Source organism: Saccostrea echinata, unplaced genomic scaffold (assembly GCF_033153115.1).
Source record: "Saccostrea echinata isolate AGI-Se365-2 ecotype Australia unplaced genomic scaffold, CSIRO_AGI_Sech_v1 ptg000054l, whole genome shotgun sequence".
NCBI classification, from domain to species: domain Eukaryota; kingdom Metazoa; phylum Mollusca; class Bivalvia; order Ostreida; family Ostreidae; genus Saccostrea; species Saccostrea echinata.
In genome coordinates, this window is record NW_026889803.1 from 43,255,411 (window position 1) to 43,327,499 (window position 72,089).

The 72,089-nt window shown below is 32.8% G+C and overlaps 3 protein-coding genes across 3 annotated transcripts in view; all 3 read right to left on the reverse strand.

The window, feature by feature from the left end:
• Window positions 1-2,841: 2,841 nt before the first annotated feature.
• Window positions 2,842-6,067, reverse strand: LOC133205402 (aquaporin-5-like). Its single transcript, XM_061341208.1, has 4 exons — window positions 5,341-6,067; window positions 4,298-4,378; window positions 3,960-4,166; window positions 2,842-3,638 (listed from the first exon to the last, which is right to left on the reverse strand). The coding sequence occupies exons 1-4, from the start codon at window positions 5,896-5,898 to the stop codon at window positions 3,606-3,608; spliced, it is 879 nt and encodes a 292-aa protein (XP_061197192.1). The 5' UTR covers window positions 5,899-6,067; the 3' UTR covers window positions 2,842-3,605.
• An 11,262-nt stretch (window positions 6,068-17,329) lies between these two features.
• LOC133204903 (atrial natriuretic peptide receptor 1-like) lies at window positions 17,330-56,816 on the reverse strand. Its single transcript, XM_061340646.1, has 22 exons — window positions 56,372-56,816; window positions 43,851-44,063; window positions 41,315-41,461; window positions 40,636-40,787; window positions 39,779-39,917; window positions 36,626-36,720; window positions 35,934-36,063; window positions 35,597-35,681; window positions 33,609-33,747; window positions 33,323-33,451; window positions 30,780-30,884; window positions 27,473-27,544; window positions 27,045-27,216; window positions 23,360-23,515; window positions 22,999-23,173; window positions 22,711-22,857; window positions 21,939-22,062; window positions 21,262-21,330; window positions 21,007-21,181; window positions 18,951-19,049; window positions 17,895-17,986; window positions 17,330-17,499 (listed from the first exon to the last, which is right to left on the reverse strand). The coding sequence occupies exons 1-22, from the start codon at window positions 56,814-56,816 to the stop codon at window positions 17,437-17,439; spliced, it is 3,123 nt and encodes a 1,040-aa protein (XP_061196630.1). The 3' UTR covers window positions 17,330-17,436.
• A 9,658-nt stretch (window positions 56,817-66,474) lies between these two features.
• Window positions 66,475-72,089, reverse strand: part of LOC133172600 (uncharacterized) — a 17,758-nt gene continuing 12,143 nt past the window's right edge. Inside the window, exons 9-11 of the mRNA XM_061307528.1 lie at window positions 71,152-71,381; window positions 70,497-70,737; window positions 66,475-67,027 (exon numbers count right to left, since the gene is read on the reverse strand). Of these exons, the coding sequence (XP_061163512.1) occupies window positions 66,918-67,027; window positions 70,497-70,737; window positions 71,152-71,381 (581 nt within the window). The 3' untranslated portion in view covers window positions 66,475-66,917. The remainder of the gene's footprint in view (window positions 67,028-70,496; window positions 70,738-71,151; window positions 71,382-72,089) is intronic.

The window sequence follows — 72,089 nt, forward strand, 5'->3', positions numbered from 1 at the left end:
TGTCTTTCATACATAGTATTTAATGCGGAAAAAAATTAAAAAATTCATTTTAACAAAAAAGCTTACATGTTATTATTATATATTATAAATTGTTATACATGAATTCAAAAAATAAAGTATTTTTCTTTTGCTTGTTAATGCTGAAACTAACAGTTGCAACTATTGAAAAAAAATACATAACCCGCGTAAGTGGGTTATGTAATATTTTATTCTGCAAAAGTTGCAGCCGTTAAGCCCACATTAACAAACAAAGAAAATATTTCATTGTTTATATTTTTGTCTGTATAATTATTCGTATAAAGTAGTTTTAGTTACGTAAACTATGACTGATTTGTACGAATCTTTCATACAGGTGGCCTTGAAAGACTGGCTCAAACTAATTTAACATTTAATGGATTGATTAAGAGAAGTTGTTTTCATATGAAACAAGTATAACTTTTTCTTCAGCAACAACCTTAAACTGTAAACTGACATACACCTATCAAGTCGTATTATTTTTAAGTACTGTAGTCCTTGGCTTTGTACTTCGTCAACAGCTTTTTACAGACATTATCCCATGTACAGTATAAACGAATGGAAAAAAGAATAAACACGCATTTCAATATTTGCATGCAGAAAAAGAAGAAGATGGGCGAACAAGGCGAGCGCAATGCCTATAGTGCAACACACGAAGGTGAAAAATTGAATCCCAATTATAACAAAATTTTCTCATCTAAAATTAAGGACGACGGACCTAATTCAAAATTTCACGCCACTGCGCAGAAAACCGCGCATATGCCTTGAATCAAATTGACTTAATTATGTATTACAAAAGATAAAAAATATACATTTTTAATACTTTTAAAGACATTCAAACGTTTCTTCTCAATTCAAAAATATTGTAAATATTTCGATCACAATTCAAAAATATTGTAAATATTTCGGTTTATATTCATTTGTTGATTTTATAAATAAATGATTTATTTGGCCAAGATATTTTCACTGAAAATTTCCCCAAAATCTGCCCTACACCTGCGTTTGACATGCCCCCCTGAAAAATCTATGCCGATGACCCATTTATTTTTTGGCATAATTTGCTGGTAAATTGTCTTGTTAACATTGTCTTTTAATATGAATAAAAATTCTATTGCAGATTTTTTTTTTCAATGATCACTCTTATACCCTACACTGGCAATTTCCCATTACTTCCTATAGTAATTATCTATTTCCATTGCCAACTTTTGAAACGCTCCCCATTAAAAATCTACATTGATGACCATATAAATTTTTTATTGATTTTAACTCACCAAAAGTCACTTTACCTCATATTAAAATTTGAATAAAAAATCTATTGCAGAAATGAATTAGGTCCGTCGTCGTTAAAGCATACTTTATTTAAAATCTCTACAATTTGCAAAAATCTCACTAAGATTGAAATTATTACATACTAGAGAGGGCAAAAAGGATCATTTTCTCATATTATAACACGATTTTTCGATATGAGTGGGTCTTCGCTCCATGTTTTTCACAATTTATCCTCAAAGTTTGCGAAAAAATATACATTTTTTGGTCAACAAAAACGTGGATCAAAGACCCACTACACCTTAAAAATACACTTTTATGACACAACATTCGCATCTTTCCGAAAAATACTTGAAGTCCATTTAGTCAAGGGTAACATGATTTAAATGCAACGACTCATCAAGGGCTGTGTAGCGTAGTGGTTAGCGTGTTAGTCTCGATGAAAATGATACTTAGGATTTTTATTACTAGGGTTCGAACCCCTCGATAACCACATAATTTTTTTTTTTAAATAACAGAATAATTTTTGCTGAGAAAATTTTCCTCAGAAAAGTTTTGTTTATCACAATTTCATAAATTTCAAAAATGAGAAGTTTATTTATATACTAAATTCACAAACTGATTATGATTTTTATAAATCTGAAGCTATAGGCATTCTGCGCGCCTTGTTCACCCAACTCCTTTCTGTTAATCATGAAAATGTAGAAAAAACTTAATAGCAGTTGCTATAAAAAATTAAAGTGTCAATTTCATTTACTTTCATTTTATTTTTGTTCGTTTTGTTGATTTTATTTAAAGATTGAAAATCTTGAAAAATTGTCGTACAAAAATTATATCACCAGAAAATTATCTCCCTTGTCTTACGCAGGATTTCAACCAATGAAATAATTAAAAATTTTCACATCATGAATTTTCTACCAATCTCAGAAGAGAGGAAGTGCCTAGTCCGAAGACTGTAAAATACTTTGTAAACTATGTATACCGTCTTCCAAGGAAGGCGGTAATAAGGGAGAAAATATTCAGTGAATGTACATATAACTCTCTCAGTTACATGTACAGGAACACGCTTACTAATATTATTGGCAACAAATAAAATCTTAATTCCTCACCTATCGTTCGTCTTTCATCGATGCTCTAAGCGTAAACATACCGCTCACAAGTAACTGTATCCAACATAGGAATTGTTAGAAAATATATCATGTATCTACTACTCTATAAACACAACAAGGCAAGAAACTCTCCTCCATGTTGGATTCCGCTTTGGATTCCTTACTACATGACTATAGTAGCGAGAATTTCTAGCGGGCTTTTCTCAGACATAGGAAGTTCTCATTTTTTGAAGAAAAAACAAATCAGGTTGAATCTTGCAGGTTGTCCGTAGTTTGATGCATTCGAAGACTATAGTAACAGAGATGTACATGTAAGGAAAGCTGTGTGTATAGCCAGCTCTCTGGTGAGACATTGAGGGGAGACATTAATTAAAATTCTGGCAAACGTTTAAAGTTTAAACTTACATCACCTTCGCGTACATAGAAATGATCCAAACATCATGCAATCTAATAATATTCATAATTTATTTCAATATCCTGTAAATATATTACAATATTGCTATAGTGGTAAAATAATCAATCTACTACAAGTTAAATTAAAACTACATAAATAGTCACAAATATAAAGATCTAAAGCTATACAGAAATATGATCCTGCAATATTTGTAAACACCCCAAATTGGCGCATCTCTCAGTCCAAGTCACAATGATATATTGTACACATGGCAATGTAGGAAAAATAATTTACAATAATTGATGTCAAAGGATTTAACAAAATGGCATTTTATATGTGCTATTTCAAGCTAATATTTAATGCTCTCTCGCTCTTGATGTGGCGTGAAAATGTCAGTAAATCATTCGTACGGTCTTGCATTCGGTATTTTCCCTATAAGTGTTACAAATGATTTATTTCATTAATAGACGGATACATGCATGTGTGAATATGATTTATAAAAATCGACTTCGAATAAAAGTTTGAGTTATGATGTACCAAAACTGAATATGTCACATGTATTTCTCTTACACCTAAAGTACACGCATGTTTACAATCTCACTCATCATTTACAAATGTCACTGAGGACATGTCAAAACTTGCTGCACAATTGTTAATAACATACATTAACTGTCAGACTAATTTGAATCTGAAAACAGTAAAAGAATAGCAGCATTGTATTTTTAGAAAGTATTCAATCAAATGCTTGTTGTGTGGTTAAATTGATACCTTCAAGATTCTCTAGACTTTAATGATGGCCAGGAAGCGTCTTATCACCCTGGTTATTCAGTTGGCGCTTGTTTCTCGATAAGAAGCTAATAAAAATTGCAATTATGGCATTACATTCAAATAGTGATGTGCAGACTGTAATTGCGTAGTTATAGATACTTATAATGCTAATCTTGATGGGAATTACAGTATTCAGTGATAGTTTGAACTAGCCAGATTATACATAAAAAGCGTAATCGACGTTTTCCGTCGCAGTTTGGTGTTGAATTACCACAGGGTTTTAAGTAAAAACAACTGTTACAGTTACTGAACTATATATACAAATGGGATAAAAATACTGTTAACCGCAAATTGCGGTTGACTACTGTATCAAACAGTCACATTCATTGTCCATTTTGAGTTTTCACCTGATCTTCTTCTGATTCCGGTTCCTTCTTTTCTTCGATTTCGCCGATTTCTACTTTTTCCAGTTCCTCAGCCTTTTCCGCTTCCGGTCGCGCTCTGCTTCTGGTTAGGCATCGCTTAGTTCTTCCAAAAGTAGCTCCAGCAGAAAAAATATATTCATATAGAAGAGCAGCGACAAAACTGCCGACAAATGGACCAATCCAAAATACCTAAAATTAAAAAAAAATCAAAACAAAATTATGTCATATTTCTATGTAAGCCTTTGAATGACATATAGAAAGATTTTTACTTTTGTATGATGATTGCAGCTATCTAAAATAAAAAAAAATTTAAAACTTACCCAATGAGCGTCCCAGGCATTTTGAATGACAGCGGGTCCAAAACTTCTGGCCGGATTCATGCTACATCCGGTATAGGCGATCTGTAAAAGACAGTAATCAAACTATAAAATTAATCCATAACAAGATTATTTATGGAGTGATCGCGTGGGGTGAGGAATTTCTGACCCATTACTCTAAAGCAGTTGTTTAGATAGAGTTAAGTGGCAGAGTCTAATACCGTGAAACATCAGGGAATTTTGGGGCCGCACGTGTTCTTGACAAGTGGTCAGATTTTGATATGAAGTATACTTATCGTTTTTCCATATCAACATATGGCAAATGTTTTTTTTCTGCATGTTTGCTTAATGTAAAACTTCTCTTAATCGGGTCATATTCAACAAACTTATTTGCATAATTATGTTAAAGTTTTTACTATTAATTTGTAATCATATTCCCCAAACTTTAGTCAACTGACTTTTTTTTAAGTCGTACATCAAAATATGATCTTATTACGGAAGATAAAGTATAAACAGAGGCAGATGGACGTTGTCTTAATTAGGCTAGCGTCATTCCTGTGTATCGTCTTATAACGTGATCAGGTCGGCGTAAAGGCAGAATTGTTTAGATTATACTGATTTGAACATTAAACAGAGATAAACTTTTGATTAAGCTGACCTTCTGTTTCTTTGTTCAACATCACAAGTAGCAATAATTTCCCCTTAAAGAAGTCAAACATAATTTATCACTGAACGCACCGCGTTTTACACTTATACAAATACAATGCAGTTTCTTGGACTTTTATTTATAAGTTCAATTAAATGCAATGCATGAAGCGTAATTTTCTTAAGTGTTTTGTGTTTTAAATAAAGTTTGCAAAAAATATATATTCGGAAAAGAGAGATTTAATATTTTTTTGAAAAATGATTAAAATAACATTGATTCTTCGGCTGAAATTAATGGCCACTTCTCATCCGAAGATGGTCAGTTTTATTTACAACAACCGAAAAATTCACAAACTTTCTTCAGATAACAAAATTGACAAATGACTTTATAATTTACTCACGGCTACCAAATGTCCAACGACGACTGCCAGGCCAATAGACAGAGGGGCGGATCCTCGGAGGTCAGTTCGCTTCTCATCGATTGATGCCAGGACAGTAAACACTAAGACAAACGTGATCATCACCTCCACCCCGAAACCTTGGGCTTCGGTTACTTCTCCGTTCATTGCGTTAACGCCTAGCCCAGCCCGGGTATTGGAAGGAGTTATTCCGAAGAGAATTGCTGCTCCAACAATAGCTCCAATAAGCTGGGACACAATATACATCAGAGCCCGGACAATGCTCACACGCCTTGTAACAAGGGCTGCTAACGTTACGGCGGGGTTAATGTGCCCTCCACTAACATGGGCGATGCCCCATACCATTGTTCCCACGATCAGTCCAAAAGTAAGGGCTATTTGCACGTAGTCTGCTGGATTGCCTGATATATTTTGCTGCTTTGTGGCGGTTGCACACCCGAAAAAGACCAGGAACAAAGTTCCCAGAAGCTCTGCGGCAGCAGCTCTCCATAAGTTGGGGCTAGTCAAATCCTCCAAATTTTCCCTCATGATTTTCCACATGTTATAGGACCAAGCACCTGGATGAAACTGTTTTTTCAAAGCTTATCTCTCTGCGCACCCAAGAGTGAGGTTTGGAAAAAAAATTGAATAGAATCAAGTTATACAGTGCGAACGCGCATGTCCATGGAGTTTGGGAAAAAAGTGACCTCCCTCTCGATATTTCTAGAATTCCAAGGAGTTTAACTGGGAAATGAAAAGCGTTAAGAGATTTTAGGCAATGTTACATTTTGATCAAATTCAGAGAATTATGTCAAGTAAAATTGATTATTATTTAAAATATTTACTTTATTGAATAATGATATATATTTTAAAAAATATTTTAAAAAAGGAAAACATTTATATTTGTTAAAAATTATTATCATTTTCCTGAAAAGCACTTTTGCACAGTTATTTTTTCCTGAGAAATTTGCTCCACTTTCGTACATGCATTTATAGTCAACGTGTAAAATTTGACAATCCTGTCATAATAGAATGTCCATTCATTACAAATAAACCGCATTTCCCATGTTCATTATTTATGCACCTTAAAGACTATCATTTTTACTCTGTGTCATATTAAATGTAAACAGAGACATCGCGATATTATGACCTGAAAATGTAGAGAGCCAAGTTACTGGGATAACCTTTGGATGACGCATTCATTGAATTCTGTGTAGTGGGTTCAAAATCGTGTTTACAGATTGTTTTATTACTTAGTGTATAATTAATGCAAAAATACAGATGGACAATTATAAGTATGCTGGTGTGCGTGCAAAATAAATAAATAAATAAATAAAAAATAAATAAATAAAAAAATAAATAATTGCTTTAAATTGTGTTTGTTATTGGGTGCATAATTTGTTGTGAATCTGAAACTAAAAATGTTTTGAGTCAGTGTTGCATTTTCCTGAATGAATTAGAGAGAGGGATATGGAATTTTTTAGTGACTAGGAAAGGAAAACAAAAGTGCAACAGTTACCGAACAATACAAAAATCAGTTTTAAAGGAATTGGACAAAAATAGGTGCTAAAAAGTTCGTTATGTAACATGGTGTTGAATGTACAAGCGACACTGCATCAATAGACGTGTTGTTAATTAACATTGTTCCTCCTACGAATACAAACGTGATCGTGGTAGATGTGGGTGAAAACGAAAGTACGAACAATTTTTTAAAAGTCAAATATATGTCCGAGGAAGTAAACAACAATTCCCATAAACGTGCTTATGATGTTCTGTAGGCTTTGAAATACAATAATGTGTGGGATTAAGTCACTGCGTAACATGATTCCAGTATCCAATGATCAGAAACACCTTATTTTGATATACATAAACATTTAAGTGTGACAGTTTGTCACCTTTAAAAAAAATTATTTACGTCATTGTAAATTAAGACTAAGTTCACTTTTGTTATTGTGATAGGAAATTTGAATAATGTTTTGAATTACATATTTATACATTTTTGTTCATAAAATGCTTAAGCAATTTGTACTGGAAATCCTCAAAATGCATAGTTGATATTCGAAAAAGATACACTTTAAACTGTAATTCATAACCATTTACAAGTCTTTCTGTCATTTGATCAATAGTTTTCTATCTAAATGATGAAAAATCGAACATTCAAAATGCTTCAGATTGCAATCTTGCAAATGAATATCTCTAGATCTGACATGAATATCTTGCGTTTTAATTTTTTTCTTCTTCTTTTTTTTCTACTCTATTTTTTTTTTTAATGTCTTTGCAAATCTTTGCAAAAAAGGTGGGAAAAAAATGTTTGAATAGAGTTTTGGAATTCTTGTGAAATTGGAGCCAAAAGACATTGAGTGCCTTAATTTTTGCAGTAGGTCAAAATACAAACAAATTTCATTTTAAATTTCAATGGTATTTAAGTGCACGGAATTTAAAATAATTTGTAATTTATACCTGGTGTATTTACGTAAGTTATTTTTATAAGCTCCAAACTTTTACGCATGTGTATCAAAAGACGCATGAATTAGTTTGTTACTAAATTTCCTGAAATTTTATCCTGTTTATTGATAAAGAGGAGCGAGGTTTGTGTAGCCATATTTCCATGTGTTGATTTTTTGCGATGTATATTTATAAACCACAACCGAGAATCTTATATTTGTAAAATCAACATCATTTAAACAGTTTATCGTTGTTTAATACTTTTGTTATTATTCAGGGAATTTTCATGCCACAAAAATCATCAGACTCTTGACAATTTTTTGAGTTTCTTCACAAAACGATTGAAGTGCTCCGATAATATATTGAGGGCGTGGATATCAATACAAAGACAAAAAAATTACCAACAATATATATTTCATCTGCAGCTGTTTTATCAATTTATCTAGATTTTCTTCGCTGACCCTAAGGTATTTTTTGAAATTTTTGTAGTCTTTTTTTTCCCTACGCTTCATCATTCGCTAGAAATAAAGCCTCGCCCTAATTCAGTTTCAGACAAATTAAAATAAATGCGCATAAACCACATCCCTCTGTGTTTGTGTAGGGGTTCCTGTTCACTGCCTATCACACTTCAAACAGTCTTGTTATCTTGTAAATCAGAGTCTGAGATTCTGGTTTAACTTTCTAGGATACCAGTACTTGTAGAACTCTCAATTCAATTTGAGTGCTGGTTAACATTTGACATGTTTGTAACATGTAGGATTTTTTTAAATGAAATCTAAATTAGTGTGCTACATTGAAAAAAGATAAATTTCATGCATTAATACTTCTTTTTCATTTATTCTTCGATAAAACGTGAAATAAGATATGTTTATTCTTTGAAACTGGCGTGTGTTATTCGATAATATATTGTACCTAATTTCCGATGCTGCCGATCTGCTGAATTCTTTTGTGTTTGTCATTTTATTTTATTAAACATTAAAACCATCTGATAAGTCAAACATATTCAAGATCTTTTTAAAAAAGTATATATAATATTCGTTGCTTGTTCTAACTTATCTCAAACATTTCTTTTTATACAAATGTTTGAATCCAAGTCAGAATAAGTCTTGTTTCTGAATTATGATTTTTTAGCATTAATTTTTTTCTCCTCCATCATAGAATGATATTTTCCGGGAAAACAAGCTAAGGTATCGTCAGATGAAATAAGAAATTCCCATCACCTTTGTCTGTTCTGGATTGATTAATCTGATATCATTTACTATATTTTCTATTTCCCCCCAAACCAAGATATTTCTGTTATCCATTGATAAGTATTTTTTTTTTTGAAATGCAGTGCTTATTTCTCAAGCCCCTTCTGTGTTTTATCTGTGTGACTCTATTGGGGGTGTTAGAAACCATTAAAATCCTAGGGTTTCTGCTAATTTTTAGCTGAATGATGTTAGGACTAATAAAACAAGTCTCCAACAGGCCTATCGCTTATTTGCAAGCATGTAAAATCTGACATCTACGACCGACTTCTGAGAAACGATTTAATTATATAATTTCTTGCACCTTTTCAATCTTCAAAAATTTATCACAAACCAATTTGAAACATATCGGGTCTCCTAAAGCATTCAAGATTACAACTCATAGATACCGTATGTTAGAGATTACAAGTTGTAGATTCTGTATATATATATATATATATATATATACATATATATATATATATATATATATATATATATATATATATATATATATATATATATATATATATATATATATATATATATAAGATTAAGGACTTGTAAAAACTACAGTTATATTTTTTTTTCTTGAAAGATGCATGGTGCTTGAATATGTGAAATCGATAGCGTCAAGAATTTTGCGCTTTCTCTTCGCACTGCTTACTTTAAGATCGTAAACACTGACCATCTGCTGAATCAAAATTGTATAGAGCCTGAAACATAAAAAAGTGTTATTTCTCAGTGAGCAGAAAGGCAGCGAGTGTAAAGTTTTCACATAAACTTGATCGAAATGACAAATGCCTCAACTGGACTATAGCGTCACGATATCGTAGGGAAAAATCCCTCCTTGATCGGCCATCGTACTCCTTGGAATTATTATTCCCTTCACAAGATTAAGACTCAAAAAATACGAATTATAACAAGGGTCAATTATATCAAATTTTCTGAACTAAGACAATTATGCCAAACAATGATTTTTTTAAAATTTTGTGGTATTATTTGACGTCATAGAATGATATAGGTCCCTAGGTCAATTATTGGAAATTTGACAGAAATATTTTGATCTTTAACACTATTGTGACATTTGATTTTTACGTAAATGCAAGTAAATATTACACTAGTACACGGTATTGTAAACAAATCCTTCATTAAGCCCTTAACATAAAAAATATCGTATTTATTTGTTTGTTTTGAACATATTTTATTGACAATATGTCAAAGGGATTGGACACACAAGTTCTAAAAACTTAGATAGTCCTCTCCCATTTATTTTTATATTTATTTCTTTACTAGGCATGCCGCATCAAACTTTTATAATTATGCAATGGATATTTAAAGTATCTCTTTTGAAATATGACTTCATAATTGAAAGAGAAATATAACCTCTTAATTTTTTTTTTATTTTCAGAGAAAATGGAATTTTTTTTGGGTTGCAATGAAATAATGAGATAACGAACAGTATTCAAGCTCATAGTCCATTTAAACAATGCAAATCGGGAGCAGAGCAAACACGGACCTCCAAAAACATCAGAGGCGGGATCATGTGCAATGGAGGAGTGAGCATCCTCTGTCGACCGGTCACACCCGCCGTGTGCTCCTTGTCATGATCGAGTAAACGGAAAAATCAGTAAAAATGCGAGTGTGTAAAAGATGGCATAACAATTAGTATAAAAAACCTCAGTCAGCATTAATTTTGACCCAGTGATAGATTGTATTTGCTGATAAGGTCATTGTATCGACCACAGAACTTGCGAAATCATGACTGTAAAGACACTGTTGATGACCTTGTTTTATCAACTTGTTGGTTAATAGCGTGCCTCGTTTTAAAAATTGATCGGATCGTACGTCGAGTACGCTCTTGCGTATCGAATCAACTGGGAGACATAAACCCCATATGCAGGTGATAAGGGTACGTTACATAAGTAAGGGACGTTGAAGATAGAAAAGTTGAAGTCATCAAGTCATCATTAAGTTTTGTTGTTAGGTCCTTTTCCAGTAAAATATCCAATTGTGAAACAGATGTGTCACACTCTACGGTGTCTTTTACTTCAAGTTCACTGGGATATATCAAATCGATATAGGAATGGAAGTACCAGTAACTACTGTTAATTAATAATACGTCATCGATATATCTAAATGTCGAGTTAAAGGCCACAGTTCTAGAATAAATTCTGCTTCATATGTGAATACAAAAATAGGTCTGCTTATAACGGGGCGCAATTGGTATCCATGAGAATTCCAACGGATTGTTGTAAGACTTGATCTCCAAAAACTACATAGATATTGCAAATCAGAAACTCAAAGCATCTTTTTAATATCAACTTCGGAGTACTACTGTGTACAATCAGAATGTTTTTTAACAAAATAATTTTGCAAATGTCAAGTGACAAGGTAAATATATATTTACGAGTTCCAATTTTATTGAAAAAAGCAGCTGTCTATGATGTCAAAAAGCCTTGACTTTAATTTATCATGGGGAATGTTTGTAAATAGTGTTGAAAAAACGTACGTATTGATGTTATTGATTCTGGTAAAATTGGGCGATTTCAAGACAGCTGGGAACTTCAAATTTGCTGTAAAATTAAATAATGCATAACATAAAAATCTAATGAAACTTGTTAAGAAATCTAATTAAACATGTTTAAAAAAATAAACATTTCACGGATATAAAATAAATATTATACATTCTTATTTTTAAAAAAAAAATTGAAACAAATTTGAAAATTTAAGAAAAAATGATAATAATTATTTTTAAATTTAAGTTTTATCCCGATCAAAATTAAACTGATCCCAAGTGTAATTATATATATATATATATATATATATATATATATATATATATATATATATATATATATATATATATATATATATATATATATATATATATAATATATATATATATTTCCATACTTGACCTTGTATCTATTTAGTAGATCCGACACTTGGGATATACAGTGTTGTTGGTTTTTGTAGTGCTTTCTCTCTCTCTCTCTCTCTCTATAGGAAATATTTAACAATTTCCCCCCAAAATACTACATAGCTTGGCTGAATTTAATTCCCTTATTAATCAAGTTTTTTTTTAATGAAGTTCGTGGCAACTGCATCAGATTATATTGTTGATTTTTTTTTGAAATATAATTTTGCATTAATTTTTTTCAGATCGGTTTTATTCCATCGGGATTGGTGCAAATTTGAAAATTAGTATTTCTTAAATTTCGCTTCTTTTTAACCTATAGCTTTTCTGTATGTAAAATGTTTTCTTAAAGATTTCACCCACAGATTAAAAAATTTTTTTAAAAAATTATGATGATCTTCTTAAATACTTTTTTATTTAAAAAAAATCAAATGTCAACATAGTTCTCCTTTACATGTTTTACTGTATTTCTATTTTATGCATTTATTAATAGCAAATTTGAAGCTCCCTGGCATCTTATGTGTAACCAAAACAATTTTTCCATTTTCTCTGAAAAAAAAAATCATATAAAATAATAAAGAGCTTATATTGTTTTTTTTAATGGTGAAATCATATGTCAAAAGCGATACTCTAAACATTCATTAAATAAAATTTTTGATGTGACAGACCACTTTAAGAAGAATGCAATAATTTTTCATTAAGTGAAATTAGATGGCTGTTTATCTTCCTTAAGAATGTCGTTTAGGTAATGGTTGACCTAATTCTATTAATTTCACATTCATATCGATAATTTTCTCTACAAGTGTTTTTAAGTCTTTGTTACTTCAAACAAGAAGCCCTGCTTGAGATACACCAGACGAAGACCTGATGATGTTTATACAGGAATAAAGTAGTACAGCTGCCCCGTAAACTAAATATGAGCGCCCGGATCTGAAGTTATATTCATTCCAGTTCCACAACCGCGCCATTAATATCTCATTAAATAAAATTCAATCTGGCTTTTATCAAAAAAGCAAGATACATATACACATGTTTATTTCAAGGATATAAAAATTAATCACTGCATTTAATAATGGAAACACGATTTCTTGTCTGTGAAATTGTTGAGACACCCTAGAATCATTGGAAAAAAAATTCTAGGAATTAAATTACCACCAGTTTGCACGTTTTGCCTGATAAAGATTTTTGATCATGTCGAATTTTCGTCAGTGAATGTATGTACAAACATTGTAATTTCGTTCGTTCCACCTTAGGAAAAAAATATACAAAATACTATATCTTTTTCAGATTTAATTTATACAACAATACATATTTAAAATAAAATCAAAACCATTTCAAACTCGGATTTCATATTATGCTACAATTGCATTTACAGTATAACATTTGATTGGGAATATAAATGCAACTGTAGAAAATGAAAAAAAAATCAATGTTTTATATGGAATGATATAAGCAAGATTCATTTCTACATAAAGTTGTCTGAGTGACTACATAAAAGTTTACATGAAGATGAGTGAAATCGAAAATAAGGAAAAGAAATGTTCAAGGAAAGTTAAGGTCAGATTTTGACTGTCCATTTGTGGCTATCACCAATATGTATTTCTGTTTGAAGTTTAAGAAAAACCTCTCGAATATTTTTTTTAAATGGAGCTAAACACGATATAAGAAAGAGTAAAATCAAAGACATATGGAAGATGAGGTCAGCGGATGTTGTCCCCCCCCCCCCCCACTACGGAAGCGTAAAGGTCTCTACACTTGTTGTGTTATAAGTTGTATATTGTCTTATATTTTATTGTCTTATCAACATATTATGTGTTATAACTCCTTATTTATACACATATTTTGAATTGTATTTAGATGTTTTTACATAATTTAAGGCACCTTCTCTTATTTAATTGATTTTATTGCTATAAGTTTTATCGACTTAAAAAAATTTTGACTTAAAGATATTGATCTAAGCATTATATTCAATCATATCAATATAGTGATGTTGAAATGTAAAAATAAATATTTAGATACATCGATATAAATATATGAATATTTACGAGAAAGAAGTGAGAAAATATTACCATTGAATTAATTTCGCGGGGGCGGGAATTCTAATGAATCTTCACTTCACTCGGGATTCAGTGAAAGCTCCTGTACTATATATTTGCTATCGTATACGATTATAGACTGATAAGATTCATAAATGTTTTGAAAAAGGGGGATGGAGAGACATCAGCAGTTAGATCATAGGCATAGTCAGGGGGGGGGGGGGGGGCTACTGTCCCCATCACAACTTTTGAAGAGGGGGAGGGAAGAGTATCTTTGGGCTACCTGAGTATATTATAGATCTGCTAATATATCCAGAAAATAGAAAAAATATTCGCTGATGGATAATTAAACCTCTGTTTTTCTTTTCAAATATTTTATGTGGCTGATCCCATCTTTTTCCCCTTTTAACTTTATGACTACAAGCGTATGCAGATTGGCTGCAATGAAGCACAAATTATTTTACATAATTCTAAGTAATAAGAAGCTAGATCTGATGAGCTGATAGTTTTATTTCATTTTATATATATTCTATCATGGTTCACTGCTTATATTCTTTGAGGTCCCGGGGGGGGGGGGGGGGGTGTCAAGACTATAGAGGTTCCCGTCTATGTGGAAGATCCTATATTTACAAAAAACATCAAATATTTACAGTGTAAAAAGCCAGTGTCACTTTTATTATATTGTTACTTTCGCTTCATCCCCGAATAGGACAAGTACTAAATGTATTTATGAATGGAACATTGAAACAATGGGGGGGGGGGGGGGAGAGGAGGATTCACTAGTTATTTTAGTCATATCAATATTTAATTCTGTAATTCTGCATACTTTGTAAGCACATACTTTTTAAGAGAGATTGATTAATTTTGTTCATAAGAAAAAAATATTAAATTATTACTATAGACTTGCATACATAGATATTTAATTTCTTATTAATTAGAATGGTGTAAATTGATTATTGCTTCAATGGGGACAATCTAACTAATCAAGTACCCCTCACCTTCTTCTTCTTCAATACGTTTTTCTCTATAATCATACAACAAATATTTGATACTTTGTGCATGTGCCGTCAATAAATCAGTGATTTGACTTGTCATTAGAACTCCCGCGCTCGCCAAATTAGATGGGGAACAATATTTTCAAACTTTTCCCATAGAAATACTAGCATATCTATATTAACTTAACTATTATGCATACATTTTTATTGTTGTGTGTCGGGCTAACTACATCGATATCTTTAATTTTCATGCTTAAATCAATATTTTTCAAATCAATATTTTTTTCAAGTCAATATATCTTTTAGCAGTAAAACCCATCATACAGAAAAGACGCTTTACATTATGTGAAAATACCTAGATACAATGCAACATATAAATGAAAATAAGAAATCATAACAGATTATATATTGATAAGACAATAAAAAGTAAGACAATGTAAACAAAAATAACACAACAAGTGTAGAGACCTTTACGCTTCCGTACCCCCCCCCCCCCCCCCCCCCCCAGTTAAATTGCTCTCACAAATATGAAGTCTGATGATAAAACAATGAACAATCCCCATTAAGCTTGGTTAAACGAAGGACTTATGGACTGAAGAAGATAACAAATATCACACATTATTTTCAACAAATTTCACTGCAACCTCTCTTAAATAGTATACAAAAAATAAAATAAATCAAAATTCTGCTCAATATTATCAGCGAAGTGTAAAGTAAAATTCATAACAATCCAATTTTACATAAAATATACACGTCACGACCGGCTAACATCATATCATCCAGTGCATAATTACAGTACACACCAGGCTTCACAACAAAATAATCACAATAATGGCGCACCTATCATCGCTTTCGTGAGAAAGGACACAATCAAGATAAACTATCAACATTCTAATACAAAAATATCACTATTTCTATCGAAACATTTTATACTTGTGATAATACCCTTACACCATTTTTACAGAGCAAGATGAACAGGTTTAAAAATAACATGATATAGATAGATAGATAGATAGATAGATAGATAATTCGTTTGATTACCATTTTATAATATCCGCAACTACATGCACAGTTTATTAACTTAAAAAAAATCAAAGAACAATATATTTTAATCCAAAATTAACTCACTTTATTCAAATAACAATTTTAATGACCTGAAATAACAATTTATATACTTAAAACTACAATTTTAATGATAAACGATAATGATGTTATCCAAACTAACATTTTATAATAAAATGAAAATCAAGTTATTTATCTTGATGCACACATTATTCGCATGAAAGTAAATTAAATTATCAATTATATAAAATCTTATCATTGGAACTACAAAGTTAAACCAACCAAGGTAATTTAACCTAACCTATGAACATCGTCTTTCTATGACATTATTGTTAATTAATGTACACATTTTTTGCTTCTTTTACGCTTTCTTTCTACCTTATAACAGAAGTCATGAGAGAACTGTCTAAAGTATGCCTAATATTTTAAGATTGTAAACACGTGTTCATTCATGTTTAAGTATAATAATTTGATATATATTTTCCAATATACTAATAAGAATTTGGGTGTGTGCATTGTTTTGTCGCAAATCTTTTCTGAGGCCTTGTCTGCAGTTCTCATAAAAAACGAATCAGCATATATCTATACAAAAAATGATGTGTATTAGCTAGCCGGTGGATAAAACTGAAATAAATTCCTTTATTGACTAATTTTCTCAGCACCATACGGAACAATTCAGATAAAATCTGACAAATTTCTCATCGTTAATTCAGGGAAACAGGAAGCTTATAAATACAATTCGAGGATAACATACACAGTTCACCTTTCCTTGATATATACACTGTATGCATTCTATAAAGTTTGGATTCTGCTTCAGTGTACACACACAAAAATAATACACAGAAGAAAATGCACAAGATAACAACAAAAATATACTATTTTTGTTTTCTATTTACAATATTCCAAAAATGTCAACAATTATTTAAAACAAAAGACAACACATAATTTAACTTCTCGTTTTTTCGTTACTCGTTGCAATGTAGCCTGTTGGGAATATGATTGAGTTTCATCTTCATTAGAAACAAACTATGACCTGATAATTAAAATTGTACTTGACCACAATACAAAATGGACGTGTAAAATCTATATAAGGAATAAGACATTTTATCTGAACGAAGACTATTTTTTGTCGAAACTTGTTAGTAATGTGTAAACTGCATACAAATTATAAGAAAAATGCCTGCGTCAGATTTTGATTTGTAAATGAAATAAAAGTGACTTCAGTTCCCCTCCAAAAAGTCAACTTCTTTCATTTTTTATAAATAAGGTAGATTTTTAGTTTTCTGTGTGAATATTTACACATCAAATTCGTTGCATCTCACTGCACGAAGCACATCGCCTGATGACGTAACACAGGATATTCGTTTCCGTGAGATCTCGCGAGAGGGGGATGGACCAACCCCCTTCAGTGATTGTCAGCTCTTACTGGAGTCCAGAGTAGCACCTTCTAACCAATGTGTGACCATCATTCCTTTACCCTAAAAAGTCTTTACAGTTTTAAATATGAAAAGGGAGAAAACTCGTCAACATCACTTTCAGTCATTGCCTTGAGTTTATCCGATTGGTACACTTGTTAATACCTTTTCTAAAATTGAAATATTTCTTCATCTTATGATAGTTTAAGACATGATAAAAAACGAAAAGAATAAAATGTATTCTAATTTTTGAATTATTATCCGCATACAATTTATATCTAGTTAATTTGAATACATATTCATTACATGTGTATTTGTTTTGAAGGACACAAAGGATGCTATTCATCATTTTCAACAAGTGCAAGACATTTCATAATTTCTAAATTACGATAATACTAAGAAGGGAAAAAAAAGTTCCCGATAAAGTAAAATAAACATACTGTACATGCAGACAATACCTTAACTGGAATTTCTCCGCGACAATTCACATCATACATTCCAAACTGATCCAAAAGCTGTTTTGAGGTATCAGAGATTTGGATTTTTCCAGCTATCAAATTTAGCAAGAAAGACAATTTATGGAAATTTCCTTTCTTCTCAAGGAAGATTATCCTAAAACTATATTGGATACTTAATACATCATAAATTTACCATTGAAACCTGTATCATGTAGAGATAGAAAGAATGTAATAATTTGTATAATTGCATTGACCCTTCGTTCGTTGCATTTTTTTCTATAATACGTTTCATATTTTCTCATTGTTATTTTGACCTTGTTACATGTACATATAATCTGCTAAAAGTTCATTTAGCAAAACCCTTTCAAAACAAACTTAATTTAGATCAAAAACAATTTACAAATAATTTGACCAACTCTATGGCGAAGTTTGATTTTTCTGCGTCTCTTCTGCTAACTGAAAGCCAAAGGTATTACTCCAACAAAAATTTACTATACTTAACTATAGTTTGATACAGTCAACTAAAGCTTACAATAGTACATACTTATATAATAACGCTATACTTTTCTTTGATACAGTACTTACTATGATACTTTTTATTTTTTCAATTCGAATTTTATTTATTATGAAACTCTATAAGTTTATATAAGACTGGGGGGGGGGGGTTAAGATATATCTCAAATTCCATACTAATGATGGTATTTTGGGACATAATTTTATACACAAATAATTCTTCCTTTAAATACTAAATATAAAAAATTGCATTTTAAAATTGAAAGTACTGAATTATGATAATTTGAATTTCAAATTAAATTGTTAATACTTTGATTAACGATAGCAATCATTCATAATAATAAACACTTTGATTTACTATTATAATAGTAAACACCTTGATATTTTGAATTATAACATGAAAAAATACAGTATATTGTATTATGATTTTCTATTGTAAACTTTGGTCTACTATAGTTTACAATAAGTATTTTTGTAAGGATAAAGCTACAATTAACTGTTGGAATAAACAAAACAGTGAATGTGATGTTGTATGACCCCTACCTATAGATGTGGACTCCATTCTTGAGGCAGTGTTAACGGTATCCCCAAACAAACAATACCTTGGCATTGCAATACCAACGACCCCAGCCACGACAGGCCCTAGAATACAGCAATATATTGTTATTTAGCAAAAGAGAAGCGATTGAAATTTCAAAGTTAAACATTGAGAGCTGTAATTTTTAACACAAGAGATTATGTCCAAGTTCACAGAAAGGTATCCCTCGTACAATTAATCGGTTACCTTTATCTAAAAAAATGAGCTCGAGGTCCCCCCGCTTTTTGTGTTTTAGTGGATGGAAGGCATTTTATGGCATACTGTAACTGTTTTCGGCCAAAGATAAAATTTTTGCTAAGTATGTCAAACTTCTCTGTCAAGGTCATGAGTCAAAAATGATGTACCTTTCTAAAAGAGTTGTCATGGGTACTGTACATGTAAAATATAAAAGCCCATTTTCAATTCAAAAGATATTATCAATGTAAAAATAAAAATAAAAAAGCAGAATGTAGGTTAAACTTCAAGGTCAAGGTCATGACGTCAAAAACTGTAGTACATTCGGAAAAGTCTTGAAACAGGTAATGCACATGATTGTCAAATATAATTTGCTCTATCTTCTCTCATTCAAAAGTGACCGGCAATGTTAAAAATTTTGAAAATTAGGTCAAACTTCACGGTCAAGGTCAGGGGCTAAAATCACAGTACATTTGTTAACGATTGTCACAGATAATGCAGATGTGAAATAAGAATGCCCTATCTTCTTTCCTTCAGAAGTTATCAACAATGTTAAAATATTGGAAAATTAGGTTAAACTTGAACGTCAAGGTAACTGGGTCAAATATCATAGCACAATCGAAAACTTCTTGTCACAGGTAATACACTTGTCAAATATGAAAGTCCTATCATCTCTCATTCAAAAGTTATATCCAATGTTAAATTTTTGAAAAGTAGGTCAAACCTCAAGGTCAAGGTGTCAAAAAATCATAGTATGTTTAGAAAGGTCTTATCACAGGTTATGTACATTAGAAATATAAAATGCCTATTTCTTCTCATTAAATAGTTATGATCAAGGATGGCGATCTAGTTGGAGCGGATCAAAGATCTAATTTTAATTAGATTAGGTAAAAGTAAAGTTAATTTTTTAAGAAGTAGGTCAAAGTGTAAAAAAAATCATAGTATGTTTGGAAAGGTCTTGTCACAGATAATGGACATGTGAAATATTAAAGCTCTATCTTTTCTCATTTAAAAGTTAAAACCAAGGTTAAAGTTTCTGTGACAGACTGACAGATGAATGAAATTTAATGTCCCCTCGCTTTCGCGAAAGCGGGGGACAAAAAAACCCAAAACAAAACATAACAAAACTTGAATTGGTTCATGATAAATTACAAATCTATTAACTGAATGATATATTTATATCTATTATGAGTAACAAAATTCTTTAGGCCAATGATTATGTCCATATTATTCATGACAAGGTGATGCTCTCTGTATATATGCTTTCTCGTAATTTTGTCTGCAGTGAGTATAAGAAAGCCTGCTATAAAAACAATTTCATAATTAGAAATACTAAAAGGAAATAACTCATTTTTATAGAGGACCAAGTCACAACGAATACCCATCCATTAATAATTATCCCATTAAAGTATCTCGTAATTGACGTATATGGCTTTCATATGTCAATCACTAATTCCAAGTGTTATTTAGTAACTATAAAGAATTAGATAAAAGATGCATTCAGAATATAGATATTTTCTCTTGTCATAAACTGTAATGAGGGGATTTTCTCATTAACTTTAGTAATTAACTACTTCCTCATGCTTAGAAAATTATGCACTATCCCAAATGTTAACAGTCAAATACATCAAAGAAGGTTCAGATTAGCTTCTTGTATAAAATAACTAACAGCAAAATTTGATCTTTAAATTCATTTTTTCTTGAACATCATATTAGTTTAAATTTATAAAACATTCAAAAACTCAAAAGTCCTAACCCATTTTCTCAAAAATAATTTGTTAGACATATTAAGGTTGTCTGAGAGGTTTGTCTAACAGAAGTCCTTACCAGAATGTATACCGATTCTAATCATTAACTTTTCTTCTGGTATATGTTTGATTTTGAATTCTTGAACAGCTTTCAGAATGCTCAGTGACATGTTGGCGATTTCCATAGCATGCTTTTGTCCATTTCTGACCGGAAGTCCTGATACAACCATATACGCATCCCCTATTGTTTCTACCTGTTGATGAGTAATTCAATCCTTTAAAAAGTAATTGGTAAAAAAGGGTTTAAATTAGATTTTTTTTTAACAAAACGTACCTTATAGACGTCAAAATGATTGATTATCGTGTCGAAACATGTGTATAAACCATTCAACATGGCGACAACCTAGAAAAATATAAAGTTAATCATAATTATTTCTGGCAAGAATATCTTATTGAAAAACTTTATTAAAATATATGGTTTTAAATAATGAAATATACAGATAATGATCAGTATTTCCGCTCATAGTCCATTTAAACCAATACAAATCGGGAGCAGAGCAAACACGGACCTCCAAAAACATCAGGGGCGGATTAGGTGCCATGGAGGAGTAAGCATCCCCTGTTGACCAGTCAAACCCGCCGTGTGTTCCTTTTCATGATCGGGTAAAGGGGAAAATCCGTAGAAATTTCAGTGTGTAAAAATGGCCTAACAATTAGTATGAAAAACGTCAGTCAGCATTTGACCTAATGATAGATTGCATTTGCTGATAAGGTCATTTATCGACCATAGAACTTGATGATGACTTCAAACGAGACTGTTGATATCCTTGTTTCATCAACTTGTTGGTTAAATGTTTGCCTCGTTTAAAAAAAAATAAAAATAAAAAAATTCATAAATTTAGACAAATGTAATATTTTAAATGCCATTTGAAGACTTATAAAGAAATGATGTTGCTTATCCTTTCTACCTTTGATGAACTATTATGCGAGTATAATGTTGGTCAATCTTACCTCTAATGGTGTACTACGTGAGGCTAAGGTCGTGAACCCTACAATGTCACTGAAGTAAATGGTCACCATTTCAAACGTTTCTGGATCAACGCTGTTCCCAGACTCAAGCTGTTTGGCTACTGACCTAATAGGAAATGAATTATATGTCCATAGGCGTCAAGGGCAATGCAGAACTAATGATACGTAGCATAACTGAACTACCCTTAGGATTAGCCACCGAGATGGACTTGCCAAATAACGTATAAGCAGGTATTATTGGAGTAACAGTCGATTGCGAACAACTCAGCACTTGGCAAGAAAAAAAAGGAAGAATTACCGTACAACAGGAAGAATGGAAAAGGTAAAATAGAATCCATTAATTGTGTAGAGTAAACTTTAAGTTCCACCAAATGGTAGAGTATTGCACCTGGGTAAAAAAATACAGTAAACATGAAGGCATTTGTTCTTCATTAAAAATATTAATTGAAACTCACTATAATCCAATCCATAGGGAAATACCACTTTTGCGCCCTAAATACTCATCTAATGAAGAATTTACTTTTTTCCCAATTAATGACTCAGTAATTTTAGATGAAAACTAGATCTGCACTGGGAAGAATCCAATCAAACACGTAACAGTGTAATTGAATTTCAAATGCTAATTTATGTTGCAAAGAAGATGCAACACTACTGATTCTGCTCTTACTTACTAGTACATATGACTGTCTTTTACAATATTTTTTGACTACTGATTTATGATAGATCTTCATGTTTAAGGTCTTTTTCAACTCACGGGGGTAACAGCCTACAAAGAAGATCCTCAGCTTTCCGTTTTTCTTCGATGTATGCCTTGGTTCTTTCTGTTACAATGCTCTCTAGATTATTGGCGTATTGTTCCATCCTTCTCATTAGGTTATCCATGATATTTCCTTTTTGATGTCTATTAGCATGTAATGAAAAAGATGAGCAAAACCTTTGAAAAAGATTAAAAAAGCTAATACTCCGAAAAAAAATTGTTAAAAAAACTGATCAGACTTTAAGCAATATACATGTATCACCGAACAGTTTGAAAATAACTTACACATTCATTTTCTTAAGGGAAAAGAAAATATCGTTTAAATTAGGTCGTTCATCAGGAGTCTCTGACCAGCAATGTTGTAATAAAGTCCTAATTTCGAGACTACAGTCCATTTGGGACACATTTGGCCTGAAAGGTCCCAGGGTACCTGGTGTATCCATCACCCTCTCTATTATTTCTGTATTTCATGAAAAGAATTTCAAAACAAAAAGTGATAAAACTTTTTGTCATTCATCAAATCAAAACCACTACAGACCTGATTAAAATAAATCTACTGGGAAACCATATTTTTCTTCAAGCACATTGCAAATGGACCAGAGAATAAAAAAAAACATCCAGAGGGAAGTCTCTCAAAAAATTATACCTGCTGAAGTCAGGTCACAACCTTCGAATGGAGCACCACGAACTACTATTTCTTGAAGAGTGATACCAAAACTGTATATATCTGCCTTTTGGTAGTTGATATCTTTAGTTTGATTGAAGAGTTGTCTAAGCAACTCTGGAGCAGTCCACAGAAGTTCTATCAAAAATAAGTCATATTAGAAAACTCTGAAAAGCATATTCTACACAGATATTAAGATGAAAATGCTGCCAAAATATTTATAGTTTAGTGGGAACGTACTCCTTCCTCCGGTTGTCATTTTTGTTACCAAGAAATTGCTAGACATTGCATTGAATACATATTTATGGTCAATAAGCCGTGATTTCGTTTAAGTTTTGGTCAAGATCAATTAAGAACATATTGTAAATTCCTTATCCAGGGTATATTTATTTCATGATAAAGTTCCCTTTTGGCTTTGTTTCACTCATTCTTTAAAATTGTACAAACAATTTACATGAAAGCGACTTGAATGCTCTTTTTCCGCTCTTTAAGTCAGAAGGGAAAATTTTTTCTCTCTCCATTATAATTTTTGGTACTTGATCCGAAGAGTGTCTGTTGAAAATGTATGTGCAGTACTTGGAACAAAGATTTTCTTTTCTTAGAAGTGAAAGTCTAACTTGATCTTTCAAGAAATCGCTTCAATTGTTTATAGAATAATTATTTTTTTCGTATCCGTTTTAACTGCTAGTTCGTCTATGGAGTGTCTGGTGGTAAGTGATGGATATATCTTAAGATACTAACTTTAAGATCAAATCTATATAGTATAATAAATAACCCACAACTGTCTTTAGAATAATTAATTATTTACGTATCCATTTACGTATCCATTTTCATCTGTAGAGTGTCTTGGTAAAAGATGGATTCTAACTTTAAGATCAAATCTGGTAATATATTACTTGCAATTGTCTGTAGAATAATTATTTATATACGTAATTATTTTTAACTATAGAGTGTCTGTTAGTAAGAGATGGATATATCTTAAGATTCCAACTTTAAGATCAAATCTGGTAATATACCACATGCAGTTATCTGTAGAATAATTAATTATTTACGTGTCCATTTTTACCTATAGAGTGTCTGTTAGTAAGAGATGGGCATGTCTTAAGATTCTAACTTTTAGATCAAGTCTGTTAGTGACTATTTCTCATATCTTATTTTGAGGCCAGGAACAACCTTAAACTTGGTTCATATATAGGTCTCATACAGACAGAGCCTGCTGCCTACTCCATATATTTTTTATTACATATTAAGCTGCAGAACCGTAACTCTGTGGTTGAGAAAATTCGGACAAACAAACAGAGAGCTACAGATCCAAGTATGTTAAAAATCTTCAATTTACGGCAGCGCTTTTTTTGTCTCTTGGTTTGGGTATGCATTCCCCCAACAAAAGCATAGTATCTATTAATTAACCATTATATAATTTTGCATGTAGTTGAGTTAATTTTCACCCCCCCCTCCCCCCCCCAAAAAAAAACCCATTGTAAGCCGAGGCGCAGCCGATGTTGACAAAGGTTTTCGAGGGGTGAAAATTTTCAATGTTACACTCAACTGCATGCAATATTTATTATATTATACCGAATGTCTTATACAAATACATATTGTCTCCCGCGTGGCGCAGTGGTTAGAGCGTCTGCTCTAGAGTCGCGACGTAAGGAGTTGATCCTTATGTCTCGGGTTCGAATCCCACTGTGGGACGTGGAGACCGGTCCTTCGGATGAGGCCGTATAAACCGAGGTCCCGTGTCGCAGTAGGCGCTGGCACGAAAAAGATCCCTCACTGCTCAATGGCCGTAAGTGCCGAATATAGGACAAAATTTGCAGCTCTCCACCGGCAAATGGTGGCGTATCTATATGAGTGAAAAATTCTCGAGAGGGACGTTAAACAACATACAAACAAATACATATTACATTAAACCTTGCGCGCATAAATTCTGCGCAGTCAATATTTTCTGGAATGTCACCCGTCGTCAAGCAATGTTGACTGTTGCTACGCTGGAGGGCGTGGCTTCGTTATTCAGTAATATGATAGTGTAATAGTGTTTTTTAACAAATGTTTCTCGATGAATCAGATTCAACTAATTTACATGAAAGTACAATATATATTTTTACTCCTAATCACTGTTACTTAATTTACCTTTCAACGGTTTCAAAAAATTCTATGTGGCCTTGGAATGTCAGTTTTAATAAAGATTTGAATTCCAATTCACGTCCACATTGGAGTCAAGCTGAAATAACGGACCCAAATTTATATAGTTTATTCCTTATTTTTAGAAATGTATATGCAAATTGTCTTCTATTACAGACAATATAGATGATTTTTGACCTCCCAATAATATTTAGTTAGATTTTCTCGGCCTGTGTATTTTCTTTAGCAAACGACTATACTCCAACATGGACGTCGAAATGCCAATTTTATGAAACTGACACTACAAGGCCACAAAGGGTTATTAAGAACCGTTTTATAGCTTTAAGGTAAATAAAGTATCAGAAATAGGAGCAAAATATATGGTTAATTAACGGATATCATCCTTTAAGCTGGGGGGGGGGGGGTCTCATATAATACAATAAAAAATACCTGAAGCGAGTGACCAAAAAAAAAAAAAAAAAAAAAAAACGTAAATAGAAGATTTTTACAATGCTTGGATCTGGTAAGCTCTCTGGTTTGTCTGTACGAATTTTCTCAACAATAGAGCTACAGTTCTGCAGCTAAATACATAATAAAATGCATTCAAATATGTGGTGGCATATTTCTGCCAACATTTCTCAGATCTTTATGTCAACTTGTCAGATGTTTATCTTGACTTGTCAGATATTTATGTCAACTTGTCAGATAATTACGTCGACTTGTCATATAAAAAATCATCACGACTAGGATTTCAGTATCTTGTTATTACAGCATGTTAAAACTACTTGTCTCCATAATATCTGACAAGTCGACATAATTTTCTGACAAGTCGACATAATTTTCTGACAAGTCGGTTTGTCAGATGTTATATCGAGTTGTCAGACTCTTCAGGGCTTTATGTTGACTTATCAGATACTTATGTCGACTTGCCAGAAAAACATGTTATCAAATGATGGCCTAAACTAGGCATAGACACATTTTCATGTTGAATTTTTAAACACGTGAATAAGTGATAAGTTAACAAAAATATCTGACAAGTCAACATAATTATCTGACTGGACATAGTCCACATAATTATCTGAAAAGTGTAGGGGGGGGGGGGGGAGGGCAGAAATATGCCACCATACAAATCAAATCTAAACTTGATTTGAATTATTTTTGGGTGAAAAGAATTAATACCTCCCTCCCCCACTAACTTTACTTCAGCTTCATCGATATAATTTCCCATGTAAAGGAGTAGCAGTAAGGATGACCAAGGTCAAATCAATCTTCAAGTTCAAAGTATGCATTGACACAATGATATCTAGTAAGGTCTATGAAAATGAAATAAGAAATAAAACAATTTAGGGCTTTTAGAGCTAGTATATGCTACAAATACTTAGGCTAAATAGAGTTTTAAAGAATAAAAAGAATATTTTGGCAAGCTCTTGTGTATACATACATTGTATATCAATTTATAGAAAACATTCCAAGTTGTGTATTGTACATACATGTATGAGAAATATGTATAATAATATATGTGTAACATCCATTTGGTACCCACTGTTCATGTTAAATGATGCCTTATCCTGGAGTTGTTCGCGCCTTTCCAAATCATAAATAGAATTCAGACCAAAGTCTGTCAGCTTCAACATAAACCTGCTGTCAATGACGCAGTTAGTTCCACTTAGGCGTCCATGGTAACGAATTGGGCTTGAATGAATATACTCCAGTCCCTATTGAAAATTGTTGACATTATATTGACAAAGAAAGTAGTGTACTAGCATAAATATTTTGAAATAAATTTAATTCACCAGTCTCAGAAAGCATCTGAATGTTTGAAAAATTGCTTTCATCAGTGTTCTGCAAACTAATTTTTTGATTTGAAGATACTATTCTAATGAAATATTCATAATAATCTTACCTGAAGGTTGTTTCATGTTATTATCAGAATAAGTATTCTAAGTAAAGTATCAAATCATTGTAACTTACTTTTAGGATGTCCCATATAATGGAGTATCGGAATGACCAATCTAAGTCAATGTCATCGTTTTCTATGATATCCTACAGTGTCAAAAGATCGATTTATTCAATTAAAACAGAGAATAATAGACAACTTTCAAATGTTTTACACAGTGTACATGAAATCTCTATATAAAATTCATCCTGAATTTTTGCAAACTGAACTTAAATAGACGTTTCTTTCCTACAGAATCGTCCCTGACTATCACTAGATAACCTGAAAATATTAGTAAGGCATGATTTTGAGGAAAAGTCTTGATACATTACATTTTTAAGTCATGAACAACACCAACGCTCAAATTCCAATTTCGTCAAATTAAAGGTTACAACGTTATGTCCAGTATATATGAAATATCTTATTGCCTGAAGACTTTGAATCAAGACATGAGGGTCGTTCAATAAGTAATTCAAAATGCGTTCTAAAAGTATGAAAAGCACAAAAAAAGTTTCTTCATATTTATTATCCCTCAGAGTATTCCCTGTTAACCTTTACTTATTTTTAAAGTTTTTGTATCCATGATCTTATCATACTCTTTTTAGGAATGTTCAAAAGACACTGTTGAATAGCACTCTCCATGTACCTAAATTGTAAATTCTTGGGTTTATGGAATAAAAAGTTCTTACTATTTTTAACTGAGAACTAGAATATTTCCTTTACATATCTATGCTTAATTGCAGCAGTGTTGTCAGACACAAGAAAAATAATCCGGGACCGGTATTTGGACTTCCTTAACAGAAAATCTGCTGAACTTTCCTCAATACAATTTTAACAGATGGTCCTTCATTTGGATGAAGGTTCGTTTATTATCAGGCCTTTTGATAAAAGAGAAAACTTGTATAAGACATATTTGGAGCTCTGGCTTCATTGCAATAATAAGACGACAGCTTTCTCTCTGCTTACATTTTTTATTATTGTTCTTTCATCTGTGCAATAAAAAGTGCATCAATGTTTTGACAGCCATCATACAAGTTTATCACACCTTCTTCTTTAATAAAGTTTTTTAAAATAGACCATTGGCACATTTAACGCAAATTTTCTCTTAGAAAATAAGGCACCCATCTGATATAGAATGAAATATGGAGATAACGAACAGTAATCAAGCTCAAAACTCCATTGATGCAAATCGGGAGCAGAGCAAACATTGACCTCTAAAAACATCAGAGGTAGGATCAGATGTCATGGAGGATTAAGCATCCCCTGTCGATCGGTTACACCCTTCTTGTGCTCCTTGTTATGATCGGGCGAACGGAAAATCCATGGACTATTCAGTGTGCAAATAATGGCCTAACAATTGGTATGAAACGCGTCAGTCAGCATTCAACTTAATGATAATTTGTATTTGCTGACAATATCATTGTATGGACCACAGAACTTGCTAAATGTTGATTTTAAACAAGACTGCTGGTATCCTTGTTTAATCAACTTGTTTGTCAAAAGCTTGCCTTATTTTGCAAATTGATCGTACGTAGAGCATGCTCTTGCGTACTGAATCAACTGGGAGACATAAACTTCATATGCAGGTGATAAGGGTATATTGCTACATAAATAAGGGAAGTTGACGATTTAAAAGTTGAAGTCATCACGTTTATCATAAAGTTTGTTGTTAGGTTACCATTGACGTTTTGTTCTAGTAAAATAGCAAAATATGATACAGATGTGTCAGATTCTGTGGTATCTTTTATTTCAAGTTAACTGGGATATATCGAGTCGACATATGAATGGAAGTACATTGTAACCATTGTTAATTATTAATACAATGTACGTCGTCAGTATATTTAAATGTTGTGTTGAGGGCCACAGCAAGTGTTTTCTTCTTCTTATGTATAAGTTTTTGTACAAATTCTGCTTCATATGAATACAAGAATAGGTCTGTTAATAACGATGCGCAATCGGTACCCATGGGAATTCCGACAGATCGTGGAAGACTTGATCTCCAAAAACTACATAGATATTGTCAATCAGAAACTCAAGCATCTTTTTAATTTCAACGGAGTACTTGTGTGTAAAATATATAATCAGAATGTTTTTCAAAAAAATTATTTTGCAAATGCTCAATGACAATGTAAGTAAATTTACGGGTTCCCTTTTAATTGAAAAAGCAACTATCTTTGATGTCAAAAAACCTGAACTTTAATTTATCGTGTGGAATGGTTGTATAATGTGTTGAAAAGTCATACGTTTAGATGTATTGATTTTGGAAACGTTTTGTGATTTTAAATTTTCTTAAAGTTCCTTGGAGTTTTTTAAGTATCCACATCTGATTTTCACCACTTCTCGAATATATTGTTGTACAGCACATCTAACGTTTCTCCTTCACTGCTGTTAATATTTTAGTGAGGAGTAAAGAAAGAGGTTTGGTAGAACATTTACTGGAACCCACTAAGTTTCTTTGTCAGTAAGGATTTTTTATGATTTTAGATTCATATTTCCTTTGACAGAACTATAAACTGTGATGTTGAAATGTTAAACGTCTTACCAACGTCTTTCACTGTAAGTCTAGAATTTACAAATATCGTGTTGCTCACAAAATCGATACTTTTTGGTGTCCCTGTAAATTTTGATCGACCAGTTCAACCGCGATCTTGTAGTACTCTTTTTCCATTTTTGGATTTCTTAATCCATCTGAATACTGTACAATTGAAAGGCCTTTCTTTCCAGATATCCAAGCTATATTTTTCATATTGGTTCCTCAGCAATTTTTTAGATACGTCCTCATTTTCATCTCCTTGGCAGAGACCATTTTAAAACAGTTTTCAGCTCATTGTAGTGACCATGCTTACTTTGAAAGTAAATTTCTTTTCGAGGACTATAGGAAAAAGCGCGCAGCTTACGGTTTTTAAGTCTTAAATAGTATTTCTTGACTGTGGAAAAATAAGTTTGAAACTGTTTTAATCTAAGGAGTAAGGGTTCATGTACTTTATCATCACACTGATCAGGGATCTGAATTTGACCTTTGACTTTTTTTTGGATTATGACACACATTTAGGTCAAAATAATAGTTTACAGTTTGAACCCGTTACAATAAAGGGGTTGAAAGTTACGTCCAGGACACGATTTTGACAGACAGGCAAACAAGCCAAACCTAAGAAGTCTCATCTTTCTTGCGAGAGACGGCTTATAATTCAATTTCGATAAAAGCACTTTTCGATGAATACAATTCCCAAAATGAATATTAGATGTATTAAAATAAATCGATCTAAATCAAATGGCTCCAATATTGTCAGACTGTAGAACAGGTTTGTTTATTTTATCGATAATAATACAGATTATGTTTACCTGCAAACTTCCTCTGGGGCAGTACTCCATCAGAATGTTATTGTTACCGGGCTCAATCACAACCCCAATGAACCTTGCTATGTTAGGATGTTGTAGATGATATAACTGCAAAGAAAGACACCAATGTTAATTTTGTAAATCAACATCAGATAAAATACAAAACTGCAATTGAAAAAGAAGAAATACCTATTTTTCTAAAGAAAATGTTTCTAGAATTATGCCTTCAAACAATACATGTGTACAAATGTAACGTTACTTCTACTAGATAGTATCTTGTCTGTAGTGAATAAAGCAAGGGGGAAACAATACATTATTCATGGCAAAGAAGGAGAAGGAAAAATGTATATTGAAAAATGTTCATAGCCTTCATACCAGAAAAAAACCCAATACACTGTATTGGGTTTATGAATTATTCAAGGATTTCTACATTTCAAAGACACTACGGACTACACTCATGTAGTTTAAATCTGATATTTAAAAAGAGCAGATGAACATCCTTTGTACAATAGACGTTGCATTCTGTATGATTAAAAGTGATATGACGAAGCAGAATAATGAATCTCATTTTGGATGTTTATTAAAAAAGGAAAGCGTCGACGTGACAAGTTCTTTTCACCATCTTGTTAAGAAGATACACATTTACGCCTATTTTTCTTGGTGTTAAACTGACGTCACAAACACCAGATGTGTAAATTCAACACATGATCTAGAAATTCATAGATATTTAAGCAATCAACTATAACCTCATCAAATCACTGACATTTATGTATACTAATGTCATATTAGAAGATGATTCACTAGCAAGACTTTCGTTGCAATTCAAAGGTTTTACGTTATAAGTACTTTGTGTATTGCTACATGTGTCTATACATCGTACATATCACTATTGCATTTTTTGGGTTATTTTCCTTAAAAGGCACTCTCAGAAAAAAAGAAAGAAAATGAGCACAAATATATAATAAATAAAGTATTTGATAAAGTTCACACTTGCCACCAGCAATTTGAAAATTGAAATGAAAATGGCAAAGGTTTCAAGGAGGGGTTTCTCAACAATCATGCAAACCACACTCTTGAAACTGAATCTTTTCTCTATTATTAGTCCCCTACCGGTGAAACCGGGGGGGACTATAGGTTTCCTCGGAGTCTGTCTGTCCGTCTGTCTGTCTGTCCGTCGGTCCGTCTGTCTGTCTGTCAGTCTGTCCCACTTGGTTTTCCGCATTTTTTTTCTTAACGCTTACAGATATTGAGCTGATTTTTGGTATGTGAGTGTATATTGATAAGTTACAGATCAAGTTTGAATTTCGTTCCGCTTCATTGATTTTTGGGGGAATTACGGCCCTTTTAATTTTCAAGGGTTTTCCGCACTTTTTGTCTAAACGCTTGCAGATATTGAGCTGATTTTTGGTATGTAAGTGTATCTTGATGAGTTACAAATTAAGTTTATGCTACGTTCCGCTTCAATAATTTTTTTGATGGAATTACAACATTTTAAATTTTGATGGGAACCAGATTACACTACCGGTAGGGGACTAGTATTGCTAATGCAATACTCTCAGAATGCTTGTTTTAATGTTCTTCATCTAAAAATTTGTAATATATATATATATATATATATATATATAAGGAAATTGATGTTGAAATAAGATTTCGCATAAGCTATAACAGAAAATTAATGTTGGAGATAAGCTGCAATTCAAGTTGTTTTGCTATAGAATATTTTTCCAATTTCTTTTCGATTGTTTCCAGCGCAAGTCAGACCGAACAACATTCAAATTAATTCCAATAATCTTGTGCAAATAGATTTTTTATTTGTAAAATTGCTATTTTTCCCCCTTAATATTACCAAAAGCTTTTAATTTTAGAATTATAGGGGAGGGGAGAGAAAAAAGTACGAATCAACCCTGAATCTCAAAAACAGTTGTCTGGGATGTTATAATTATGCTATAGAAACCTTGACCGTATTTTATGATATAAATAATAAAATGAATATATGGTAGAACGAGCTTTTTTCGGAGGTAAAAAGATATATACAGCTTACATTCAGTCATCAAAATACAACAGAAGGAATTTCCTGTAATGAGAATTGCCACTTTTTCTTCAACACCTTCTGATCCTTTTATCACTAAACCTCTTCTATAATAAGGTCGCCCGCGTGGCGCAGTGGTTAGAGCGTTTGCTCTAGAGTCGCGAAGTAAGGAGTTGATCCTTACGTCGCGGGTTCGAATCCCACTGTGGGACGTGGAGACCGGTCCTTCGGATGAGACCGTATAAACCGAGGTCCCGTGTCGCAGTAGGTGCTGGCACGAAAAAGATCCCTCACTGCTCAATGGCCGTAAGTGCAGAGTATAGGACAAAATTTGCAGCTCTCCACCGGCAAGTGGTGGCGTCTCCATATGAGTGAAAAATTCTCGAGAGGGACGTTAAACAAAATACAATCAATCAATCTTTTATAATAAGCCTTATTTTATTTACACGACGTCAATGCTTCCTCGAATAAACAAAACCCTCATAATAAAACTTTAGTTTCCACGGCAAAATTATACCTCTCGAAACTCTCGTAAAACTTCTTTACTTTGTTCCACAGTTTTTAATTTCAGCTTCCGGATGGCTACTAGGTTACCTCTGCACATTCCGACTTGAGTAAAAAGTTGCTGAATATCTCCTTCACTTCCCTGTAGAATAAAAGAACAATGCAACTTATTAATTCTGGTCAAAGATCTCAAGTGGATTGTATTGAATTTTGATGCTTTTTATATTGTATTTTTTTTTTCAAGAAAATTGAAGTATACATCTTGATGAGTGTGTGCTCTATAAGTAGTAATGACATACCCTTGAAGATTGCTCTGTAATGATCGAGAGTCTCGATTTCGATAGGAACGAACCCTGAAGGTCTCCTTTCTTTAACTGTATTTCGTCATACTTAACAAGAAATACTTTCTTTTCTAGCTCCGCATCCAGACGTATTTTTCTGAAAAAAAGAAATGAAAAAAGTACATATCTATAAGAAATAATACACGTATATTCAATATTATAATGTCGATATTAAAAAAAAATTAAAATATATCTATTCATTTCATAAGTCAGATGACTTATCTCAGAATCCACTAATGCCCTCATACAATGTATAATAATCGCCATATAATACAGATAGATCTTAACAGAAAAAGGTTACTGTGGAAATAAAAAAGAGAAAAGTTGACAATCTTTTTCAAATACACCCCACCCCTAAATATAGCACTGAACGTAGTAAAGAGGTCCGAATATTTGAAAATAAAAACCTAAGATCACCTTCCTACTGATCTTAGATGAACGGATTAATGGATCTAATTTTTATCCAAATTGGCAAAGCCATTAATTAGATTTCTTGCATATTAATGTTTTCTCTCTCTATAAATTGAGTACTTTCAGTTCAACCATGCTTTGTTGGTTCTTTGTGTGTGAGTGGATTTGTTTAATATGAATTGATCCAAAAAAGGATGAAATAAACAAGCTACAAAAAAATGATTTAAAATTTATTTATTTCTATTTTTTCATTAAGGAATGTCATCTTCTTTATTGTCCATGTGGTCTTCTCCCATATCATAAGAATTGAATATAAATATATTATCAGTTTATCATTGGTAAGGAAGTATCAGTGTACAAATAGGAAACCTAGTATCAATTAGTCCTTTAGAATCATTGACAAAGCTATGTGAGTATAGCATTTTTGAGCGATCCGAAAAAATTACTTCCTCCGCGTGACAAATTATTATTTTGAAGGAGATGATCAGCCAAAAATGGATTTACCTTTTGTTTTCATTGAAACACTATCTGAAGGAAAATGTGAAGATCTAATAGCAATCTTTTCATTTGATTTCTATAAACACAGTTTACTTTTATATCATTTCAATTCTAAAGTTCATTTAAAAAAACAACAACAATTAAACAGATACTAGTAAACAATAATTTCCTGTTGATACTTTAGTTCCACTGGTTTGTATGTAAAATAGTGAAAAAAGACGGAAAAGTTGTAAATCTATTTGAAATATCTTTTATAGTTTTACATTTACAGAATATGTATCCTGAAATTTAATGAACCAAACTTGTATTATGTTTCATTGAAATCAAGCCAAAGTTTTAGGAGAAGTAGCTTTTTCGAAAGATTCCCAATGATTATTCTTTTTATATGGCAAGACCATTCATCGAAATGTTAAATTTATTTATGGATGGAATCATGAGCCTTGGTATAGTCTATTTAAATTCGAAGTGTTAATGAAATTGGATCCAAATTGCAGAAGTATTGTGGCATTTTGAAATAGTTCCACACATTAAACTAAATGTATATTAGTAATCATGGCAACACCGTTTGTTCATATAAAAACCAAAAAGACTTGTGTACGTTGATATATTGTATTCATGTATCTAATTACATTAACAACAGATCAGAACTGAAAACATTATGAAGAATTTCAGAGATTTTTCTATTTTCAGTAGCCAAAGCAACGCCGTTTGTAGGAATTGAAGCCAAAACTGAACAAAATAATTATGTTCTTTAATTGTGTACGAGTTTTTATCGAAATAAACCTGTAGGAAGACTACTAGTAGTGTTTTAAAAGAATTTCATATACACTGATATTTTAAGTAACAATGACAACACCATTCATTGAAATAAAAAAAACGAAATGCAAATGTATAGAATCAAGTATCTTAGAGTCATCCATTTATGTACCAAATTTGACTGAAATCGGATATAAAAAAGGGAGAGTAGTGCTTTGGATTTCTTTTGATGGCGACAGTCATATAGAAAGACAACACCCCTGTGTATTCATTTATTTTACCTAAATACTATGTATCCAATAATAGCAGAAATAACCAGAAATACGGCAAAGGACAGTGAAACCGGAAGAAGAATATCAGCTGGCTCTGAAAACAATTTAAAAAAATCAAAAAATTTACATTTAGTATGATTCTTATGTTTACATTTAAAAATTATTTTGAAACATTTCTCTCGGTCTCTGTTTATCGGTGTCACCAATCTTTTATTGGTCCTGTTAACAGTTTAGACATTTTTGTTTATAAAAGCTTTCAGAATCTCATCTCATTCATTATTCGCATGCATATTGATCAATAATCAACCTGCAAAAATAAATACTTTTGCATACAGTGTAAGCATACCTTGAACGATACATTTGTCATTGCGAAAACCACAGCGAGGTACATCCGGTGGAATGCCGTTTGGCCAGTTGATCTCTACCTTTGGGTTCCTTACATACTTCTGGGTAGCTCCACGAAATGTTCCTATTAACTATGAAAAGGATATAGATAGGATTTAAGAGTAAAATGTTTTTAATTAGATCTCTCTCTTTTCACTTTAATGTATTGTTGATTATAATTATATGACCTTGATAATTTTTAACCTTTGAGATACATGTATGATCTTTAGTTCAATGTCAATGCAGTTTTGGGGGGTAATTAGCAACAATATATACTCGTTTGAATTTATTTAAATTGAGAGTCCCATATTTATGGCCCGAACATGATTTGATGTTAGACAGACAACCGTGCCAAAATTAATGCATTTCATTATCAGCGCATGAATGAATGGAAAGGATGTGCATAAAATATGTATATTATAATGTATATTAGTAGTTTGACAGGACTTTGGATATAAACGAATAACTTTTTTTGGTTAGTAAATAATGGTCTATTAAGAACTAAATTAGGAATCGAATTGACATGAACTTGCCGATATCTTATTACATACTTAGTGTAGAGGAGTAGGAGATTTGTTAATTTGATTTTCGCTCGATTTCAGTTTTAAGTTACACAAAATGTATGTTATCATTGCGACAACTGTAGAAAAATACCGTGAAATTCCTCGATTCCGTATCCTGCATATGAAAAATGTCGAAATCAGCTATTCTGTCTCCTAGCGCATCAATTGCTACAGGCCCCGTTATCCCTGGAAAATAATAAATTTAATTCTAATGTTCATTATGGTGAAATACCCTATGGAGTATCGAAGATTAAAATCTTCGATCCATGACCACAAAAATGTCTAGGAGCATTTACTTTAAGATAATATCTTAATTAATCAGAACTGCCCCTGCATAAAACCAAAAACGACGTGAGTCAATATCGTGAAATGCATTTTAAAAAACTTCAAACTTCGTTCACTAATCAAAAAATAACCACTCTAAATGATGTTTTATAACCGTTTATAGGTTGTAATGCCACAAGATTTCATTAATAATTTGGCCACTTTGTTCTCTGTCGTATATATGATGTCGTCCGCCAACTTTGAATATTTTCAAATATGAAGCAATTGGCAATTTTCAACCTAACTTGCCTGAAAGTATTCATCGGGGATGATGCCCTTAGTTTAAAAATTGATTCCATATGTACCACATGAAATGTATTTATGAATGTAACCCCATCAATTTTTAGATGACTTTGAAAAGTATTTCCTTACCATTTCTTTGGAACACTTTGGACCCATTGTTTGGCCTATCTCAGTCTCAATGTCCATGATTTGAACTAACTTGAGATTTCACTTTTTAAGGAAGCTTCTGCCTAGGTTTTGTCATTTCAAGATACTTTTTTTTCATCATAAGAGTTCTAAATGACGCAGTCCTATTTTTTTTTTTTAGCTCACCTGAGCTGAAAGCTCAAGTGAGCTTTTCTGATCACCCGTTGTCCGTCGTCCGTCCGTCCGTCTGTAAACTTTTCACATTTTCGACTTCTTCTCAAGAACCACTGGGCCAATTTTAACCAAACTTGGTACAAAGCATTCTTGGGTAAAGGGGAGATTAAATTGTTAAAATGAAGGGCCAAGTTCCGTTCAAAGGGGAGATAATCAAGAAAATACAAAAATTGGGTGGGGTCATTAAAAAATCTTCTTCTCAAGAACCACTGGGCCAGAGAAGTTGAAACTTACGTGGAAGCATTCTGGGGTAGTGTAGATTCTAAATTGTTCAAATCATGACCCCCGGGGGTAGGGCGTGGCCACAATAGGGAATCCAAGTTTTACATAGAAATATGTAGTAAAAATCTTTAAAAATCTTCTTCTCAAGAACCACTGGGCCAGAGAAGCTGAAACTTACGTGGAAGCATTCTGGGGTAGTGTAGATTTTAAATTGTTCAAATCATGACCCCCGGGGGTAGGGTGGGGCCACAATACGGAATCCAAGTTTTATATGGAAATATGTAGTTAAAATCTTTAAAAATCTTCTTCTCAAGAACCACTGGGCCAGAAAGGCTGAAACTTATTTGGAAGCATCCTGGGGTAGTGTAGATTCTAAATTGTTCAAATCATGACCCCCGGGGTAGGGTGGGGCCACAATAGGGAATCCAAATTTTACATTGAAATATATAGTAAAAATATTTTAAAATCTTCTTCTTAAGAACCACTAGGCCAGAAAAGCTGAAACTTATTTGAAAGCATGCTGGGGTAGTGTAGATTCTAAATTGTTCAAATCATGACCCCCGGGGGTAGGGTGGGGCCACAATAGGGAATCCAAGTTATACATTGAAATATGTAGTAAAAATCTTCTTCTCAAGAACCACTGGGCCAGAAAAGCTGAAACTAATGCGGAAACATTCTTGGGTAGTGTAGATTCTAAATTGTTCAAATCATGATCCTCGGGGGTAGGGGGGGCACAATAAGTACTACGAAGGGGGGGGGAGAAATCAGGTGAAAAACAGCAAGGCCAAAGTTACTCAGGTGAGCGCTGTGGCCCATGGGCCTCTTGTTATATTTCTTATTTATCTTTTCTTCTCATTACCGCTACATATCGAATCTGCCAGCAATGGCACGGAATATGAGTTGTATTCAATATAATTCACTCACAATGTAGTGACGCTAAAGTGTGGAGATGTGTAGAAAAAAATTGCAAGACTGTGTGTTTTATCCATGAACAATGCTCGGTTTCAAAACTTTTAAAATGTTTTATTAAATAAAATATACTTTAAATAAGAATTAAAATAAAATCCATCTTGCTCTAAGTCCTACTTTCACCTCCCCGTGGTGAGTAGCTATAGTCGAAACATATCTTCTGCATGTATATGTAGTACTTTAAATCAATCTGTACATTCATAAGCCATTGAGCGGTGATGTATACTTTTAAATGTAGCGGTAATGTAACCTTTTTGTAGCGGTAATGAATATGTAGCGGTAATGACAATTTTGAAAACGTAGCGGTAATGATTCGCACCCACAACAGTCTGGCCATCATTTAAAAAAATCTGCAACCCTGAAAATTTTTCGTGGCAAGATGGGCTGTAATTGGCCAATTGCAAGTAGTTGGAGGAAGTGATAGGGCATAAATGAAGTTGAGAATTTTGCAGAATTTTTTTTTACTAAATTGACCACAATGTTTCAATGAAAATATATTCATTTTATGGGAAATTATATAAATTCTTGCGAAAAAAATATTTATGGCCTACATTATCATAAAGATTTTAAATAACGGAATTCTTTCAAAAATTAGACCTTGTGCTCATCAGATATGTTTGAATTATATGACATCTTTTTTATTTGATGATACTGCCTTCATACAGCCGGACGCGGTAGTCTAGTGGTATAGCGCTCTCTTCGTGATCAAGAGGTACCGGGATCGATTCTTGTTCACAGCACCGCTTTAAACCTAAGACATTAGCAGAGGTAGTGACTGTGACTGTAGCGACATTAGGCCCCCGGGCCCAAAACTTAGACGGGCTCACTTTGTGATCTTAGTCGCACTTTTTACAAAGAAATTAATAGTGGAAAAGTGAGACTGAGATCAAAAGTGAGCTCAGGTTGTATGGCCCCGGAGGTAGATGTGAAAGTCACGGGTCTTTCGGATGAGATCCGAGGTCCACGTGTCACGGTAGGCATTGGTACGATAAAAAAATCCTCACTGCTCTAAGGCCCCCAGTGCCGAGTAAAGGTCTGAATTTGAAGCCCTTCACCTGTACATGGTGACGTCTCAAATGAGTGAAAAGTTCTCGCAAGGGAACAATATACAATCAATCAATCCTACCTTTATAAGTGTGGTTCCACATTCTCTGTGCCACCGCCAACCCATCACTAACAGAACCGCCATCTTGAATAGTTCTGTTATAACTCTCCGCCAAATAAATAGCAGCATCATAGAATGCAGTTATAAAGTAGTTAACGACCTAAAAGAAAACAGTGTTTTAATGCGATCAATCATAATTAAAAGGTTTGAATGGACTGGAATTCTTCTGGATGATGTCACAATTCTGACATGAAACATGCCATAGTTAAGTTTATATTTATCCATGGTTTCTTTCAATAGAAATATTTATGACTAACGTTATGAAAACTACAACACCAATCATAGTTTGCGTGACATAAGATATACTTTTACATAAACTGAAACCCACCCTAAATTATTTGCATATAATCTAAATTATTTGCAAGATTGTAGCAAGGAAATTCAAAGATGTTTCAAATTTTAAAAGTAATCGCATGATGAATTTGCATAATTTATCTTAAAATCAGTCATGATAACGCATATAGTTAACAGCATTAAACAGTTTTTAAGCAAACAAAAATAGAATTTTGATGCAAAAGATCAGCAAAAGATTAAGTCATCAGGCTCGTGTGTGTAATGCGCCTTTCCAATGAGAGTGATGGAAAACTAATTCAAGACAAAACATTATTATTATTACAGATTAGCAGAAAAATCGTGTTAACAGTTGGTTAACACATTAGATTAACAATAGAAACATAGGATGAGTTGCTGTGGTAGGCCTTGGAACAGAGCTAAAAATCATTTGAAAAATGAAGTTCAATGTTTCATTTAATGTCATAGTAAATTGTTTTGAACAGAGTCTTTCGAAAAAAGGTCAAGTTGTTTTGTCTTTAACTAACCTCTACTTGCCCAAATTCATAGCCATAATCCCGTTTGCTTCTTAGCTTGACATCTTCAGCGAATCTGTGGTATTCTACGTTGTCCGCCTGATGAATGGTAAGAAGGAGAAGGGACTGGTACGCCTTGGTAACGGCAGCGTCCATATAGTCCCCTGTTAAAAACGAAATATTTCAATTATGTATTTTGAATAGAAGGATGTCACTTCTTTCAGTTCCTATACTTTGAAAATCTGTTTCAGTAAAAAAATATATTTTTATGTTGTTCTTTTCATGTCGTGTGTAAAACATTCAAAACCTTGTTCATTTTCCGTCAAATGTTTATCATTCCTCCTGCACTTGTCAACATTTACTGTATGTTATAAACTATAACGTAGGTTAAATCCGCGAAAGATGGAATATCTATAATGCTAGTTTTAGAAATTACCTTGTATTAAAGTGCCATTGCTTTCATAAGGGAACAAGCTGAATTGAAATTAATGATATCGGATGTAGAATTGACGAGAATTGGGACCGTTCATACTTGATAAAGCTACAGTAAAGTACAATGGAATAAATCTAAAAGAAAATCAACATTTTATCTAACCAGCTTTGCAAATGTATGCGACATACTCATCTAAGAATTTCTTTGAACTATCTTCTTGGCAGTAAGAGTTAAACAAGAACTTAATAACAATCTCACCTCTGTAAAAGAGCATATAATGCCCAAGCCAATCGGAGGGAAATAACTCCATTGCCAAAAACACATATCCTCCATTGGTCATCCCGAGCTGATCGGCACGGTACAGAAAGCTTCTGAGGAGATCCGCGGAGCAGAAGATGACAAAAACTGTGAATGGCAAGTAATACAAAAAGTTCATATGCTAAAACGTAGAATGTACATGTATGTCTAAACATTAAACGCACGGACGATATAAATGTCATGGAATGCGCTAGTTTAGTTTTGGTAGCAAAATATTTCACTAGACCTAATCAGAATGCATGCAAGAGTCTCAGAAAGTAAGACTCAAAATGTCTGCAGGTGATCATCTTTTTTAAACAAGGCACTTCGGCCAGATCATTACACCCCTCCACCAAAAAGTTTTACTTATCATTTAATAATTATTAAATTCTTAACATTGGAAAAGAAATGGTCCGATTAAAAATAGAAGATTCAGGAAATTAAACAACTTCTGAAAATTTGTTTATAATCACTATATATGTGTGGAAAATAAGACATATTTTATTCAACAGGACACGTTTACTAATAAGATTGGTAAATTCTTAATAGATATTGCCAACATTTCCTATATCATTCATTAAATACCGTTTCCCTAGGTACTTCGTTATCATGATTCTGACTGAAAATTGAGGATGAGCAATATGCATTTAATTTATATGTCAACAATATCAACGAATCATAGGAATTCTAAAGTAATATACATGTAATGACCTTCAAATCATTAAATTGATGCAATTCTTAATCAGAGAAGCTCAGAATCTTGTATTCAGTGGCCACAAATTTATATTACATTGAACTTTTTTCTCAAAATAAAAGAGAATTCATTTTATAAATTTTTACAGGTTTTATTTAATTTTGTCACTTTGTTAGATCCACATTATGCTTTTGCTTCCAGTGAGCCTGTTTCTTCGCTGAGGTAGAAATGAACAGAAACAGATTAATTAAATGACAAGGCAGTAAACCACAGGGTAAAAGTTTAAAGATTAAAATCAGGCTTTCCATGCTAATTGTAAGTGCATATCGTGGACATGCTTTATCATAACCTATCAAGTTAACTGGAATTAAAACGGATATATAGTTCTATAGAAAAATGTTAAAGATATTGAAAATATTGAAGGTATCAGCTACTGCATAATGTCTGACGTACATGTAACCTTCACTGTTCTCGAAGATCATTTAAGAGTAGATTCAATATAACATATAAGTGATGTTAACCTTAAAAATATAAGTAGATTTTCATATGAATGTTGATGATTTTTAGCTTACTAAATTAAATGTTAATTTTCTTTTACCATATTATTAAAGATGAGGATCCATATGAAATGCATTATTCTATCTTACTTAAAATAAATTTTCAATGTCAAAGCATATTTTAGCATGGAATAGAATAAAGTATTCCAACGTAAGCATTTTAAAATACAGATTAATCATATTAACATACAGTTTAAATATATGCCTCCATAATCGAAGATTCTGTTTAACTTTGACCATTACTTTTGAACTGACGGTGGTAGGGCTTTCAAATTTTATAATTGTATTCCTTGTGACAAAATCTTTCCATGGGTACCGACATAACTGAGCTCACGGCCTTGACTTTTGAGTTGGACCTACTTTCGGGAAAAAAACTTTTATCTTTGCGTAAACTTTTGAAGGGTTTATGCCAGGGCTTTCATACTTTATTTTTTTTTTATTTCTAGGCCTTGGAGTTTGAATTTTGTGAAACTTTATTCTTTTTATACAATTTGAACGGTAACTGCTAGGGCATTCCAATTTCACATGTGTAATCCTTGCAACAAGACCTTTCACTTCTGATTTCACCAACATTTTAACCCTGACTTTGATCTACTTTTAAAAAACTGTAACCTTGGTTATATCTTTTGAATGGTTCCTGCTAGGGCTTTCATATTGTACTTGTGTATTTCTTGAGTCAAGACCTTTCTCTGGGTACAAATATTTTTTAACCCACACCCTTGACCTTGGGGTTTGACTTACTTTTGAGAAAAAAATGCTATACGGGAACAACAATTTTTCACAACAAACACATTCTGTTTTTTTTTTTTAGGAAATGGTAATATATATATATATATATATATATATATATATATATATATATATGTATATATATATATATATATATATATATATATATATATATATATATATATATATATATATATATATATATATATATTACAGAATATCTTAAAATATGGAAAAAAAAGATATTTTAAATCTTTATAATTTAAAAAAAAATATATCAGTACAACTTATATTTAAAAAAAAAAACTAGAGGAATAATTACAAAATACTGATTTAAAAGGAAAACCTCAATGCAATTTTCATATATCAAGGTAACTGGTTTTACTAGAAAAAAAACGTATTATCACATTATTATACAAACGATAAGGTCATCTGACTTAAATAATATTAGTATATATCACATTTTAGAAAACTGTGAAATGATTTTTTAAAGTTCCAACAGTATAACATATCTTACATCTGGCAAACTGACTGGCCTCTAGAAGCAGAGATCCGGGGTCTTTGAGTTTTGTGGCCGAAAAGGGAATATCAACTGGTCGTGGTAAGCTCTCTATGCCCTTAAGGTCTATTGCCAATTGACTTCCGGCCAAGTTAAAGAACACGTAGTCTTGGTCATACAAGATGGCGAGATGAGACCAAGAATACTCTTTCAGAATTTCCACCATAGAATCTGGAAAAGGGGAAATAAATATTAGTGTTTCGTACATCATTCTTCATTAAAGTCATGCATACATTCAGCAAGAGAATTGTTCAGATCCCTTTAAGGAGGCTGAGGGGTCAACGAATTAACCATCAGATATAACTTAATTTTTTTTAGATATGATATCTTTTAAAAGCTGTCAACTATCATTTGGCAAAGAAAAATTTCATACATTTTAGTTTTAAAATTTGATCATTTTTGTACATCTTTATATGGAGCTCTCCTTCTAAAGGAGATCAATATAGTCTGAAAATGGCCACAACCACCCAGCCCTCTTAAAAGGGTGTCCGCCCCTGATAATATATTTTATTTTTTCTCGTTTTTGAAAAGTGTTATTTATATGAATACCCTGTCCTTTATGTTCATAATTAGTTACTCTTAATTTTGTAACAATATATTGTATTTTCTTTCAATGTAAATTTATCTGTATATAAATAAAACGTTTTATAACTAGATGTACTAGTTCCATGTGGTCTAAATAAACTAAACGATGCTATTATCATCATATCAAAATGCTGAACAATAAAGTCATGGAATAATACATACTTAACATGTCTGAAATACATGGATAATTTTTATGATTTTCCTTAATATTGAGAAACATCGGGTTTCGATCTTTCTTGTTACGTATCTGTATTAATTTAGATCTTAAATAATCACCGGAGTAATTCTATTGCAATTGGGTTTGTTCGACAATTTTTCAAACACATATAAAAACAACAGTCTCGCCAGTTTTCAGACTGAAAATCATTAAAGGTTCTAAAAAGTTGAAATACACATCTCAGTGATTCTTTTCCATAAGGAAGTTTCTCATTATCTCCGTATCAGGATGGAAATTTATCACCAATGTCAATTCAAAACGATGTATATGACCAGCTCTGCTTGTAACTATAATGTTTCGTAATAATTTCTTAATGATTAAAGTAAAGTTCCCTTATTTTCAGATGAAATGTCTTCGTTTCAATTATCAATTACGATCATTATTCACCATTGGAACAAATGTATTGGTCAATGTGCCATAAAGCAATGTTTTGAAGCTAATTATTAAATCATATTGACCTTTCTTCTATGTCCTAAGAGTACAAGAATTGAATTCAGGATTAATGATGGTATTTTTATTCCCTTATTTTAGAGAACTTTCTCTAACGAAACTTTGGTTTTCACAATCACTGAATAGCTGTAAGTTAGTTGTTAGTTGCATGGCCATTAACTGGGATACATTGATTTCACAGTTTTTGTTAATGGATAAATCGTCATCGATATATTGAAATGTTGAATCAAAGGCTACAGCAAGAAACTTCTGCTTTTCATGTAGATTTTTTAAAATAAATTTTTCTCCGTAAGAATACAAAAAGCAGGTCCGCTAATAAAGGGGCAGAATAAGTGCAAAGACTACCTAGATATAATTAACAATTAGGAACTCCAGCATATTTTTGATCTTAGATTTGTAGTACCTTTATGTAGAATCAGTATGATTCTTAACAAAGTAATTTTGTAGATGACCAATGACAAGATATAAACATTTTCGAGTTTCATTTTTATTGAAGAAGAGGTTGTCTATGATTTCAAATTCTATCATGAGGAAAAGCTATTAATAGAACAAGTGTTGAAAAGTCATACGTTTTGATGCCCTTGATTTCGGAATATTGGTGATTTCCAATACTTTTCTAAAAATTCCTTTTACTGTTTTTGTATTCACATTTAGTTGACACCACTTCTCGAGTATGTTGTTGCACAGTATTAGTGAAGTTGTTAATATATTACGTGAGAAGAAAACAAAGAAATTTTGTGGAGCATTTACAAGACCCCCCCCCCCCCCCTATATTTTTGTTTGGATGAATTTTAATGAAGATTTGGATCCTGTATACGTAGGTACAATTAACTCAAATTTATTGTATTTGTTAGAAATATTACAATTATTATATTTTACAAAAGATTTTGTAGAAACTATTCATTGAATAGGAACTATGACATGTACACTTGTCTAAGTTCCTCTAGCTAAAATGCAATCAAAACGATGAGCCTTACAAACAAGGAATATGTTATTAAATGTTTTGTATTTTCATTTTTGCGGAATTCATCAACTTCTACGCTGCAAACGAGGGCATTAACCATTTCAATTCTTGACTGTTCGCTTTTCAGAAAATTGTAGATAACACGGTGTGAAACACCGACAACTCACGCAATACGTTTGTGACAGCCTTAAAAAAACTCGTTAGCTGTTGGTCATTTGCTAAGACACGCTTTTATAATGACCAACACTCAGTGGAGTAGCAATGCTCTTTCTATCTCAAAGTGAACCTACCGTTTTTGAAACTTCTTTAGTACGGGCACGCGATCTGTAGGCAAAAATGCAACTTCCATAATATGCATAATCCGATGTCGTTAAAGTTATGATTGCGCATGCCAAGATCAACTATTATTCTCCAATTTCTTTCCTGCTGTCCTTATAATTTCACCACATCTCCCATTACTACAGCAGGCAACTTGAACGATATTGCTCACGGAAATGTCCAGAACCGTTTACTAATTAAACTTCAGAATAAACTTCCTGAAAATTATGAGGGTGTTCATATTTGGCCTGCTTTTTAAAAGTTTCGTTTTAATATAGTTTGTGGACAAAATATCAGTGTGGAATTAGAATTCATTCAGGAATTTTTTTCCGTAATTAGAGTAATTAAATTGGCATTCGTTAAATTATGTTATTCACATCATATATAATATAATTCTGCATATAATTTTTGCAATGATGTCATTGAGGATGCTAACTATTTTTGGTTTCCTGAAATAGTCTTTTTATGGGTAAGAATTTATGTAAAATGAAATATAAAAATTGAAACCGAGATCTATAAATTTGTCGTTATGGGCAGAATGATCAAACATTTTTTACTGAACAAATGCACAATTACATGTATATTAAAGATAACAAAAGATTTATGCAAACAATAAAAAAAAACCCAGTTTGCATCTAACCGGTATTGACATTAGCTCTATTATATGTACATGTGCCTTCGTTCCGTTTTTTTTTTCTTCATTTAAACAGTTCGCTTTCGTTATAACATACGATTTGACCTGATGTTGAGAGAGAGAGAGAGAGAGAGAGAGAGAGAGAGAGAGAGAGAGAGTTCAGATAGGCCTAGTCTGCTGCTTAATCCCATTCCATGCATTATTTATACATGTTTACATGAATCAAAAATGGTTTCAAGGCACCATGTTGATTTTCGCTTATTGGCATATTTGATCAGGAGACAGTCGGATCTATTCAGACATCGATTAATGTTCTCTGATAATTAAAATTCATTATGATTGATTGAATAAAGGTGAATCTTGGCGGCAAAAATTGTCACATTCCCACGTGTTATACAAAACCCCCAATTACATTTCCTCTGATGAATTGTTTTTGATCCCAATAAATAAAGTTCTTGGAGACATTGGTATATCAAAATATGGGATGCACTGAATAGACTTGTTACCTCATTTTGTCTACAGACCGAACACTATAAATAAATTGGAGGAGTACCCATCACACTGTCTACTTCCGCCCTAAGTGCTTGGTCACGCCTTACCAGATAGCTCTAACGGAAGAACGCTGTTCGTTGACAATATGCTGATGAAAGTTGTCCCCAGGCGCTTTTCGAGGCTCTTGCAATCAACGTATCATGGTATGAAGCGTATAAAAAGATAAAAACCGAGCGATTATCAGACATGTACCGCGCAAGCGGTCAATTAACGGGCCTCGCCGTTTCAGTAACGAATGAGTACCGTCAAAAACGAATGCACAACACACGAGAGAAACCGACCAAAACAGTTTTAAAACGGTAGACTAGCGTCATGTGGTCGGTGTCAGAGCTCGCCCTTTTCAACACCAGTAATTGTCCAGTTGAACTTCGGGTCCAACGGATATCATGTAAGTTGACTAGTCAAGTACAGAAGTGCATGAATACCCTTCAAAACACAGGGAGACGCATTCATGTACCTACCTCACTTAAAGCGGATACCTTAATCTGTGGTGTTCGTTCCAAGTTTTGAACATGCTCAAAACTTCTTGCTGGATAAAACGAACTTCACCGGACCTCTAAGGATTTTGAACGTATTTAACGTATAAAAAAAACACGGACAAGAAACTATGCCAACGGATTGAAAATATTGCCATCCATATGGCGTCCGTTAGCGCTATTCGGTAAGGTGTGACTGAACCTTAGAAGATGAGGATTACGGTTTCATTCTTGTGGTTTTACACTTACATCAAGATATTAAAATAAAATGAACAAAAGACAACAGTAGATTGGAAGCATTGTTTCTTGACCCTCATCCTTGGTTATGTCTCAGGGGTGAAGGTGAATATAACCTTTTGTTTGGTTCATACCTCTGAAGCTGCAATGATGAAATTTTACACAATAGTTTGTAATATTTCAAGGGTCAAGGTCATTGTAAGCCAAACTTTTGGTTCCGTCCTCATAAATAAAATGAATAACAAGTGATACTTTATAAAATTTACATACTGTGTATTTCATTTTTAAATGTTCTACAGTAAGGGAATGCGTTTTGCTTAAGACCCTCTCACGTTTTGAAACGGCTGTGCTAGAGGAGACTGGGAAATCTGCTTGGCACCATATATATGCATTGTAATACTTTCCTTGGAAAAGAATTTCAAAACAGAGATGTTTAATCGCATGACAGTTCAAGTCATTCGTGTGATTTAAGATTGTCACATTAAAAAAAAAAAACAAGCATTCTGAGAGTATTGCTTTAGCAATACTAATCCCCTACCGGCAAGTGTAATCTGGTTCCCGTTAAGAATTGAAAATGCCATAATTCCGTCAAAAATCAATGAAGCGGGACGAAATGCAAACTTGGTCTATAACTCATCAAGATACACTCACATACCAAAAATCAGCTCAATATCTGCAAGCAAGCGTTTAGGAAAAAAGTGCGGAAAACCAAGTGGGACAGACAGACAGACAGAGGGACAGACGGACGGACAGACTCAGAGGAAACCTATAGTCCCCTCCGGTTTCACCATTAGGGGACTAATAATAAAAAAAATCCTTATAAGCTCAGTTGTTGCAGGCGTTCGTTTCGAGTTTCGTTCGCCGCACCGTTTCAAACCTTAATCATAAACATAGGTAGTGACTGTTCCTTCGTCCTTCGTTAGATTTAATTGAAAGTGACGGATCTTTCGGATGAGACTTATAAAACCGAAGCCTCGTGTGATGGTAGGCGTTTGCACGATAAAGAAACCTCACTGCTCAATAGCCATGAGTGCCGAGTATAGGTCAAAATTTGAAGCCCTTCTCCGGTATATGGTGACATCTCTACATGAGTGAAAAATTCCAAGGGCTTCCGACAACCCCAAAAATCGTTCATTAATTTGTTGCTTCTTCGTATAGATCAGGTGCAAGGCATCGAATTATACTCACAGGAAAAGGGCCTGAAGTAGACAATACAAATTACATATTCAAATCTCTATGAAAAAGGTGTTCACCAAAACTTTTTTTAAAATTTCGAACATTCTCTCTCTTACTATCTCTCATTATATAGTGAAACCTAAGAATTTCCTGAGAAAAAAGGAAATTAACCAAATAGCAGTCGATACCTGCAGAAGCATGATTCAGGGATCATTAGGGGAAAGTAGATGAGCGTTATTGTTCTTCCAGTTTTCCATTCCGAATAGGAATAAAAGTGATTTGCGGTCAGAAAAATAATTTTATATTATTTATCACTGAATTTCTCTCATAACATTTTCATATTCAACAACAATTTGCCTCAGAAATTATACACCGTATGTTGTGCGCAATTTTCTTGAATTGTAAATTCTATTTCTATCTTTTATCATTATCCACAGTAAGAAAATTGCCATACTTAGTGAACAGTGTCGTTCTCTAAATGTTACGATGCATTTGCCATATTGAAGATGTGTCTGCTTTAATCGCAATGACGAATTCCCCAGAAACAAATAACTTCGCAGAAACGAAAGAGAGATTTCCATTAATCATTCTTCCATACAAACTGTTCAGTTTCTCCATTAGATATTTACCTAAGATCTTACAGAATGGATAGATCGAGATAGAAAGTCATAAAAAACAATGAAAGTTATTACAGTAGGAAGTCGAATATGTTTACAGATTTATTGCTCTACTGTTCAATGTAACTGAGAAAATTAATTAGCAAACAAGTTACCTTTTGTGCGATGAACTAGGATCGATATAATATTTGTTGTTTTACTAAGTACATTTTAAATAGACACATGTGTACATGTGTAAATTATGGTGGATTTCGACAGTATTTAACCTTATTCGGCATCTCTGAGACAGAATGTTTTGGATCTATATTGTGTTTAAGTGTAGTTTTATTAAGAATTCTAAATGATGTCAATGGTGAATCCAAATATATTTTTTTCTTTGGTAGGAAAGGATAGACGCTCAACAATGAGGACCAAAGGGTAAAAAAGGGAGGGTGTTGGAGGAGTGTAACTGTCATGAAGGGCGTTCAATGCTTCGATTGATTTTTTTTTAAAAATTAATTCTAAAATTTCCTATTCAGGGCCTCATAAAACAAATTCTGTACACCAAGCTCAATCTAATCCATTATCAAAGTTTGTTGTCTACCATTTTGCAATTTTTCCTCCTAAAGAATCAGAAATCAATGAAACTATTTTTTTAATACCCACACAAAAAAGGGGGCATATTGTTTTAATTTGCACCTGTCGGTCGGTCAGACAGAAGACCAAGCGATGTCCGCTCAAAATCTTAAAAAACCCTTTGCTTGACAGACATCAAACTTGGTATACTGTTTTTTCCTTAGAAATAGATGACCCAATTTGAGGTCACAATGTCAAGACAAGACAAAGAAAGATACTGGTTGCTCAATATCTTAAGAACCTTGTAAATGACTGATATCACACTTAGCATTATGGTTTCCTTTTAGATGTAGACGACCTCGACCTCTTTCTGATTTTGACATCATAAGATCAAAGGTCAAATTGTACACAGGAAGATAATGACCACTCAAGATCTTGAAAACCCTTTGTTTTACAAACTTCAAACTTGTACAAAGGGTTTTTTTTCTAAGAGTAAATGACCCATAGTGATTTTTGAGGTCACAAGGTCAAAGGTCAAGGATCAAACAAGCCATAAGAAGATATTGTCCGCTCAAATGAATACTTGAGAAACATTTACTTGACAGTCATCAAACTTAGTGATGAAACATTGATATAACGAACAGTATTCAAGCTCAAAGTCCATTAGACAATACAAATCTGGGGCAGAGCAAACACGGACCTCCAAAAACATCAGATGTGGGGTCAGGTGCTATGGAGGAGTGAGCATCCCCTGTCGACCGGTCACACCCGCCGTGTGCTCCGTGTCAGAATCGGGAAAACGGAAAAATCCATAGACAATTCAGTGTGTAAAAAATGGCCTAACAATAAGTATGAAAGAATTTGACTTAATGATAGTTTGTATTTGCTGACAAGGTAATTGTATCGACCATAAAACTTGCGAAATGATGACTTCAAACGAGACTGTTGATATCCTTGTTACATCAACTTGTTTGTCAATAGCATGCCTTTGTTTGTTTGTTTTGTTTTTTTTTTTTTTAGAAATCGTTCATTCGTAGAGCATGCTCTTGCATATCGAATCAACTGGGAGACAAAAACCCCATATGCAGGTGATAAGGGTATATTGCTACACAAGTAAGAGAAGTTGACGATTGAAAAATTGAAGTCATCACGTTTATCATAAAACTTTGTTGTTAGGTAACCATTAAAGGCTTTTTCTAGTAAAATATCCAATATGAAACAGATGTGTCAGGCTCTGTGGTATCTTTTATTTCAAGCTAACTGGGATATATCGAGTCGACATAGGAATTGAAGTAATTATTGTTAATTGATAATACGTCCTCGATAAATCGAAATTTCGAGTGGAAGGCCAGAGCAAGTGTTTTCTCCTTCTCATGTAGAAGGATTTGTATAAATTCTGCTTCATATGAATACAAAAATAGATCTGCTAACAAGGGGGCGCAATTGGTTCCCATTGAAATTCCAACGGATTGTTGAAAGACCTGATCTCCAAAAACTACATAGATATTCTCAATCAGAAACTCATGCATATTTTTAATATCAACTTCAGAGTACTTGTGTGCACAATAAGAATGCTTTTTAACAAAATAATTTTGCAAATGACCATTTACAAGATAAGTATATTTACGAGTTCCATATTTATTAAAAAAGCAGCTGTCTATGATATCAAAAAGCCTGGACTTTAATTTATCCTGGGGAATGGTTGTAAAAAGTGTTGAGAAGTGATACGTTTTGACGTTATTGATTTTGTTAATATTTTGTGATTTCAAATTTTCTACAAGTTTCTTGGAGTTTTTAAGTATCCAAATCTGATTTACACCACTTCTCCAATATACTATTGTACAATACTCCTGAAGTTTCTACTTCATTGTACATATTTTAGTGATGAGTAAAGAAAGAGGCTTGGTGGAACATGATATGGCCTCCCCTTACAAGTAGGTGACGTCTATAAATTTAAAGTCACAAGATCAAAGGGCAAGGGTCAAACTAGACAGGAAGATATTGACTGCTTAATTTCTTGAGAACACTTTGTTTGACAGACATCTAACTTGCAATAATGTTTCTCCTTAGGAGTAGATGACCGTACTGATTTTGAGTTCACTATGTCAAAGGCCAAACTACCCAAAACATAAGAAAATATTGTCTGCTCAATATCTTAAATCTTAAGAACCTTGTAAATGACTGATATCAAACTTAGCATGCTGGTTTCCTTTCAGAAGTAGATGACCCCTATTGATTCTGACGCCATAAGGTCGAAGGTCAACCTGGACACAGGAGGATACTGACCACTCAATATTTTGAAAACCATTTATTTTAGAGACTGATCTGTACTGATTTATAGGTCACAAGGTCAAGGGTCAAGGGTCAAACTAGACATATGAAGATATGAAGATACTGTCTGCTCAATATCTTGAGAATCATTTGCTTGTCGGACATAATACTTGGTAAAATGGTTCCCATTTAGGAGTAGATGGCCCCTATTAATGTTAAGGTCACAAGATCAAATGTCAAGGATAAGACTTGAGATAGAAATATATATTGGCCGCCACTTAGTATCTTGAGAACCCTTTGCTTGACAAACCTCAAGCTTAAGATATCGGTTCTTCTTTAGGGATGGATGACCGCTATCAATTTAAAGGTCATAAAATCACGGGTCAAACTTCTCTGGACATACAAATATATTGTCTACTCGGTATCTTGAGAACCATGTACTTGACAGACATCAAACACGGTATACTGATACCCTCAAAGAAAAAAAAAATACTCCCAATGATAGAACAAACTTGGTTCTATGGATGCCCATGACTGGCAAATCAACCATTTTTCACTATCATTACAGGCAATCTAAATTTAAAGGTCACCCTTTTAAATATTGCCACGTGGGGTGGGGGTTGGTGGCTTGGCTACATTTTCTAAAAAAAATCATTCTTATTGTTTATTATTCATAAATAAAACCATAAATTTAGAATTTAATTATTTGTCTTTAATTGAAGTGACTGTCTAAATAAAGTATCATAAATAACATAATGATTTTTTCTAACGACGACCTGTGGTTTACATCCTGTACTGGGGAGGAGGTCAAGGATACCACTAGCACATTTTATCGAATCTATATGAAAATATTCCTGTAGATCTAGAATTCGTTATCTTGATATTAATCCGTTTCCATCTAGATCTAAATTCTTTATTACATGTATTTTGATTCCAAAGCAAATGAAATATCGTGCAGTTATATAACCAATATGAATTGCATAATTTCGTATCAATGTCTTGAAATTATGTAAGTAAAACGTTGTACAGGAAGATCATGATAATGTAATGTGATCTTATAATGACTTGAAATTGTGTATGAAATGTATATCTCTTGATTCTAATAAACTGTACTGAAATACGACACTTCTCCCGCGTGAACAGCTTACACAATAATTTATAATCACAATGACGCTAGATTTATTTTTACTGTCAAACCGTGATACCGCAATTTTGGCGGCTGAAACTTGATACAGTGGGAAAGTCTCTACATGTTGTTCAAGGCAAATGTTGTCTTCTATTTTGAATTAACAGAGGATTTTTTTTCTGAAAGTGAGACAGTTCGCTGAGTAAATAAAACTATTACTATGTTTCTATGACACCCAAAATATATAACCTTGGTTTGATTCACGTGTCAAAATAACTTTAGGTTGATATTAAAAATATACTTATTCTCATTATTTCCAATACTGCAGTTTAATACCTTGTAAGTACTTTATGACTTATCCCCAATTTGCCTGTAAGTTGATATACCGTGCTAAAAACAAATTCTAATTTTGTCATAGAAAATTTGAGCAAGATAGACGAAAAGGGGGAAAGGGAACTTCATAAACCTAACAATTTCTAATCAGTTGATGTGACAACAGTTATAATTAATAAATTATTTCGAAGAATAATATTTGGATTGGGACTTTTTTTGCAAATTGAGAAGATTGTTTTCAGTAAGATTGATAAATTGCAAAAACATATTCAGTTGATACTTCAAAAGCGTTTGAATTTTTGTATAAAAAATGTCTAAATGTAAAGTTAATTAAACATTTTTAATTCGAACATGTAAGCCAAAAGATTAATACATGTATTTCAGTGCAATTTGTATTTGATTTGACGATCAAATATGGAGAATTGGAAAATTATACACGCACTGATATATTTCAACAGAGTTTGTATTTCAAAAACTTTGATTTATTTTTTAATGTAATTAATTGACCCCCCCCCCCCGAATAACAGTTAAATTAGTATAGAATTACAATTTAACATATTTATTTCAAAAAATACTTAAATGGATAACGAATTTATAACCACATCACTATCCATATGAGTGAAAAATTCTCGAGAGGGACGTTAAACAATAAAAAAAAAAACACTTAACAATGTGCTTAAGTTGAAAAATCCACGTAGAAGTAAATTTACATTTAGTTACAAACACTGTGCCGGATAAATCTGCCACTTCCAAAGTGGCAAATCGGCGCCCGCCAAAGTCTTAGTTTACATAAAATACATATATACCATGAGATAGACCATCACTTACAGAGTTCAAAACTATCTTTGTTACAGGTGAATCTCACCTGTCAGGTGAGATAATCACCTTTGAAAAGAAAATTCCCATGGGAAAAATAAGGTTCCTATGGGAAAATTAAAATTCCTGAGGGATATTATCAAAATCCTACAGGATTCGATCATTTCCTGCAGGATATTTCAGAATTCCTGCAGGAAATTAATTTTCTATGGGAGAATTTAATCTCCTGTAGGAATGTTATTTCCTATAGGAGAAAGAAAAAATCCCTTAGGAAAGATGTTTCCCTTAGGATTTCCTAAATTCCTATAGGATTTCTTTTTCAGTGAGAAATTCCTATAGGAATATTTCATACCTTTTGAAATTTTTGCTTGCTCCTAAGGGAGAAAAATATCCTGTAGGAAATTTTAAATTCCTATAGGACTCTTTCTTCTCCTAGAGGAATTTGTTTCATCTCCCTTGGTAAATTAATTTCCTGCAGGAATTCTGAAATATCCTACAGGAAATGATCGAATCCCATAGGATTTTGATAATATCCCTCAGGAATTTTAATTTTCCTACAGGAACTTTATTTTTCCCATAGGAATTTTCTTTTTAAAGGTGATTATCTCACCTGACAGGTGAGATTCACCTGTAACAAAGGTAGTTTTGAACTCTGTAAGTGATGGACTACCTCATGGTATATATGGATTTTATGTAAACTAAGAGTTTGGCGGGCGCCGATTTGCCACTTTGGAAGTGGCAGATTTATCCGGCACAGTGTTTACAGTTTTTGTCGTGATAACTGATAATTTTTTAAACAACGATAGTCTATTTGTAAAGTTTCAATAAAGTACTTTTTATATACGTACTTTCAGCCTGGATTTCTCAACTAATATGAATCGCAATCTGATTAAAATTAGATCTTTGATACGTTTTCAAATTCTGATAGTCACCGTGCAAAGATCTACTGATTTTAATCAAATCATATGAATCGGGAACCGCCTTAAGTATTTTAAATATGAAAGGTATAGCTATAATTGAATAGATTGAAAGATGAATGGTTGAAAATAATCCTGTCTAGATCCATTTCAAGACTTTTAATTTTAAGATTGATTTTTAAGAACTTTTTTTTTTTTTTTACATTATTATAATTTGTAGTCATTCCATACTTACTTGACAACTTTCCCAAATTATATGACAACCTGGTGAAGGTTGTATACATGTCCGCGTCCGCAGCGTCCCGAATGATTAAATCCCCGACCCCGCTGACAATCGGAAGATTAAGGTATTGTGCAAGTCTTCCAGCTGCTACGAGAGTAGCCGAACAAGCTGGTCCTATCACTGCGTTCACTTTATAAACATAATGAAGTTCCGAAAGGTGTCCGATCACGGTTTCTTTAGGACAAAATCCAGTATAGTTATGATAAGTAGGGGTAAAGCGTATTCCGTACTTTGATTTCGAGTGTTCGAAAGCGATATCTAAAGCAGGCCCTACTCTTCGTAGATCAAATGGTTCAGCCGCACTTGTCATCAGCAACACTCCAACTTTTACATCAGTTACAGAACTGGTTGTTTGCAAAGTAAGAGTCAGGATCAAGAAAAGTGTGTTTGTGTACATTTTTCACCGGATAGTATCTTAATCATGACATTTCAATGGGTACTGCAAGAAAATCCGTGATCATTTTGAGATGAAGCGTCTTGAGTGGACTTTGGGCTACTGATGTCCACTAGACAAACACAGCCGATGCAAGTCGTTGAAATGTAATACCATCAGATTTCACTCTAGAAATGAGAAATTGATTAACTCACAACAGAAGAGTCAGCGTGTGTTTAGATGTATCGGATTTTCATTGCTATAAGGATACCTAATTTGTGATGAATGCCATTCAAACAGCGTGTTTATTGCTCACAACTAAGTAGCACTTGACAAGTTATTTCTTATATTTGAGTGTTAGTGATTGAATAATGAACACCTTTGTATAGAGGCTGTGATATAAGTGTGATATATATTTGTCAGTCTTTTGTTGACCCATGTTTTGATGCATTATAATCTGTTGGGATTATCGATACTTAATACTGCGCTGTGAAAAGAGGTGATGGAATAGCTTTCGTCGAAGAATAGGGTGTTTTGAGCACACTACCTACGCTAAAATATACTGATGTGATGAACAGTAAACATTTAATAAAACCATTCGTAAAAAAAGAGAACTAATTTACTACAAATCGTGATAGATATATCCAGTTACTGTGTTTAAGTTGTCTCTGCAACAACCAGTCGAAAATACTTACTACACAGATGACATAACTCTACCAAGTGCAACATAAATAATGATATAGAGATTTTATTTCAAATACTTTGATTATATTGTTGTTCTCATTATCAAATTAGCTTGATAGCTACCATTGAATTCATCAATTATTAAATGTATTTTGTAAAATTCATACCAGAAAACACCATAAGGGCATTAAATGCATGTAGCATATACATGTATCATCACCCCTTCCTCACTTCAAGAAAAAGGCCTGAAATTGAAAAAAAAAAATGGGTGGTTGCGCTGGATTAATTTCTAGTAAACTACATGTTGAAAACAGTACTTCGCTTATTAAGTACATGTACCTAGACCATCTTTAAAAAATTGTTTACCCTCTCCTGACCGACTAACTTTTTCAATGTTTCTATTCTTACCTGCATTAAATACGTCATTGGCTTCTACATCAATAAAGTTAGCAATGCTCATATCCACTGTTTAAGTATCAGCACTGACTTTGCTTTACTTATAAATGCCATATATATATATATATATATATATATATATATATATATATATATATATATATATATATATATATATATATATATATATATATATATATATGTTTTGTTTTTCAATTTTAAAGAAAAACTCTCAACAGAGAGAGAGAGAGAGAGAGAAAGTTAACATATATTAACCGACATTATATATGGATACGACAAAAATGTTTTTGAATACTCCTAAAGCAGAACTAAAAAAAAAAATGATATCAATGTATGAGAAAATTCGTTTTCTAATTGTTACCTTTCCAAAAATTTCTACCCTAGGTAAACAAAGAAAGTAATGAATCTTTAGGATTACAAAGTCAATAAAATATTGCTTGGCATAAAAAAGTATTGATAATCATAGGTAATCTTACTTTAGTTTTCCGTCAATATTCTAGAAAATGTAAACTGATGTATTTTTCTTTAAAGAAAAATAAAGTTAACACTGTGGTTAACAAGTCAATGATAATGCAGAGAGACAGTTCTTAACAGGTTTACAGATTCAATTTTTTTTAAAAAAAAATTTCTAGACGGATATGATGCCAACATACATTTGTAAATACTGAAAAGGACAATCGACAAAAGATATTGCGATCCCGTTGTAAATAGGTTTCTAGCACTCTAAGTCTAAGAATACCTGTTTATATATCAATTAAAGAGATCGGGTTTTCACGCTTAAAGTAAATCTATTTTTTTTTATATCTTTAAAATTCTTTCCTTTATAAATCTATGCTAAAAAGTTTCACACTTCAAATGTTTGGCTGAGCGGTCCAAAATATTAAATACTAAAAAAAAAAATTGATGTAGACCGCTAAATGCGACATTTGAGCTGTCCATAAGATATTTTGACCTTTATGACGTTTTTATTTTACAAAGTAAGCGGGATAAGCTATATCTAATGCAATATTTGGTGTTCGACAGCTACGAGCAAGTACATTTGTAGATCTATGGCAAACATGGAAGCCAGCGCAAAAATGAAAAAATAGGTAAAAGTGTACTCAACGAAATATTTAACAGGTCGAGGCCTCAGTTTTTCTGACGTCAGAATAAATTTGCATGTTAATAATAAGCTATCCGTTTACTTCATCGAAGGACCAATCAGCTGAATGAGTCGCAATGCATATTGGGCTTCTACAATTTTTATACAAACGCAATATATTGAAGATGAAGAGCAATTTTAATTGCCCCTTGGAAACTCATTTTCCATTCTTTTTCGATATTTGAAAATGATGTGTATTCTTTCATTTGTGTGCTCATCTTTACAAAATTTGGTAAATCAAGCCTTACATATGAAATTATAAAAATTTTAATATTCCAGTGTGTACGATTGTTCAAAGAGACTTAAGTATTATTTTTTTCGTGTGGTTTTTAGAGAGCAAGGAAGAAAACATCAATCGACAGAATGCGCCTTGGCATATTTTTGTACAGTAGTTTACAGAATATTTATTACTTGGTTATAGTATAATTATGAAATGAAATTCTAATGCCATTTTAAGAGTGGTACTCATTTGCGATTAAAAATGCCCTCTTTTTGATTTTCATAAGAGTATTAGGCGTGAAAATAAAAAAAAAATCTAGATGCTTTTTGTCGACAAAAAAGAAAAGCGTATTTTTCCACCTATGAAAGCACCTGTGTATTCACATATGTCGGAAGTTATATTTTGGAGTTAAGATATTTTTCTTAGATCTAAACATCAATACACAAATGCGCAATCTTTATTATCTACAAAATGAATTTAATGTATGCATGCATCAAAGAAGTACAGTTTTTCCGGTGACCAAATAAATATCATGCACTATAAAGACGATCTCAAACCACATGTAGCTGTTTTTTTAACGTCCCTTTCAAGAACTTTTCACTCATACTGAGACACCACCGCATACTGAGGCATCACCTGGAGGACTGCAAATTTTAGACCTACACTCGGCACTTAAACCTTTGAGCAGTGAGGAATTTTTTCGTACCAGCACCAACAGCGACACGGGACCTCGGTTTATACGGTCTAATCTGAAGGATCGGTCTCCACGCCCTGCAGTGGGATTCGAACCCGCGACGTAAGGTTCAACTCCTTCGTCCACGACCCTAGAGCAAACACTCTAACCAATGCACCGCGCTAGCGACAAATGTAGCTATTAAATCGTTAAAACGTCATAATTTGCGACTTATTCAATTGATTGGAGAATGAGTTAGACGAAAAAATCGTCAAGTGATTAAACATACCTTTATTAAACGGTAGTGTACCCGACCTGTTTAATGATTGTGTTCTCTGGGTAAATGCGTTTTGCCGAATCATCAAACCAAACTGTTTGCCCGGGTCCTCAGGGAAACGGTTTGGTTCGTTGGTCCGACAAAATGCATGTTGCCCTCGAACACAGTTACATGTAAAAGATGTATATTGATACTCCGGAAAGTTGAAGGAATTTCATGATTAAACTATGACAGCAATGGCACTATTTGTCTGTAATTAAAGAAAAAAGCCTACCTAGCACCATTTGCAGTGTTTTGATTACCTACATTGTTTTCAAAATTACGCTTGAGACGTATATGCTTAAAATCACTTGTGATTTACATCTTGAAATAATTCTGCATCTACTATCGAAGAAATGCAAACAGAGTTGTCCTTCGCAAGGAATTATAATTTCCCCCTTGGTGTGTATAACCGAAACTATGGTTCTTTTCCCTTCAATCAATTCTGGAATTTATTAAGTTTATTTAGATTTTTTACTATCAATCCTTAGCTCACCTTTCATTGGTTTACTAGTTTATTAATTATTTGAAATACGTTATCCGGTACTGTTTGGCCTTGACCTTTAGACCTTTCAGGTTCAATGTCATAATGTTTCAACTGTTGAGGATGGACGTTGAGTCTTGTTGCTCCAAGGACCAAGGTTACTATTTGATATGCTGATACTTTTGGGGGATTGCTAGCTGTTTGTATGCCACATTTATACTTTGCTTTGTTATGTATAAAATTCAAGTACATGAACACAGTATCCTAAAACATTAATAAGCCGGAAACCCAGGTTAGTCGGAAGTAAGAAGGCGATCCCAGTTTTTTACATAATTGTTTTTACTAGGAGTTTCAGCTGATGAAAGACCGAAAACTATTTATATCCATTCTGTAAGAGGAAGAGCTAATCGAGGGCTGTATTACCCAAAACACAGAGTCCTTCTTCCTACTTTTAATAATACGACTGTAACTTGTTCTGTAACATCTGTCCACCGAGAGGTCTATATTTTCAGGAAGACACCTACCCGGATACACACGGGATTATTATCTTGTCTACTTGGACGCAAACTTAATAAAATATTTACTGTGATTATTCAAAAAATTTACTTAAAGCCATGTATGGTGTATCTTTGATAAATTCAGATAACCAAAATTTAAAAAAAAAAACTTTCTATTTGTTTTATTATTTTATATAGAGATATGACTTTTCTGTAAATATTTCAAAGATATCTAAAATTTAAAGCAATAACCGATTTATTTACCTTCACCACAAACGACAGAGATGTGAATAACTCTGCCTTAATTTGATCACGTGACATTATATTTAGACAGTTAACAATAATGGCTAACAATGAAAAGAACCAGGGAACACAAACCATTTAACAGATTCAGGGGAAAAAAAGCGAAGAACAGATAGGCAGATATGGAGAGAAGCAAAAAGAAAATGATGTTATGATAACTATATCATATACATTTATACCTCTTCTTCCAACATGACCTTAGTGCTGTTTTTCCCGGAGTCATGCGCGTGGCGGAGCTTATTAAATTTTAACACAACTACAACAAAGTTTAAAATCAATTTAACAATAAAAATGTGAGTTTATTCGAGTTAAAAATTGGTGAAAATATAAATTTGAACGTACATAAATTAATATCTACACTCAATTTAGTAATATATTTTAGCTAAAATACGTCATCTATACCTTTAATCAATTTAATATTTTATTGATCATAAATCGCAAATCTAATCAGAAGAACCACCCTTGACCTCCTGTCCAAATTTAAACTCAAACCAAAGTCCTAACCAATGTCCCCGGACAACTGGCCTAATCAAGGATCTAGATTACTGACTATAGGTCTCCAATCAACTGGTGTCTCCAGCTCCTTTAACCCTAGAGTACAGACTTAATCCACCTTCATTTCCGATGGCAAAACCACTACTCCACAGAGCTGCAGTGAACAAACCGATAGATTCTGCCAACAACACTCTCAAACTAGACTAAGTTCATCTCATACATGGGAAACAAAAGCCCTAACTTCCGATTACCATTAAATGGTAAGAACCCTGATTATTAACAGTTCTTGGCACATTGTCGAAGGCCCTAAACTCTTCGTACCCGTAATGAATAAAAAAAAAACGAATCGCGATCTCTGACTTAGACAAAATTTACCATTTCGAACCAAACACCTTTAAGTAAGTCGTGATCGGTTGCTAAACTTAGAGATGTCTCCAAAGGAATAGATACTGTAAACATCAGTAACTTTCTTAAACATAAAATAAGTTCACGCGCAGTCTTGCATTCCACTATATATCATGTTAAATGCTACAACCTACATTTCATACAGATGCAACCCATTTGTTGCTTCTAAACTTTTCAGTCATAAACATACCTTACAATCTTTCAATTGGCGACAGAACTTTATTTCTAACATAAATTCTGCCAGCCGATGAGCGAAATATGAGGGGAAAGATTTAAACACTTTGTCCGAAAGGATTAAGTGTTTTAGAAATATATATTAAAGAATCGTGTTATAAAGTTAAAAGGTCATATGCGAACCATCTATCTTTCCTTTATCAGCAAGTCGAAAGTATTAAAAAAATTTAGAAAGACTACATAAACAATATGTTATGGTTCATGCTGACAAGGATTCGTCTTTGTTTGTAAGGCTCCTAGTTACAACTGTAATAATGTATTGTAAAAAAACTTGATTTTAGCTCTACATCTGAAAATCCAACTTTAACTCATAGTTCACTTTCTAAGGATGAAATTCTTCAAAATCAAATTTCAGCTTTTGTTTTGTTAACATTCCAGTCAACAAAAGTGAATTCGACCTACCCTACCAATACTTCATTCTTTAACTTCATAATATTCCTTACAAACAAAGAGATATATTGCCTAGCCTCTATCTTACTCCCCACAAAAAACTTTAACAGATGTGATAAAGGAAAAACAGACGTACTTTGCTACAGCATATTTGAGGTGTGGTGTAAAATGTGGTTTCTCAAAAACTACAAAGAACTTTTAGAATTTCCAAAAGTCAGTAACATCAAAACGTATAACCATTCTACATTTTATACAACCATTCCTCACGATAAATAAAGACTGGGCTTTTGGTATGATAGACAACTGCTTCAATAAAAATGGAACTAGAATTTTTTTTCACATCTGTAATTGGTCATCTACAAAATTACTTTTTAAAAAACTCACTTTGATTCTACACATAAATACTCTGAAATTGATATTAATACGATGCTGGAATTCCTCATTGACAAATATATGTAGTCGTTGGAGACCAGGTCGGTATTTCAACAATTCGTTGGAGTTTTGATACGCACTCGTGGTGCACCATTACAGGCCAACAAAAGTTTTGTATTGACATGAAGCAAAATTTATTTAAAAACGTCTACATGAAATATGGCGATAACAAACAATGTTCAAGCTCAAAGTCAATTTAAGCAATAATATCGGGAGCAGAGCAAACACGGACCTTCAAAATCATCAGAGGTGGGATCAGGTGCCATGGAGGAGTGAGCATCTCCTGCCGGCCGGTCACAAGCGCCTTGTGTTCCTTGTCATGATCGGGAAAAACAGGGGGGGGGGGGGCGTACACAATTCAGTGTGTAAATAACGGTCTAACAATTAGCATGAAAAAAAGGTCAGTCAGCAATTGAGTCAATGATAGGTTGTATTTGCTGACAAGGCCATTGTATCGACCAAAAACTTGCAAAATGATGACTTCAAACGAGACTGTTGATATCCATGTTTCATCAACTTGTTTGTCAATAGCTTGCCCCGTTTTATTTGTTGTTTAACGTCCTTCTCGAGAATTTTTTCACTCATAGGTAGATTGACCCGTTTTAGAAATTGTTCATACATACATGTGTAGAGCATGCTTATGCGTATCGAATCAACTGAGAGACATACATGTAAACCCCATTTGCAGGTGATAATGGTATATTGCTACATAAGCAAGGGACATTGACGATTGAAACGTGTCACACCCGCCGTGTGCTCCTTGTCATGATCGGGAAATTAGAGAAAAATCCGTCGACAATTGTGTAAATAATGGCCTAACAATTAGTATGAAAAACGCCAGTCAGCAAATGACTTAATGATAGATTGTATGTGCTGACAAGGTCATTTTATCGACCATAAAACTTCCGAATTGATGACTTTAAAGAAGACTGTTGATATTCTTGATTCATGAACTTGTCAATAATTTACCTCGTTTTAGAAATTATGCATACGTAGAGCATGCTCTTGAGTATCGAATCAACTGAGAGATATACACCCCATATGCAGGTGATAAGGGTATATTGCTGCATATGTAAGGGAAGTTGACGATTGAAAAGTTAAAGTCATCACGTTTATCATAAAGCTTGGTTGTTAGGTTACCATTAACGTCTTTTTATAGAAAAATATCCAAATATGAAACAGATGTGTTAGACTCCGTGGTATCTTTTTTTCAAGCTCACTGAGATATATCGACATATGAATGGAAGTAACTGGAAATATTGTTAATTGATAATATGTCGTCGATATATCTAAATGTCGAGTTGAAGACCACAAGAAAGCACAATAAAAGACATCACATACGTTTCATAATTGGATCTTTTATTGAATTTTGACGAAAAGATACAACTAAAAGATGAACTTTATAGCTAGTGAGATAATCAGCTTTTCCTTCGTCATCTTTATTTATGTAGAAATATTCCACTCACCTGCACATGGTGTTCCAACTTATTCAAAAGTCAAGGGCATACTCCGAGTACGATTTTTATCCGAGGAAGGCTACTGATGAATAAGTTGATGTTACAAGGATTTTATAAACCTCATTTAAAGTCAGTCTTTTGTAAATCCTATCCAATCATATCAATAGTTTTGTATCGACAAAAATTGGCCGATCTTGTCTCTTGACATATGAGATCGTAAGTAGCATAGGCTTAATGTGAAATATATATATATATATATATATATATATATATATATATATATATATATATATATATATATATATATATATGCCCAACCTTCCACAAGCATCGCTGCTGTCAGAGGTTATAATCCTTCTGGTACCTAACTAGTAAATGTACGAGTAAAAACGAAATGGTGATATCGAGAGAATGATAGAGTTTATCTATGCAACTTCTAGAACCGGTGACTTGAAAAGTGAAATGCATGAAAGTAATCACTTTACTTTAGGATTTCGCGTTTTTGAAGGCGTTTGATGAGAGAGGGTAATTTTGCTTTTAGTTCAGAGAGCACACAAGCAATGACAAGTTCATTATACAATAAGAATTGATAGTTGCAGTTTATTTAGGGGTGTGCTAGGGATGGGTATTGGCAAAAATTGCCGTGATATATCGTGATATATCATGATTTTTCCCAAAAATATCACGATAAATCGTGATATTTTTACACACAATTTTTCTACAGTTTCAAATGAATTTCCATAATATTTCTTTAAAATATGCCATAAAGACATAACTTTACTTTTTAATTTTTTATTTATTTAATATTAAGCATGTTTGGATGCTGTTGTTTAACTGTTTTTAACATTTTTTTTACACTTCCTGTAATTGTCATTCAATAGTTTGAACAAATAAATGAACTTATGTACCAAATACCGGTATTTTAGTCTCCGTATCACGATACGTATCACGCAATAAAAAATCGCGATATACCGGTATACCGATCAAATCGAGCATCCCTAGAGTGTGCATTAATTTTGTGTTTTTTTGTAACGAGATCATTAATATTATATACTTAAAGAAGACTGTTAGGGGTCGATTTTAGGGATATTTTTAGTATACAAAGAGGTTCCCCTCTTTGTGTCTGTTTACTGAAAGAGTTTATGACTATACAAGTAACTCTGGAAGATTTGCAAATTGATTGGGATGATTTCAAATTAAACTGAGTATAATGCTTCAAGCGTATATCTAAAAGGTTACCTGATATTACGAAGAAAAGTTGAGGAAAAAAGAAATTTAAGCCTGTTCCTCGATGACACCTGATCCCACTTCTGCATTAGCACTGCTCACAATTTGTATAGTTTGAATGATATTTTGAGCCAGATCTCTCTTTGAATTCTTCACATTTTATTCCTTCCTTATAATTTGTATTTTTATTAGTGTATTGAAATTATCCAACTAATTACATGATTATAAAGATATAATTTTACGGGTGAGACTATTATTTAAAAAGTGTAATTATAAAAGGCTTAAAATGTAGTCTACACTTTTCACAAATATTTCATCTCCAATTTATTTAAAATAAGCAGTTGTCAGGTAAAATATATTTTCAATGCGTCAGGTATGTGACAATTATAAAAAAAAAACCCAGCAGATCGCTGTATCTCTTAAGGTTCTGGAAAGTAATAAAACATTTAGTCACAAAATATTTTTAACAGTGAAAATAATCCAATGATGTTTGAAAATTCATATAACAAAAAATATGTCGCTGTACATGTAAATGAAATTTTTTTTCTTTATGGAAAGAAAGATCAAATTAGACTTTCTATTCCTTTATGGACGCATTATCGGTATAGTTTGTAGTTGCTAAAATAACCATATTGATCAGTTGTCTTCTTCTTTAGAGAGTAAAATTGCCACAGAGGTATAAAGGCAAAATCAAGTAACACGATAAAATATTTAGTCAGAAACATATCATTTTTCCAATTCTATGAAGATTCATGGTTCTCTGGTTCTCATGGCTTTGGCTAATTTACTTCCAACGCTGGAACCCTGTCGGATTTTTTCTATTACGTCCATTAAATTGTCAATGAAATCTGTTTTATCATCTGAAAAAAAAAAGATTGTTTTTGTTGAAAATTACAGACAGGAATAAGAATGTTGAGCTTTCATAGAAACTGTTCAACATACATAAATATTTAACTTTGTTAAGATTGTTAGTGCTAATTTAATGACTTATCAACCTTAAGCTTCATATGATAATTGAAGCAGGTCTAAAAATGTTCATGAGATTCACATGATACACATTTAAATCCTACTGGCATTCAAATGTGGTCATCGTTGTATCTATATTTTAGCTTCACCTTTGAAAGGTATTGGGATTTTTTTTTGAACCGAAGATCTTTACTCCGATTGATTGCCACTTTTTTTTTACAATAATGCTTTGGTAATTCCAATGTCCTAAAATCTATTTCCTTATTTTTTTTAAATGAATGCTTGTGCATGAACGACACGTGTGTTCAAATTAACTCCGTGAAGCGAAATAGATTGAATTCTGAACAAAGCTGTGGCTTATATAGCGGGTGGAGAAAGACTGTCTTGAGAAGACTAAAATTGGCGGACAAAGATTATTTCAGTTTTAAGAAGCAAATTTATAATTATAAGAACGCTTTCAATTATGTCTCAACTTCAAGATTTTGGGAAATTTTCCCTTAATTTATTCTGATGTAAAACATTGTCCCCTATTGTTGCCCCCACCCTACCAAGGCGTCAGGATTTAAACAGTTTAGAATACATATTAATCATGACAGGAAAATTTCATACGTTTCATATTTTCTAATCCAGTGGTTCTAAAAAAGAGGAAGAATTTTTTCTGCATATCTCAATGTAAAGGTTTGTTTCCCTTTTTTGCCACATCCTATCCCCTGGGGCCACGATTGAATGCATTTAGAATCTACAGAATCTCAGAATATTTTTACTCAAGTTTTATCTTTTCTGGTCAAGTGTTTCGTGAGAAGTTTTTAAAAATTTAACGTATATATTTCAATGCAAGACTTTGATCCAAACTATGAAACCATATGCATCCTACTCATTGGGGCGATGATTTGAACAATTCAAAATTGACATTATACATGTACATGGAAGCTTTCAAATAAGTTTTATCTTTTCAGGTCTAGTGGATCATAAGGGTATTTGAAAAGGATTTTTCAAGATTTTAAGATGTATATCAATGTAAAACTTTCATTTCCTATTCTTGCCCCATCCTACCCTTGGGGGTCAATATTTGTAGAAATTCATCTTTTATCGTCGTCCAGTGCTTCATGAGAAATTAAAAAAAACACTAGATATTCCGACGTAAGACTTTAATCTGCACTGTGTCCCCACCCTAACCCTCGGCGCCATGATTCAAACTTATGTCAGGAAGCTTTCACATAAGTTTCATCTTTTCTGGTCTTGTGGTTCGAAGGAAGACTTTGAATGATTTTACTATGTATTTTACTGTGAAACTTCGATCCAATGTTCCTGTCCCTGCTTATCTCTGGGGTCCAACATTTGAAGAACTTAAAATCTGAACGACCCCAAAATGCTTTCACACAAGTTTCATCTTTTTCATATAAGAAGGTTTCTAAACATTTTTCTCCGTATAAAACTGTATACCTACGATAAACTCTAAGGACAGATGATTCAAACAAAAAAAAAAAAATGGATGTCTGGAGTAGTTTATATTTTTGATCTATTTTTGTTGTAAATGATGCGAATATTTCAATTTCTAAAGAAAATATAAACTTTCTATGATGTTCAAAATTCTATCTCTCTCCTAGCATCTTTATAAATCTATGCACCTTTTTGTCACATTATTGTGATACTTTGAATGAAAAAAATTAATTCTATGCGGTTAAAAGTATTTACTTTACTTCTATAAACATTACTTCAGTTGCTATTTTCATTATTTTTTAATGAAAGTTTGTTTTTATCATCTGTCCTTAATCTCCTATTGTAGTCTCATGCTACCCCCGAGGGCCAAGATCTGAACAATTAAGAATATATACAATATTAGGATGCTTCAAGGTCAGATTCGTCTTTTCTAATCCACTGATTCACGAAGAAAGTATTTTAATTTTTTTTTTCTATACATTTCAATGTAAATCCTTGATCCCCTATTCCAGTCCTACCCTACCCAAACTAAGGGACCATGATTTTAATAATTTAGAATTTACATTACCTAAGGAAGCTTTCATATAAGTTTCATATTTTCTGACACTTTTTTTTTGAGAAGATGTTATTTAATCTTTTTTTGAATACCTTAAATTGAAAGGGAGCTTGGCCCTTCATTTGAAGAATTGAGAAATTCCTTTAACCAAGGATTTTTTGTGACAACTTTGGTCAAAATTTCTGATCATGAAGTGGTCATTGAGAAGAGGTCGATAATGTGAAAAGTTTACCGAGGGACGGACAAGCAGAAAGACGGATGGATGCCGGATGATCAGAAAAGCTCAGATAAGCCTTTCAACTTAAGTGTTCTAAAAAAAAATTATAAAAATTATCCTTTACTCAAATAATCCAATATAAAAACAATGGCGCCTTATTCTAATCAGCTTCATTTTCATTCCAAAAGTCATGGCTTAAAGAAATAAATCTTCACAACAAAGAATTTAACAAAAATGTGTAGCCGACTGTCTACGGAAGCCCATTTGGAACCGAGTTTTAAATATAAGTGGAGCTGTACACTTTTATAGAAATGTTCAGAATACCGATCCTATGATATCCGGATAGGACTTTAATGTTCACTATCGCATCATCACGCCATCGAGGTTTGGATCTATAGTGCAATGACACGATAATGCGTAGACGATGAATCGATGGTGCAATAGTGCGATGACGATGATGCAATGGCACGACAATGCGATGACGATGATGAGATGGTACGATGAAGCGATGGTGGAATAGCAAGGCATGGCACGATGTCGATGGAGCGATGACGATGAAGTAATGTTCGCATCATTGTCATCACGCTATCGCACCATCGTTATCGCGCCATCAAACCTTTAGTCGATGCTTGATGATGTCATAGTGAACTATGTGGCCATATTGGATTCCAAACGATCCTGATCCATTTAAATTCGATTTATCTTTAGAAAAATGGGTGATTTAAAAATTTGACGAAAATGCTTTTACATTTACACCTAAAACTCTGTATTAATTTAATACGCTAATAAAGTATCTGAAAATTATGTTAAGAATTCAGGAAGGTTAAAGTTCATTCTTTCTACAAGTTGAAAGAATGAAGACAGGAAGTCTTGATCTTCATAATTATCTTGAAATAATCTTGAGACAAGCATTTGAATGACGGACAAAAACGTTCATTCCTCGAACTTCGAACTCATGGTATATAAAGAAAAATTGACAACGAAAAACAATTGAGAGATCTAGCATACAGTTATAAAATAACGGGTTTAGAGGAATTCAATATAAAGTCAAAAATACATAAAAAACTGACTTATTTTTTAAATCATATACATGTTATAAAAAATTATCTGAAAAGAACATTTCTTTACTGCACATAACGTATATATTCACCTTCATATATGATTGGTACACAACAGTCCCTAACATCTTCTAGATTGTTTTCTTTACATGGAACATCTCGCAATATAGTTATAAGCTCCTTCTCAAACTGTTCAATTTGTTTGGTGAATTGCTGGTTATTCAATCCAGCAATAAAAGATTCATGCATATTGCGCAAAGTTCGTAAAGGAGCTGCAAATTCTCCCATGAAATACTCTACAAATTCTTTAGTTTCATTTGGATGTTTGGGTTTCTAAATGAAATCAAACAAATAAATATGTAGCATCTCTTTCGGAATGGTAAAAAATAGTAAAAATTTATAAATGTAGATTTTTTTGTTTTTCTTATTACAGCGCTACGCATCTAAAAATCAAAATTGTGTAATTAAATTGAATACCCTGCCTTACGAAAATTTAACACACCGTGTTAAATAATACCAAATAATACGATGCTAGGGTTTTTTTAATACAATCTTTTACCACTTCAAACTTTCTGAAATCTATTTTCAAAAAAAGTAATCAGCTTGAACTCATGAATGTAGGTATCTGAAAAGAGGTCACAATGAAAACCCCATTGATAACTTTTACATAGAAAATTGATATTTTAAAGAGAAAGGTGAAAAATAAAATCAGTATAAAAATCTCAAATAACTTAGAAAACAACTTACTTTAAATATACCATACATATTCACATCAAACTGTCTTCTAACACCCGCAACACTGGATTCCACTTTACGGACGGATCCGAATTTTTCTATGCCGTATTTTGAAGACTCAATCTCATCTAGTGAATGAATCGTTTTCCCAGATAATGGAATGAACTCAAACAACTTTACAACACACTTTTTAGGATCAGCCCCAATTTCCCTCATTTTTTGTCTACATCTTGTGGACAGTTCTGAAATGCATAAATTCAAATTAATTTTCTTGCAGACATCTCTGAAATTCATCGTCAAAACTTATTCAATAACATGATCTGTTTTTAAAGATATAGTTTCAATACGGTAATATAAACCAACACATACTACAGTACATAGTAACTGCCTTGTTAAACCATAAAATCAACAGGAATTGAAGCAGAGGACAGAATTCACGTTTCCATGATCAAAAGATGTACCAAGCACCGAATGTAATACATTGCACGAGATATGTACCAAGAGATATGTGGAACGTGCGTATACATTTTTCACAGGATGATGTAGGGCACTCACAGTATAATATAATACAAGATTTCCTAAAATGTATCAGGAGACAAAATTCTTAAAATGTTAGAGAGGACAGTGCTCAGGCTAAAATATTGATTCTTGTTACATTGACCGATCATTAAAACATTCATCCCCTGAGTTATTTAAGAAATTAACTTTTTTCAATGAACAAGGCGTAATGAATAGCAATTGCTCCGCTTAGATATTACATAATTTCATGGAGATGGACCGAGGAAATTATTATTCGTGCAAAATAATCCGTGATTTGTACCATTGTGTCTATTTCTCTGCTTCGTGAGTTCATGACCTGTCCGTGTTTTGGAATTTTGTTTATAAAGTTATGACGTCATAATCCGAAGTATTTTACCTCTCTGTCAAATGATTTCAATAAAACTTGGTTA

Bases quoted from the DNA above. Each gene is read 5' to 3' on its own strand.
- LOC133205402 (XM_061341208.1), bottom strand. From the start codon at position 5,898: ATGTGGAAAATCATGAGGGAAAATTTGGAGGATTTGACTAGCCCCAAC. The intron at 4,379-5,340 runs GTGAGTAAATTA...TGTCTTTTACAG, and splicing joins TCGTTGGACATTTGGTAGCC to ATCGCCTATACCGGATGTAG. The intron at 4,167-4,297 runs GTAAGTTTTAAA...TTTTAATTTTAG, and splicing joins ATGCCTGGGACGCTCATTGG to GTATTTTGGATTGGTCCATT.
- LOC133204903 (XM_061340646.1), bottom strand. From the start codon at position 56,816: ATGTACACAAACACACTTTTCTTGATCCTGACTCTTACTTTGCAAACA. The intron at 36,064-36,625 runs GTATTTTTCTAC...TCCTTTTCATAG, and splicing joins CGGAATCGAGGAATTTCACG to TTAATAGGAACATTTCGTGG. The intron at 23,516-27,044 runs GTGGGTACCAAA...TATTTTTGATAG, and splicing joins GGCATCATTTAACATGAACA to AACTTCTGTGGACTGCTCCA.